A 72,089-nucleotide genomic window follows, 5' to 3' on the forward strand; every position below is an offset into this window, starting at 1 on the left:
TCATTTTAAGAAGAAAAAAGAAAAGTAAAATTAAAGTATTTAAAAACATATTTTTCTTCTTATTTTTTCAACTTCAAGCTTTAGGGTTTATGGTTAGAATTTACGAGGATCAAAACTTAAAAAAGGTAAAACGAAAGCTCCTTTTTGGAGAATATTTTTCTTATTATTTTAAAGTCTATTTATTTAAGCTTAAAGTGATTAAAACTTAAAAAATAACAATAAAAAGGGTGAGAGAGAGAGGTATTTGTTTCCCCCTTTTATAATATATTTGTCCTTAGACACGTGCATTGCACATGCTAATTAGTATAAATATTATAATAAATGTAAGAGGAGTTACACGAAAATTAAAAAATGCAAGCTCGAATTGAAGAACGTGTGCCTATTCAATCGATATTTAATATTATATTGAAAAAATTGCTATCAAATGAGTTTCAAAAGTTATATTTTCGATGACTTAGACTCTGCAATTCTTATAATATATCAAATAATCAGATGGATGGTAATTCTTTTTTTTTAATAAGTTAACAACATATAATTTAAAATGTAGGCTATGATTGTAAATGTTTTGTCTCTAAAAGTTTTTGCCTTCTTCAAGAAATTGTTGCCGAATGTGAGTAGTGTTTCGTAGAAGCTATATATACAAAAATTTGTTCAGAACACCTTCATTAGGATGTCTAATAGACCATCGTCAATCTCATGGTGTCACAACCCTAAACCCGAACCCGGTCGTGATAGCACCTCTCGTGAAGACAAGACCAGCCAATTAAACCCAATTCACTTTTTAAACAACTAAATAACATAAAAGCAGTTTAAAACATGATATAGCAATACTAAGTAGCGAATAATGCCAATAAAGTGCGGAAGTACAACCCAAAATAGTCCTAACCGGGGTGTCACTAGTCATGAGCATCTATAAGTCATAGTACAATTCTGCTAAATCCATAACTAAAACAACTGTCTGAAGGGAAATAGAAGCGATAAAGGAGTAGCGACACGGGGCTGCGAACGCCAACATCTACCTCGTAATCTCCGAAAACCCGCATAAAGCTGGAGGTATCAGCACTCGGGAGCGGTGCCAGCTACGCCTGAATCTGCATACAGGGTGCAGGAGTAAAGTGAGTACTCCAACTCAGTGAGTAACAAATGTAGATAAAGACTAAAAGTAAGAAAACACGTAAGGCACAAGGCATTCTATAATGAAGCCGTAAAACCATTTAAAAGCAGTAAAACAGTGGAAAGTCAAGTAAAAATCCTCTTTCAACAAGTAAACAAGTAATTGACGGGTAATTAAGGTAACATGAACAAATAAAAGTTCACCCCTCGGCCATAGTATCAACAAATCCGCCCCTCGGGCAACATCTCAGAACAGTACCAGCCCCTCAGGCAATCACATAGAACAATACCGGCCCCTCGGGCTCAATCTCACATCACAATGGGTACCCCCGCTCACTGGGGGTGTACAGACTCCTGGAGGGGCCCCTTACGGCCCAAGCGCAATAACAAACCATCTCATGGCATCAAACTAGGCCCTCGACCTCATATCAATCAAGCCACCTCGTGGCGTACATATCTCAGGCCCTCGGCCTCAAATCAGTATCAGTGTTTCCTCGCAACATAGGCCCTCGACCTTTCTCGGTCAAAAATCCTCACAAGCCACCTCGTGGCGTACATATCTCAGGCCCTCGGCCTCAAATCAGTATCAGTATTTCCTCGCAACATAGGCTCTCGGCCTTTCTCGGTCAAAAATCCTCACAAGCCCCTCAGGCGATAATAAAACAGTGTTTCTCAGCCCAAACGTCATTTAGAATGTCATTTAAGTATTAAAACTGAGTAAACATGGCTAAGTAGTAAAATAGTGGAAAATAACATGACTGAGTTCAAGTATAAAGTCAAACAGTGAGGAAATATCAATAAAAATTCCCGAAGGGTTCAAATAGTTGGCACTAGGCCCAAATATGGCATTCAGCCTAAATAATGATGATAGCAAATAGTTTTCAATCAAATACGTGGTAAAATCATCAATCAGGACAGACCAAGTCACAATCCCCAATAGTGCACGACCCCACGCTCGTCATCAAGTGTGTGTCTCACCTCAATATAGCACTACAATGTGCAATCTGGGTTTCAAACCCTCAGAACATCATTTACAATCATTACTCACGTTGAACCGGCTAAATCTCTAGCTTGTGATGCCTTCGCCCCTCGAATCGGCCTCCACGCGCGTCGAATCTATCCAAAATCAGAACAAGTACGTCAACGTATACTAAGGGAATAAAGCCCAAGTGAAAACAATCAACAAAGGGCACAAATCCTGAAATTAGGGTTCACGTCTCAAAAAGCAGAAATTTTCACATCAATAGATTCCTTATCTCACCACGAGTTCATACATATTAAAAGTTCTCAAATCCGACCCCAAATGGTCCTTCAAATCCACAATTAAAGGCCTAAGTTCTCAAGCCCTAGTTTCCTCAATTTTAACCTTTGATTTCCATAATTTCTAGCCCTAATCCATGAAATAATAGCATAGGAACGAGTTTTAGGTCCAAATTCCTTACCTCAAAGATGTTCTCTTGAAATCCCCCTCTCAAATCGCTCAAAAAGCTCCAAAGCCGAAGTCAAAAATCGTGAAATATCACAAAATTCGCGAAGAATCCTTTTTATACTTTCTGCCCAGTTGTTCCGCATCTGCAGCACCATTGCCGCTTCTGCAGTACCGCATAAGCGGTCTCTCTTCCACTTCTGCGGAAATCACTGAACGGACCCTTTCGCATCTGCGATCCAATCTCCGCACCTGTGACTCCGCATGTGCGGTCCAATTACCGCATTTGCGGCTCCTAGATCTTCCTCTCAAATCCGCTTCTGCGGCTCCCTTTCCACACGTGCGGCGCCGCACTTGTGGTCCCCAAACCACAGGTGCAAAAACACCAGAAGCAGAAAAATCTCAGCAGCTGCAATGACATCTCAGCTTCTCCGACGACCACCCGAAATAATCCCGAGGCCCCCGGGACCTTAACCAAAAGCACAAACATAACCCAATACCTTATTCAAACTTATTCCAATCATCAAAACACCTCAAACAACATCAAATCTACCAAATCACATCGAATTCAAGCCTAAGTTTCTAAAACTCTTCCGAAATACGCTTTCGATCAAAAACCCAACCAAACCACGTCCGAATGACCTGAAATTTTACACACACATCCCAAATGACGCGATGGAGCTACTGCAACTCTCGGAATCTCATTTCGACCCCTATATCAAAATCTCTCCTACCAACCAAAAATCGCCGAAATATCAACTTTGTCAATTCAAGCCTAAAACTACTCCAACCCTCCAAAACTCATTCCGATCATACTCCTAATCCATAAATCACCTCCCGAAGCTAACCAAACCATTGGAACTCGCATCCGAGCCCTCTAACACATAAGTCAACATCTGTTTGACTTTTCCAACTCAAACTCCCTTAAAAGAGACTAAGTGTCTCAAACCTTACCAAAATCATTCCGGATTTGATCCGACGAACCCGATACCATAAAACACGGATAACGAAGCATAAAGAAGCAGAAATGGGAAAAACGGAGTGGTAACTCATGAGACGACTGGCCGGATCATCACATATGGTGTATACCTACATAAAAGTAATAGTTATTTGTGATAGAGATAATAGTTGTTCAAATATTTAATTGATGTATATAAATCAAAACATGTACATGTACCCTTTTTCTCCTTGTTTGATTCAAAATTATGAGTCCTTTCATATATGAATTTAACCAAAATTAAAATTTTACTGGTATTGTATGAAGATAATTGTATTATAAAACTTTGCACAATCATGTATTAGATTATGTCAATTTGATGTTTTAGTACTTAATGAGAAATATAACACTCTATTATATCCAAAAAAAATCTTTTAGTTTTTAAATCAAATTTTTGATAATCAGAAAGAATTTGACAAACAAAAAGAAGTATTAAGAAGTCATAGTCGAATTCAAAACGGGACGAAAAGAATCTTTTAGTATTATTTGAAAATTAATAAAATTTCTCATGCAGCTCGCAAATGTGAAGTTGAAACGGAAAGTATCAAGCTCCCATTTGGCCATAAATTTTAGCAATTCTTTTTAATATATTTTTTAAAACATTGTGTGTTCATGGAATATGATGAGTTTTTAAAAAAATTTGATTTTTTTTTCAAGTTCCCAAAAACTGGTTTGGCGAACTTCAAACTTTCAAATAAAATGAATGTAACTTCCAAAAATTATTTTTCAACACTTCTTTAAAAACTTGTTTTTTAAGTTTCGACCAAATCTATATCCAAAACGCTAGCTAAATCATATTTCTCCATGCCTTATTATCCATCATTTTCTTGTATGGTATCCAAAATTGTATTTCTGCACCAACTTTTAAATATTAGTATAGGGACTTTCATTTTGTTTTCTTCAATTGAATAAAAATATGTCGATATCATCTTTTCTAGCTGACATGTAAAGGGATTTCATCCAAAATTAAAACGATATACCAAGTTTGTTAATTTGAGCAATGTGAAGATAGATTGAATTGCACTAAGGGAATTGCTACCAACAAAATTTATAATGGGTTTTGGACCAATAATATATGTTGAAGCTTGATAAAAGGAAAAAGACCAAAGACGGATTCTATAAAATGTGAAATCACATAGTCAAATGACTCTAGCAGAAATTTAACATGCATACACTAACCCATACATAAAATATAACCCCAAAATGGAACATGAATCTGTGAGGTGCAGAGGAAAGTAGGCCAAGCAAAACATCTAATGGACTTTTTGGAAAAAAGATTTTTCAAGAGAAATGTATTATAGTGATTAGACAATTTGATGTACACTTTTATAGAGTGAAATAAAGAATGTAGAAAAACTACAAAATTATTCCTACAACGTAACCGTGGAAGATAAATTTAACTGAAATGCGCTTTTGAGATAATTAAGAAAATAAACAGCCTGCATTTTAACTGAAATGTTAAATTTTACAGTCTGCATTACTACTACTAAAATGAAACTGAGATATGAAAACAATTTTTTTTTTCTACAGGTTTGGTCTATCCTCTTTGATTACATGCATTACTATTATAGTTTTTCTGAACAGTTTGTTGAGACAGTTAAGGTTCTTATAACAGTCCAACCATTACGTCTAATTAATAAAGCAAATAAAAAGCTTTAACAGTTTCTGTTTATGGCCATCTGAACGGCCACATTATCATTTCTTTAGAATTTATTTTCTTTTTACTTGTTCCTTTATTTTTATCTTCATTAGATGTATATTTACATTAAGAATAAAAATATTCTTGAAATAATATTTGTTTGAAGGACAAAACTATCGTTTAACTTTTGAAGGATATTTTGGTCTTCAAGTTATACATTAAGATGTCACACTTATAATATAGTATGATTATTTTGTTTGAAATTTAGAGGATAAAAAAATCAAAGTAGAGACATAGATCAAACAACTCATTGTGAAAAAGATTTAATTATTATTAGGTACTCTTAGTTAGTTGGTTAGCATATTTATTTATAAAAGATCAATAAATCTATTTGTTTTACATGTTGAAACTATCACATTTGTTGTTGCTGGGATACTGAAAAAATTAATAATTTTTCTTCAATTATCCAATATTTCGTGGTTCTTGAACATCAAATAGGTTTGTAAATACGATTTATTAATATTCGAAACAAGTATAAAAATTAAGAAAAAAGAATATATTTATGTTGTAGGCATTTATTTGAATGAAACACATGGAATGAGATTTTCTTATTAAAATATTGAAGCACTTCTTCCATAACTCTAAAATTCAGAAAAAGTAATTTAAAAATAAAAAATAAATTTTGGATAATTGATTAGAATGTGATCACAACCACATTGACAAACCTTTGCATTTTTTATAGTTAATGTATAATAAAAGTGTTTACATGATAATACGTTTTAAAACATCAATTCAAGCATTAATATGTAACTTTTACATTTAAAATTATACTACTGTTAATATTATGGTGATTGATATTATTGATATGTTGGATTGCTTCCATTAAATATTCTTCTAATTCAAAACAAAACTAGAAGAAGGAAATCTAGCACAATCAACACTAAAAATTATAATACTGAATAAATTATAGTTGTATTACAGTTACGTAAAGTTGTGGCAAAGACAATCTAAAAGGATATCTTACAATTACCAAAAATCATACAATCTTTATAGCTTGTAACAAAGGAGAGAAATGAAGCCATTGGAGAAAAACAAGATAGTCAAGAGACCATAGAAATGAGAATATAAGTATGTACAGTTCATATATTTTTCAAGTTTTCTAATTTTTTTTAATATCAAACGAATAACAATTGAAATCACAAGAGTATTTATAATGTACCAAATTAGATTAGTAATTTAAAACAAAGACAACTAGAAACAAACACAAGCTAAACAATGTCACAAGATTAACACATAGTCCACATTCATGTTAACAGTTCACAATATACAACCCAACCCTTGGGCCCGGGCTTAGCACGGACCAAATTTTTACTAGTATCAATAATAGAAGAAAACGACTTTTCCTTTATGTCCTCTCATTCTCAATAGCTCAGCCTCTGTACCTATTGTTTATACTTGCACTTCATGACATGACTTCTCAACTAGGCAATGATACCAACATATCATGAGTACATCTGACTTAAATTCATATTGCCTTTAATCCTGTGGAATTAAATTAGAAAAATCATACACACAAATTCAAAATATTAAAATTGATGGTCCATCCAATTTTAAATTAAAATTAAAATTGAAAAATGGAAAGCGCATAGCAAAGTGTTCTATTTCAATAAATCTTAATTAGCTTATTATTCCGATCGATTTCAATTTACAAACGTCTAACATACTTCAACAAGCATTAACTAATCCAATGCCATCATAGTTGTTGCTTTTCTCTGCTGCTTGGTTTATTGTTTTTATTATTATATTGAAGTTTTCAGGAAACTAGGTGAGTAGGAGTTAACGTACGGGATGTAGACATATTTACACTGAGGGGTCAGAACAAAGTAGGTATTTTGGTGGACAGAAAACTCAAGGAACTCGTGATAGAGGTTAGGAAGATGAACGACAGGCTGATGACTATTAAGCTTGTTGTTGGAGGGCTTATTTTGAATGTTATTAGTGCATACACACATCAAGAAGACTTGGATGAGGAGGTCAAAAGACACTTCTGAGAGGATTTGGACGAGGTGATGCGTGGTATTCTACATCCCAAGAAAATAATCTTATGAGGAGATTTTAAGGGTGGGGTGGGTGGGGTAGGTTAATGGTGTTGCACTACTAGAAATCCGAGCAAAATCGTCCAAAAAACCGACCAAAGTTCGTCGGTAATGGAAAATAACCGTCCAAAACGCAACCATTTACGTGTGGACGGTATTTTGAAAGTCGGAAGGGCATACCAACTAAAGCTGGTCAGAAATTACCGACCAACTTTGGTCGGTCAATTACATTCAAAAAAAAATATTGCCGAAAAAATCGACCAAAGTTGATGGGTATTCTTATTATATAATTAAAAAATAAACTATCTGGGAATCGAACCGGAGTCTGTACTGTGGCAGGATACTATTCTACCACTAGATCATTGGTGTATTTTGTGTTAAGACTGTCTTTTATTTCATTTATACTCTTTAATTGTATTTTCGCACGAAAATAACCGACCAAGGTGGAATTAGGCTTTATCCGATGTAAGAGCTTCTTCTTTCGTCCTATAGTCTTCTTTTAAGAGAAGGAGGAATGCCCCAACCACGATGTTGCGCGTAGAAATCCTCCCTCCATACCATGACCTCTCTTTATATAGATATAGGAGCCTTACAAGACTTAGACAGCTTCGAGAAGACTCTCTGCCTTAGGAGTTATTTCAAATGATCGATTTTATTAAAAAATAAAATTACCAACCAAAGTTGGTCAATTTTTTAAAATGACTGGCCGAATCAAACCGACCAATTTTGGCCCTTTTTAAAATTAATTTTAATTTATTTTAACTGAAAAACCGACCAAAGTTGGTCGGTTTCTTGAAAAATAAATTTAGCAGGACTCAAAAATAGTTTCCCGTATTTTTGCGCCAAAAAAACCAACCAAAGTTGGTTGATTTCGTAAAAATAAATTTAGTAAAAAAAATATTTGGTCGGTTTCTTGGCCGGCTTTTTGACCGACCAAAATTAGTCGGTCGACCTTGGTCGGTTTTTGCCGAATTTATAATAGCGTTGTTGATCCGAAATAGAGTGTGGAAGATTAAAAAGAGTTTTGGAAAATATTTTTCCTTCTCCTGATAGGAAAACTATTTTTCTCCAATTAGAGAAATATGAGTTCATGAGGAAAATATTTTCCAAAATATTTAAGCCGACCAAAAACATAGAAAAATTGAAAAATATTTTTCAAAAAATATTTCCTTCATACCAAACACATCCTTACCTTATTTCATAATAAAAAATTTATATATATACTATATTAAAAGCACGAAGGCCCTTAGCGAAATGTTGTTCCCCTTTTTTATCCTCTAAAAATAGATTTCATATTGGATAGAATTGTAATTTAAGTTATTTTCCTAAGTTTTAAGATTTTAAAACCAATTAAAATTTGACTTATTAAATCTTTCCCTATTTAAATTATGTATATAATCCAAATATTTAGGACACTCAAATCAATTGAAAAGTTACCTTATATAGATCGAAAAAATATAACCAACGTTGTTCACACGATGAAAGAAAACTTTATCAGAGGACCAATTATCTTCAAGGAGGTCCATGTTATTAGTATTAGTTTAACTTTTAATTCTAACTAAATATTTGTAGTCTTACACAACTTTTCTTGAATATTTTTAGAGAGTTGAATGAGGTAGAAACCAAATTTAAATGTTCTATACTACGTGCACACATTTCTACGAAGAAATTTGGAATGTCGTTTTTAGTTTTTGATTTTGGCTGTTTAATTATGACCATGCTTACAAAAATGACAAAATAAAAATTATTGATTACCTAAAATTAGAAAAATATACAAGAAAATTATTTTAGTAACAATTGTCTCATGAAAATATTAGAAAACAATTATAATTTTCTTTTCGAATCAAATTAGATCAACTTTTAACGCTTCCAAATTAAAATATAAAAATTTATTATACACACACAAGAAAACTAACACAATAAATCCGTGAAAATTGATTGAAATAATAAACTCTATTTTTTATTTTTACATGAAATTTATACTTTACTCCTTCTAGAATAGTATCAACGTCTTATGCCAGTTAGACGGCGTCCTGCTTTATGTCTTTTTAGAATGATAATAAGAATACATAGTTTTTTTAAAAAATAAAAATAAAATAATTCTAAATCTTCAAAGTTATATGATCTTGTTGAAACTAAAGAGGATGCATGGCTTATAAATTATAGTAATAAAATTATAAAACTGAAATGATTTTATGTTAAATATATTGACTGGGATGATTGAGAACTCTTGTGGAACAAAATTCCTTCTGTTGAGTGATAATAGGTGAATTGGACTATAATTAAGCCCTAAAGAAACACCTTCTTGTATAGTTTTTATGGTAAAAAGTAATAACAAAATGCTCTGATAGTGTTTTTCATGCTTTGCAGGCTATATACAATAAAAGAAGTCTATGGAGTACTTTTGGGATCAATTACGAAGAAAAAGAGGCCAATCTTACAATATCCGCTAAGTGCACCACGCGAAGGCAGCAAAACCAGAACTGGAGATGGACTGTCGCGGTCCCGGCGTAACCGCGGTCGGACCGAGGCAGAAGGCTGTTGCTGATTCTGAGAGGCTAGTTGGTCGCGGTCCTGGCGTAACCGCGGTAGGACCGCGATAGGAAGCGAAAAATTGAGGGACTGAAGTGCAAAACACGGGATTTTTAGCCCAAAACCCTATATTAAACAATAGAACTCGTCCAAGGGAGGCATGTAATGTTTTAGAAAGTATTTTGGCAAGAGAAACAAGTGTGAGAGATCACCCAAAACATCATATTTTTCTTCTTCTCTTTATTTTTCTTACAATTTAGATCATGAATATTTTCTTAGTTTATTTACCCATTGTCATGAGTAGCTAAATCCTTTGTCTAGGATTTTGATGGAACCTATTGAAGGATGAACTTCTTGATTATGTTAATATAGTTTGCCAGTTTAATCTCTATTTGTTCAACTACGTGTTTGTTGTAGTTAATTGACAGGATCCTCAGTTAGCTGTGCCTATTTAGTATGCATAACTCGGGAGAGAGTGCATATTTAGGTAATTGTTGAACAACATCACTCCCAAAGTATAAGAGGGATCTATAACTGCGGGTTTAAAGGCGGGATTAGGGATAACGAAGTCTTGGGTGCAATCTAAAGTGAACTATAATAAACAAAGCCAGCTAGCGTATCTCGGGAGAGTGCGTCTAGTAAATTATCGTGATTACTCGGGATAGATTCACGGTAAAAAGAGTGTTCATGGTTGATAGAGATGTGTTGGTAAATCTATATGAAACATAAAATAGGGGAAATCACTACCTTAGAACCTTCTCATTATTGTTCACAACTTAAGCATATTTAGTTTACAACTGTTTATTGACTTTCAATCTTAGTTATTAAATATACCATCAACTGTTATTCACAACGTTTGGGGAAGTTGATTCTAAAGAATTTAGTAAGTCCAACGAAAGTAATTGATAGGTTAATTCTCTGTGGATTCGACTCTGGGCATAAATACTCAGGTTATATTTGCAACGTCCGCATTGTCCTTTTATAAGGTATAGTTGGGCATGATCAAATTTTGGTGTCGTTGCCGGGAAATTAACGGTGTTATCAATTACAATTGAAAGAATTACAAAAATTCTTATTGTAGTCATTTTTTCTCTATACCCAATTTTTACATTGAAATTTTAACGTCTGTTGACTTGGTTGCACAGGTGCATGCCTAGAAACTCATCGAGATCTGGTGAAGTATTTGAAGCATTATCAGATCCCGAGAAAGTTTTCAAGGCCTTGAATCAGGCTAATCGGAAAAACAAACAACAACCAACAACTGCACAATTCGAAACAGTCATGGGGGATCACGAGGAAAACCCAGCGGTACCAATAGTGCCAGAGGCTACTCTCTATGACTGGGCACAACCCACAACTAAAAATCTGTCCACAGCCTTTGTAGTTCCGCAGATATAGGCTGTGTCATTCCAAATTATGAATAACATGCTGCACTTATGCAGAACAAGGGACTATTTTCGGGGTCGCAAGTCGAAGATCCTCAGCAGCACTTGAAGAACTTCCTCTCTATCTGCAAAACCCAAAGGCAGCCCAACGTGACTCCTGAAGCAATCAATCTGTTATTGTTTCCATTCTCAGTGACAGGAGCTTCCCAAACTTGGCTAAACTCACTTCCCATAAATTCTATAACAACTTGGGATGAGTTAGTCAGGCAATTCCATAACAACTTCCACCCACCCAATAAGACTGCTTAACAAATTGATGAAATTTTGAGTTTTAAACAAAGAACAATGGAGACACTGTATGAAACATGGGAGCGCTTTAAAGGGATGTTGGTTATATGCTCGCACCATGGTATTCCAGATCTGATGTTGGGGCAGCGGTTTTACATGGGATTGTCAGATAGCGTGAAGAACATTGTTGATGCTTCAGCTGGTGGAGCATTTTTGAGCAAAACATGGAGAGAAGGCCAGAGTCTGCTTGACAAGATGGCACAAAATTCGGGATGGACAACCAGGAATGCACCTATCACTCCAGTGGTTTCACTCAGTGCCCTTAGATCCATCCAACTCTATGGCTGAAAATATGGCCACCTTATTGACACAGATGAGTATACTCACCAAAAAGGTGGAAGAGTCAGGGCAGAAGCAGCAGGTACACATCGTAGATACTACCAATTAGGGCTTGTGCGCATCTTGCATTAGTCAGCCAATCGGTAACCAATGGAATGCAGAACATGATCATCACCACTACCGTGAAGACATGAATTATGTGTCTAATTATGGAGGCCAGAGACAGGGTGGTCAGAATTGGGGCCAACAAAATCAGCAATACAGGTCAGTCCATCCACATTTCAACAATGGAAACATGGGAGGTATGAGACCCCTTAACAATATGGCACCTTACCCAAGGCCACAGGGATATAATAATCAGAATCAGCAGCAGGGGTATCACCCTCCTCAGCAGCAGCATGGTGGAAGGCAGGAAGATGGGTTTGCTAGACTTAAGGCAATGATGCAGCAGGTTGTTGGGTCTAATGCAAAGATTAATGAGAGAGTGGATGCACAGGATGCAGCAATCAAGAATATTGAAGTGCAGGTGGGCCAAATTTCTATGTCTCTGAACAATCGTCCTCATGGGACACTACCTGCAGACACCCAGATAAATCCAAAAGATCAAGGCCCAAAGCAGCTGATGGCGGTAAGTCTACGTAATGGCAGAGATCTGGATGTAGAGCAAGAGAGAGCTCGAGAAACTAGACAGCTGAGACACTTATACCAGTGCCCATTGAGCTGGATGAGTCAACAAAACTGACGGAGGTGCCAGTCCAGACCGCCCAGGAAGAAAATAGCATCCAGAATGTGATCGAGAAAGAAGCTGAGACAGTCCAGGAACCAGTAGTTGATGTAGCAGCTGATAAAGATCAATCCCAGTTGATTGGGAAGAAGAAACCTCCTGCACCTTTCCCTCAGAGGCTGGCTAAGTATCAAAAGGAGGAACAATACAAGAAGTTCTTCGAAATGCTGAAACAAATCCAGGTAAACATACCATTGATTGAAGCTTTGAAGGAGATTCCTGGGTATGCAAAAATGATGAAGGACTTGATGTCCCAAAAGTTTTATTTCCAAGACTTGGCCACAGTTACTCTTACTCAGACATGTAGTGCAGTGGTGACTAGACCAATTGCAGAAAAGTTGTCTGACCCAGGGAGCTTTACAATTCCATGCACTATTGGTAATTTTGCTTTTGCTAAAGCACTGTGTGATCTAGGGGCCAGCATAAATCTTATGCCCCTGGCGATTTATAAGAGGTTGGGCATTGGAAGAGCTAGACCCACCTCTATGTTGTTGCAGCTGGCTGACAGGACAGTGAAACGACCCTCTGGTATACTGGATGATGTGCTAGTTCAGGTAGGGAAATTTGTGTTCCCTGCAGATTTTGTGATCTTAGACTGCAGAATGGATGAAGAGATTCCCATAATTTTGGGAAGACCATTCTTGGCCACAGGGAGAGCTCTCATTGATTGTGAAACTGAAGAGCTCAAGATGAGGTATTTCCAAGTTCCTGAAGAGACTGATGCAATGAAGTCCATGACGGAAGAACTAGAGCAAGTTGCATTGTTCGAAGAATTCCTAGAAAGGAAATTCCATTTAGGAACAAGACTGCACCCGGAGCTCAGATCTGGTTTTATTGAATTCCTTAAAATTAACCCTGATTGATCACTAATCTTGGTACAAAACATCAGTCTTTTCTATTACCGAAAGCGCGACAATTGATGTGGGCACCAATTTCTCTTCTCAACACTTGCCATTCCAAAATGTATCCCAAACACACCACCCTGCAGGATGGCTCACAAAACCTATAGTTATAGGAAAAGAAAAACATATAGATAGATTATTATATTATTGATGTTTATCCGTAAAATCGGTACAGTTGAATTTATACGTGGTTTCTAGACAAGTGAACTAATTTGATCATGAAATAAAGAAATAACTGATGAAATATATAATACTTAGCCATAAATATAGATGAAATAGCATAGTTGACAAATCCGGGAACAAGGTTTCAGGGCACAACAATGATGAGATCAAGAGCAAGAAAGTAAAATTGTATTAAGCTTTATATAAAATATAGTATAAGTTAGCCAGAAAATTCGTGTCCTTTACAATGACAACTGAGCTCTCTATTTATAGCTATGTCTTGGAAGGAGGTCCTAGGATCGTGTCCTCCTTTAATGTCAATTATGAGGGCCACTGATGATAATGTAACAGTAGATATAAATGCCAAATTCCCTGTAACGGGCCATTGCTATTAATGCTGCAGAATATTCCTAATTAAATGCTACCGGACATAGAGCATTTAATACACTTTTCTATGAACATTATCCCTTTCAGTGACAAGTGAAATATCTACATTCGGTGGTCATCTCCGTCTTGGGTTCCACGGGCCCTTCCTTTAGATGACCATGTGTCATATCATATTTACCCTATACAGATAGCCCCCCTGCTTTTCTGTGACATAACTTCGTGTTACCGGAAGTTGGTAGAAATACTCTTTTTGACGGGAATTACTATAACTCCCTTCGCAGGCTTCTAACGGTTGATTAGACGCACGTCTCTCCGCATTTAATGCCCCGAACACGCGTCATCCCACGATTCAGCACAACCTTTGCCGATTATCGAGGTAATCATGGCAATGAATTTAGCCGCCAAAATTTTACTTATATGCATCATCCTCTTTTTTCTTTTCCTTTGTATTCCATAATTTCTCGAACTTCTAACTTGCATCTTTGTTTTCGATCCTTTCTCTAATTCCCTTCGAACCAAAACCTTTTCCTTCCTCTTATTCAATGGCTTCTTCTTTGAAATGCACCGGTTCTTCAAAGAACAAGAATAAGACCGAGGATTCTACTCCTCCAACGGTGAGTTCCATCATCCCCAGAAGTTTTAATACCATAAAAGACTTCGAAGAGAAATTCCCTACTGCTAACCCTCTTTATACCAGGTAGTATTGGGGCGAGGTGATCCGATAGGACATGGGAATTTGGGGCAAAATTATGCTGTCTCTTCTGAAGATCCACAAAGGAGGAGGAATGTTACTTTTTCGGTCTCTACCAGGTGCAACCTGTTTTCCCAGCCAGTGGATCTTGCTAACCATTTGAAGCCTTTGGCTTCATAGAAAGATTGGGAAAAGGTTCAGGCCTGTTGAACAATGCCATGCATAATGCTGCAGATGTGCGTTCCTTTCTTCCTTCGTAATTTCTTCTACTTTTGCATGAAGATATTTTAAGTTTTGATTCTCATGCTTTGTAGGCCAACTTTCTTGCTTTCGAGGGCCTTCAGAAGTTGATTCGCGAGAAAGAGGAACTTACTTCTGAACGGAATTAACGTTTGGCGAAATGGCACCAGACTGTACTCGGCCTCTCGAAACTAGAAACTAAAGCCACTGAGGCCGTTGTTTTGGAGGCTCGTTTGCAGCAAAGTGAGCAAGAGGTGCTAACCCTTAGCCAATAAATTGGCTCGCTAAGGGTTATAATTTATGAGGCCAAGGCCAAATGGGCTGAAGTCCACGATGTCGTTCTTGCTGCAATCGAGCGCGAGGCTGCTACTGCTGAAAAAGTGATTAAATTAGAAGCAACCTTGGACTCCAAAATCGAAGAGCTTGCTGCTATGGAGGTGAAGTGTGCCAAGTTAGAAGAGAAGTATAGAAAAACTATCAAGCATAATAGGCTCTTTAGTTCAACTGTACGCAACCTTGGTATTAGCCTCCAATCCGTTAGGTCCACCCGAAAAAGCCTCTCTGATGAGGTAACCCAACTCAAGGAAAAACTCAAAAGCTGAGCGGCTTCCCTCATTATTGAAAAAACCTATGCCATTTACAGCATGAGGAGAAAAATCTTGGAAGAGGCCAAAGCAGGCATCCTTGACTTTGATGTCGAAATTGCTAAGGCCCGAGAGCTTGAGTTGGCTGCTAAAAATGGACTCCTGGTGCAGTCTAATGCTTTTGGTTCTTCTTATTCCCGTTTCGAGTATTCGGATGATGATGCTAAATACCAAATCGGGTGAAATATCGAGTCATCGGCAAATCCACCTACTTCTCCCTAGGGGGCGGACACTTCTCTTCCTCATGGTTCCGGAGATGCTACAGTTTAGCTTTTCTTTTCCTTTTCCCATTATTGTATCTTTGATATTTTTGGCATGTTTTTGTAAATAAAGACATATTTTTTGCTCATGTATTGTTTGAGTCTTATTTTCATTTGAATATCCATACAAGTCTTATGTTTACGGTACTCTTAAAGAGGATGTCTCATGTACATTATGACACTAGCATTTGAAGTACTTGTTTAACTTTCAAATGACAAAGTTAGTTCATCGTTCAGAATAAAACAAGATAAAAACAAAAGGATTTAATTTCATTTAATTCCTTCTATTTTCAAAAGCACAAAAGCATTTGTTATGCTAAAAAAAATTGACATTACTTGTGGATATCTTGTACAACTTGTTTCTATGGGGCTGGCTGTGGAATCCCCAGTCCCGATGACACATTTATGTTTCTAGATTTTCACCCTCGGTCGATGTGGCAGTCAATGTTTCCATATCCTCATATCATTCCCCCCAATGTTCGAATGCAAAGAATGCGAATTGGAACAATGGAAGTCTTGTGCCTTCAAAGATTCCACCAACGAATTGCTAGATAATCCTTAATTCGGTAACACGCCTTAATTTCCCTCAGTAATCCGTGATATCGAGGAAAATGAGTACAAGAATGAAAACAATTAAGGCTATCCTCAATCTCTAGGGTACCACTTAATAGCTTGCAACTTCCTAGTTAGCTTCTTATACTGATTTTCTCGACTATGGACTTCCTGTGCTATCAATTGTAAAATGATCTCCTTTTTCCTGGACTTGCCTTGAAATATCCTCAAATTCCTTTCCATCCATCTATGGTTGACACACGCTTCCATGCATAGTCTATACATATTAGCCATTGTTGACTGTCCTTTTGCATGAACCTCTGCCCATTGAACTTCTTCAGACCATCCTTAAGCTCTTTTTTTTATTCCCTACCATTCCAATAATCTCTACCACATTTGAGATGTCATTTCACATTTAAATAATGGATGCTCAGTTGTTTCTGGTTCTCTTGCACCCAGTGGGCATGTCAAGTCTTCAATCTGACTCCATTTAGCTATTCTATCCCTTGTTTGCAATCTCCCTTGTAAGTTTAGATACAGTATAAACACCCATCTAGGAGCCTCGTAGTTATTACATATCAGTCTTCTCCAAGAGCATTTAGGGAACTCACCTCGAATCTTCCTATACATTTTTTGAATAGAAATGTTCCTTATCAGTATGAATTCCCTTTCTTGTAGTCCCACTTCTTCCGGGCATTTTGCTACTTTTAAGATATTCTGTAAAATCCAAGATGCTTACTTAGATTGACTCATCCACAGTGTGGTTCTTCTCTCATAGTGGCAATGTATCCACTTTACCCATAGCTTATCCTTTTTGGTACAAATATTCCAAAGTAGTTTGCATATAACAGCCTTATTCCAAACGTGAATATCCATGATATTTAGTCCCCCTGCAACTTTTGGAATACAGATTTTATCCCATGCAAATAGTGCCCTTTTTGAATTATCTACTCCTCATATCCATAAGAATCTTTTGCATAAACTTTCGACCAATTGAATCAGCTTTTTTTGTAAGGTAAATATTTGAGACTAGAATGTTTGGATTTAAAAGAGGACACTCTTGATTAGCTGAAGTCTCCCTACATAAGACAGTAGCTTAGATATCCAGCTTGTAACCCTGCCTATTAGCTTATCAATTAGGGGTTTACATTGAGCCAAAGACAATCTTTTTGTGCTAAGAGACACCCCTAAGTATCTTATAGGAAGTTCTCCTTTTAAGAAACCTATGTGGTCAAGTATGTCAAGCTGTAATTGTTGGTTAACTCCACAAAAGTAAACACTAGTTTTTTCAACATTTGCCTCCAGACTTGACATTCTTAAGAACATCTAGAAACATGTATACAAAACTTTGACAGAAGCCATATCACCTCTACAAAACAGTAGAAGGTCATCTGCAAAATCAAGTTGAAGTATGTTCAACTTTTCATACTTTGGATGGAATCTGAACTCCTTATTCTCCTTCAACCCCTTTAGAACTCTTGTGAAATATTCCATGGCTAGTAAAAATAGGAAAAGGGACATAGGTTCACCCTGTCTTAGTCCTTTCTTTGTTGGGAATGGCTTCATAGGATTCCCATTAATGAGAATGGAATAGGATACTATAGTGACACACTTCATGACCTAGTGAATGAAGAACTCTAGGAAATTCAGTTGAATTAAAATCTGTTCTAGAAAGCACCACTTCACAGAATCATATGCCTTCCTCATATCAATCTTCATATAACATCTTGGAGAGATATACTTCCTGTTATACCCTTTAACTAGTTCATGACTTAGTATAAGATTATCTGATATTACCCTTCCAGGAGCAAATGTTGACTGACTATAATCTACCAGATAATCCATTACCTCTTATAGTCTGCTAGTGATGAGTTTGTAAATGATCTTATATATGGTGGTGCAGCAGGATATTGGTCTAAACTCAGCTATTCTGGATGGATTCTGCACTTTTGTTATCAAAGTCACTGTGGTGTAATTAATTGGCTTGTAAACCTCAGTTATTCTGAAAAACTCTTGGATTGCCTCAACTAATTCATCACCTATAATTTCCCATGTCTTCTTAAAAAATACAGCATTATATCCATCACACCCTGGGGCTTTGAAATCTTCTATACTTTGTAGAACTTGGTAGATTTGTTCCTTAGTCATAGGAGCTATTAGCTTCAATTGTTGATATCTTATCGACACATTCCCTCTCTTCATTACTTCAGGTTCAATAGCTGAAATTTCCACTGCTACTGATCCTAGAAGCTATTTGTAGAATTGAATGATTTCTTGTTGCATCTCCTCTCTATTTTGGGTATGCATCCCTGTCTGAGTGAGCAGCCTATTGATTTTCTTTTGGGCATTTCTATTCTTGATACTAGCATGGAAGAAAGCAAAATTTGAATAACCAAGCTTTAGCCACTGAATTCTAGACTTCTGCTTAAGTATACTTTGCTATACCATAATCCACTTCTCTAACTTCTTTTTCAGATCTTCTTCACTGCTCTTTAATCCCTCTGAGTGATTACGAATTCTCATTTCCAATTGTACTTGTTGTAGTTTCTCTCGAATAACTTGGATCTTTTCAGGAATTCTACCATACTCCTCAACATTTAACTGCTTCAGTCCTTTTTTCAGCCTCTTTAACTTCATCCAAATTCTTTTGATAGCACGGATCTGCATGTTAACTTCCCAGGTTTCTTTGACTAGCCTTTGAAACTCCTTATGCTTAGCTAGGTTATTGAAGAACTTGAATGGTTTAGGCATAGGTTGGTGATCATGTTCAAAGTAAACACAAATAGGGGTATGATCAGAGAAGAGAGGATCCTACAGCACCACCTTTAACTGTGTCATATTCATCATCCATCTAGCATTAACTAAAGCTCTGTCTATTCTGATATATACATGATTGTTTGTCCACGTAAATTCTCTGCAAAATGTTTTAAGTTCTGTCATTCATGTGTTCTCTAGAAATTCAGAGAAGTCTCTAGCTTCTGTCTCCATAACAGGGTTACCATTATACATATCTTTAAAACATTGAATGGCATTGTAGTCTCCCAAAGCAATCCAAGGTCCCTATAGCTCATTATGCAACTGTTCTAACTCTTCCCACATGGCCTTTCTATGTTCAATGGTATACAAACCATATACTGTTGTCATCTAGAATTCTTTACGACTTTGGTGTATGATAATCTTCCCAGTGATTAACTGTTCAGAACAAGTATGAATGGTAAAGTTCGGTACTCCAGGATCCCACAAGATCCATATTCTCCCTTTGTTACTAGCCATATAATTATATGTCCACTTCCAATTCCTAGAGATTGTTTGGATAGTTTTTCCTGTCATGGGTTGTTTCACCTTGTGCTCAATTATTGCTATCAAAACTACTTTATTATCTCTAATATACTGCTTTATATCTCTTTGTTTAACTTTATTCAAGCCTCTAACATTCCATGGTACTATATTCATCTTGGTATAAAAGAATCATCTGTCTCCTGCATCAATTCCCACCTATTCATACTGCTAGGCCCCAAGCTTACTTGTGCAGGTACCTGAGAAATTGAGGGATCAAGGTTATTGAAACCATTTGATGTGCTCAAACCCATGTTCTTTCCCACATTTCTTGATCCCTTTGACACAGACTTGTTCTTAACAGTCTTCCAACCTTCATCATTTGTATTCATTGCTGGACTTTTTGAAAAGTTCTATGGCTGTACATTTTCAATTCCCTTCTGCTTCGCATCCTGTGTTTGAGTTTGTGGAATATCATCCTTTTGTATGCCCTAACCCCTTTGTGTACCCCCTTCCTCATGCCTTATTCTCTTTTAGAATTGTTGAGGCTTCTGGTTTCTTCCCTTTTGTTTTGGCAGAGCTTCTTTCTGTGGTTCCTGGAACACATGTCCTAGGTGCAAGCATTTATTACAATACATAGGCATCCAATCATACCAAAATTCCTGTTCGAATTCCCTTCTGTTTGGATCTTCCACCATGATCTGTCTTGGGAGAGATCTAGTAACATCCATCTCAACCAAAATTCTGGCATAAGATATACATTCAACCTTAGTAGTGCAAGCATCAGCATATATAGGAACTCTCAATGTACTACTAATTCTACCTAGCGAGTCATCCTCCCAGTAATTCAATGGCTGCTTAGGAAGTTGAATCCATAGTGGGATGGTCTTCAGTACTTCATTTGTAAAATCAAAAGTAGCATTCCACATTTTAACTACAACTAGTTTGTTATTCATCGTATAAGGTCCTGAATACAGCATAACATCTCTATCCTCCATAGCAGCAAATTTTACCACAAAATACCCATCATTATGAAGGTATATTGAGAGTTTAGCAACTAAATTCCATTGGAATGTGACAAATCTTTCAAATGCAGCTATAGTAGAAGTTTTACCCACTATATACACTATTACAGCCATTTTCCATCGCTTAGTACCTCTCTCAACCACCTCTTTATCTAATTTGACCACATTAACTCCATTCTTAATCGTAGGAGCTATGTAATGTAGATTCATACCTCTAGTAGCCATCTTGTTCTCAGCAAATAGATTCTTCTATTTTGTCGCTACAACTAGCTGAGCAGGTAACTCCAATTTCCTCTGAGCTCCCGAATCTCCCATTCCCCTTTCACCTCCTAGTTGTTTAGGTCCTTCAATTATGACAGTTGCACTCTTACTCTGTACAGATAGTACTGAATTTGAGCTTCCAACTATTATCGGCGGGGTCTTAAGCCCTTTTGTTAGGGCTGGCCACTGTTCCCTTGGTTTTTCCTCAGCTATAACCACAATTGCCTTATCTAATTCCTCTACTGACTTCCTGATTAAACCCTTCGATAGTAACTCCTTCAATTCCACAGTTATTGCATATCTCTGAGGTCGACCTCGCTGTATTTTCCGGTGAAAATGGCGCACAATAGCACTAGCACTCTATCATACGTCGAGTAAAAAATATCACATTTAAAAATGTAAAAGCACTGTGTTATTAACCATATTCGTTTTTTAATTTCTTTCCACAACTTTAATCTAAAACATTTTCATTTCGGGTTTATCGTAGTCACAACTTCAATAAAAAATATTCAAAGTTCGGGCTTGTGAAGGCCACACTTTGGTAAAAAGTATCTAAAATTAGGCCTTGTGAACGATACAACTTCAGTAAAAAAAATGTCCGAAGTTAGTTTTGGCAAGTGATCACCCCCAATTATTCTTTATTGCAAATGTAATTTGATTTTGGAGTCCGAAGTCGAATCCCACAGAAAATTAAAGTTTAGGGAAAATTGTTCACTATCACTAAGAAGACAAATTTGAATAATTTTCTAAATTTTACAGATTAAGATTTTTATGTTTAAATAATAAATTAATAAATATTTAAAAGCAGTAAAATTGTGAACTGAAGACGATGAAATTACAGATAAGATTAAGGTGGCCTAGAGGTATGATTTTTCCAATTGTCGAAATCGTTCTCTCTACGTTATCTATAATCTCGCCGATATTCTCTACTGAATGTGAGCACTCAACTTACCATAATTCTCTGTCAAGCAATTACAACAATTTGATTGACGTATTCTCTTGAGCTACTCTAGTTGGCAATTTCTCACAGCTTACTATGATCGTGCCAAAATTTTATTATCTTTAATCCCACTTTTAAGCTTGCTATATTGATCTCACAAATATCTAGGGAGTGACGTTGTTCTACAACTACCTATATATACATTCTCTCTCAAACACCACAGAATAAATAGGCACAGTTAGTTGATGGTTATTCAATCAATTGAAATAAGTACGTAGTTGAACAACCAGAGAAATCCAACAATTCAATTATCCCAATCTCGTAAATATATTGACTAGGGCCTAAAAATCCATGTCCCAAATGCCTCCCCCCGATGGAACAAATGCCAAACTCTGAATCGTGAACCAAGTAATACTTCTCATGGGTTGCTACGCCCGTAAGCTTAAGAAATTACTCTACCAATCTGCTCCTACACCGCGTCACGACCAATGTGTGAACCATCACAATACACTATATAAGATACCAAACATGTGGGTGACACCAACACTAGGGCTTAAATGGGCGGCAACTTATCCGTAAAATGACAATAGTAGTCTAACCTCCCACATAAGGGGAGAACATCATGCATTGCATCTATACCATCATCAAAGGTCGTCGGTGCCTATCAGATATCAAGTACTCAAAATCACATATAAAATGTGTAGGAACGAACTGAAGATATAGGCTTCAAGCCAAGATAAAAAGCGCACAACAAGGAATCGAGGAAGGGAAAGATTCCTAAAGCCCTATAGCCTTTCGAAGATAAGGATAGACATCTCTGTATCGATCCACAAGACTCTACCAGGTATGCTCATGACTCGTAAGACATATGTAATGTAGTACTCTAATACCAACTTGTCATAACCCAAACTCCCAAAGGAGTCGTGATAGCGCCTAACACCGCTTGCTAGGCAAGCCATCAATCAATAAGCAAAAACAAACTTAAATAGCAGTATTAAATAGTCTCAACAACAGAAATAATGAGAATTAACTGAATTCATTGGTCCCAATACAACTAAAACCATCTCATGATCTGGTGTCATCGAATGCATGATCTGTATAAAATAAGTAATACAAGGTTTGAATCAAATATAATATTGTCCCGAAGACTAAACTACGTTAAAATGAAAATAAGGAAGGGGGACCTCAAGGCCTGCAAATGGAACAGTAGTGCTACCTCGAGATCTCCAACTAATCTGGATTCAGCTCATAGGTACCACGATCAAAAACACATGGATATGCACACAAAGTGTAGAGTGTACTATGAGTACAACCGACCCATGTACTCAATAAGTAGTAAGCCTAACCTCGAGTTGAAGCAGTGACGAGCTTGGCAAGGTCCAATGCTCACTTTCCACAGCCAACAATAACAATAACAACAATATAATAGTATGTGAATGATAATAGCTTAAATAATTATAGGCTCAGCTTAACATAACAGGAAGAACCGTAGACATATTTTTTAGAAATAACAGTCAAGGCATCAACTTCTATAGAATTCACTAAGATAGGTATTTAACAAGATAAAACTATAATTCAAGCTCTAAACATCAAGTAGAGACATCAAATACCAATTAACATGAGGAATATCACAACTCTATGCCTGCATGTTAGTTATACATGCCAAATCAACAAGAATCACAATTTAAATATCAAGTATACATAATCTCAGCACATTCAAAGTGCTTGGCAAAATACCCGGAATCATACTCTAATCACTCTCCCGGTGCCTGGCTCAAAGCTCGTGGACCCTCACTCAAACATACACACACTCAGCACTGTACGAGTGCCTGACATAATTCCCTCACCCAGGCACGTATATATAATTGTGCATATGCCCACGGTTAATACCTGGCTCCGGAGGGGCATGTCCTTGACCAAGAACTAATCAGATCAAAGTCAACGACCAATATCATCCAGCCTAATATGTGGCATGGAGCACCGGTCACTCAATATAAATACCAATACGGCTCTATAGCCTAAGATTAGTTATTAATCTGCTCAAGTCTCCATATGTCAACATCTCATAGAAACATAATTCAATATACCACAAGGACTATATCAACGTACTACAATTCAGATCACACTCGTGTCACGTACAAGGACACCAATAACATGTAAGATAACATATCAAGTGCACAGAACTAGATATATAACACGCGGATATAATATCATGACTGAACAGTATGACTACGGCTAAGGCAAATCACTCAACATAACAAAAATACACATCATGTCTCAAACAAATAAGCAGATAGCCTAGACATGATTCCTATCATGAATAGCAACTCACATAGTCATAAATATGGAAAACATATGATGTCAAGAAGCATGGTAGCGAAACAAGGCTATAATAGCCAAAGATTCTACCCAGATCATGAATAACCATAGTGCACTCATATATGTTCGTCACCACATAGACATCACCCCCAACATATAACAAATATCACAGCCAACAGAGAAAGTGACATCAAACCAAGCTTAGGCAAGATACTTACCTCATCTAGGCTAGTCTTCAACCTCGAATCACGTCAAAACCTCAATCTAGCTCTCCTATCGAGAAAATTCAAGCCAAACATCATCTAAGGAGGTCCACAATGCCATAGAAAGTGATCTCACTCCATAAAGGTTTAATCTTTGAAGAAAATTCCAAAAATTCAACCCAGTCCCACATGGCTGGAATCTGAAACCAATACCAAAATCCAATAACCCATAACCTGTCGAGTCCAAATATGTAATTAGTTTCCAAAACTGGGTCCAAATCAGTACTCAAATATCCAAATTATGCTCTCTTAAAGTGTAGGCAGAAACCCCAAATATCTTCCTTAGATTCACCAATCAAATGCCAAAATCGAAGATAAAATCATTAGTACTAATCAAAATCTGAGTTAAGAACAATTACCAAATCCAAGTAGGTGAAAATCCCCAAATCACTCCAATCTGAGCTCCCAATCTCAAAATGTGATAAAATAAAGCCAAACCTTCGAATATAACATCGTACCAGGGATTTTCGCATCTGCGGTCAGAATGGTCGCTTCTACAATATCGCATCTGCGAGATTAACTTAACCTATCGATCGCCCGCTTCTGCAACAAAATGTGCAGATGTGATTCACCTAGGCCACTGCCTTCTCCCTCTTCTGCGCACAAACACTCGCACTGTGGCTTCGCAGGTGCACTTCTCTAGGCTACAGGTGTGATGCACCTGATTCCTGCCAAAAACCAGCAATGCCAACATGTACTCAAATAGTCGGAAATTAACTCGAAACACTTTTGATCCCCACTGGACCTCGTCCAATTACACCAACAAGTCCAAACACATTATTCAAAATTATCCAAATGCTCAAAACGCCACCAATAACATCAAAACTACAATTGTTAATCAAGATCAATCTCTTAAGTTCATAAACTTCTAATTCCAACCAAGCGTCTGATTTAAGTCTAACCAATTCGGAATGAACCCAAACTTTGTAAACAAGTCCAAAATGATAAAACTGACCTATTTTAATTCTCAAAACAATAATCCGACCCCTATAGCGTCAAAGACAACTCTCGGTCAAACGTGTGAACTCTCTAAATTTTTCAAATTGTCAACTTTCAATAAATAAAGTCAAAACCTTCTAGGCACATATAAATTTGAATCTAAACATACACCCAAGTCTAAAATCACCATACGAACCTATTGAAACTATCAAATCCTGATTCCAAGGTCGTTTACTCAAAATTCAAATCTTGATCAACTTTTCCAACTTAAAGCTTTTGAATTGAGAATCATTCTATCAAATCAATCCTGAACCCTGCGAACATCAAAACCAACCATTTATGCAAGTCACAATATATTATATAAATCTATTCAAGGTCTTAAACTATCAAACGAAGTGCTAAATCTTAAAACGACCAGACAGTATTAAAATTTCAAACTCTGGATGATTTTCTTCTCTTCCTTTATTCTGGTCCAATTTAATCTCTGACCTTCTTGCGGCCTTATATTTCATATCTCACATGTGGGTAGTTATGTTTCAAGTGTATAATCACATGATCCATTCCCCATATATTATTCATAGGCTCATGCTAAAATGTTTGCGTACAAAGTTAAATTGAATCATATATATATCTATACCATCAAATAATTCCACACATGACTTGTTCTTGCTCGAGGCCTAGACATGTCAAAAGGACTATCCATTACGTGAATTGATTATTGAAAGTAATTTGAGAGAGAGAGAGAGAGTGTGTGTGTGTGTGTAACAACTCGACCGGTCATTTTAAGCTCTAGCACGCCATTTAGTAGTTTGAGGTCATGAGCAGCTTTATTTCAGGTATTATGACTTGTACACATGGTCGGAATCAAATTTCGGGGAGTTCAGAGTTGATCTGGAAAGAGAATTCTCATTTCGGAAGCTTTAAGTTGAAAGAATTAGCTAAGATTAGGTTTTTTGAGTAAACAACATCGAAATCGGGATTCGAAGGTTCCAGAAGGTTCGTATGATGATTTCGGACTTGGGCATATGTCCGGATCGGGTTTTGGAAGACCCCAGAACGTTTTGGCGCCTATTGTGGAAGTTAGCATTTTGGAAGAATTTCATAAGTTTGGGTTGAAGTGCATTTCAGGGTTATCAATGTCTGTTTGGGATTCCAAGTCTAGGAATAGCTCCGTATGGTGATTCTGAAGTTAGGAGCGCGATCGGAAGTGAATTCGGAGGTCCATATGTCATTTTGAAGTCATTTGGCTAAAGATAGAAATTTGAAGGTTTTTGAGAAGTTTGACCAAGAGTTTGACTTTTTGATATTGGGGTCGGATTCCAATTCCAAAAGTTGGAGCATGTCCGTAATGTCGAATATGACCTATGTGCAAAATTTGAGGTCAATCGGACGTGATTTGACGGGTTTCGGCATCGAATGTAGAAGTTTGAAATTTCAAAGTTCATAAAGTTTGGATTGGAGTACGATTCATGATTTCGACGTTGTTTGATGTGATTTGAGGCCTCGAGCGAGTTTGTATCATGTTTTGGGACATGTTGGTATAATTGGTTGAAGTCTTGAGGGTCTCGGGTGGATTTTGGAAGGCTAACGGATCGATTTCAGAAATTTGAAGCTGCTGAAAATCTGCTACTTTTTCTGTTGCAGCTGCTATTTTGGACAGCAATGGTGCAATCGAGGAGGCTATTTTGGAAGCTTATATCTCGAAATCTATAAGGAATCTGAAAATTTACAAACATAAAAGTTGTTGGCTTGCATTCTAGTTTCTAGAAAGTTAAACCACACATGATTTGGACATTTAGAAAGTTATGATCGATTGAAGATGGTTGGTGGAGCAGTTTTGACAGAATTTTTTGATGCATGGAGCCGACTTTAGAAGCTCATATCTCAGAATATATAAAGAGTTATATGGTGTAAGACCTATCAAATGAAATATCTTCGAGTCTAGTTTCTAAATCTTTAAACCGTTTGTCATTTGGATATTTTCACAAGGAGTTATGGGCATTTTAACAGAAGGTGTATAGTAGGGAAAAATGGTAATAGGATGTACAACCTGCACAGCGCAAGGTAAAACTCGATGAAGCCTGGGCAGCTTGTTTTAAACACGAGTTTTGGCCCATTTCTTTCATTTGGCTTGGACGATTTTGGAGAGCTCAAGGAGGGATTTTCACCAAGCAACACTAGGTAAGTGATTTCTTTCTATTTTTGAGTTAAATATGTGATCTTACATGGATTTAGACATGGAAAATTAGTATAAATTTGCGATTTTTGGGGAAGACCTAGAATTTGGAATTTTGGACTTTTACCTTGAATTTGAGCATGAAAATTTGAGCAAATTGTATATTTGAGTTAGTAAAGCTATGGGTAGAATTTATCTTTGAGAAATTTCGGAATCCGGGCACGTGGGCCCGAGGGAATTTTGGTCAACTTTTCGAGCGGAGTTGGGAACTTATATAATTTGAATTTTTATAAGTATTAGATGAATTTTTATTGGTTTTCCCATTGTTTGAATAGTTTTGGGGCGTTGTGCATCAATTGGAGTCGTTGGAAGGGCTTGGAACTGGTTATGGAAATTTCGGAGCGAGGTGAGTCTCATTTCTAACCTTGTAAGAGGGAATTATCCTCATAGGTGAAATAATTGGTTATGTGCTCCTATTTATGGGGGCTACGTACGCACGAGGTGACGAGAGTCCGTGCGTAGCTACTAATATGTGTAAGTCCGGATAGTCTAGGACCCAAAAGCATGCTACACTTGGAATATCTGAAATCTTGTTGGCAGTTGAATTGCTTAAATCCTATCGAATTGGTAAATGAATTTCTAAAAGGATTAAACTTCATTTTCTTAAATCGTTAAAAAAATTGGCTTTTATTTGGATAAATGTTCCCCGATAAATTCTTAATTGGTTGTTTGAGCATGTATTTCTATGTGTACCTGCGTCGTATGTATGATTCGCGAGCAGGGTGATTGTTTATTTAAATTTGACCACGTCGCATGTATGATTCGCGAGCAGGGTAATAGATGCATCTATGGTTCGCGCCGTTCGACTCTCGGCAATGCACATTTTACATTTATGTTGGATCGGGTCGTACGACCTCGACATGATTTTTGAATGATTGTATTGCTTGCCTTGAGAGTTATTGATATTGATATTTGCTCTCCCCGACTTGAGATAATTGTTAATTAATGGATTATGAATCCAGAGACTTTTAATAAAAAGGAACTCTTACTTGTTTTGTGACTTATTTGAATTTACTGTTGTTCTTAATAAATCTGTGATTCATCGCATTAATAATATTACTATTGGACTACTAGCAAGTGTCGAAGTCGACCTCTCGTCTCTACTTCTTCGAGATTAGACGGGATACTCATTGGGTATACATTATTTTCGTACTCATACTACACTTGCTGTGCATTTTTGTTGCATAGGTTCATATGTGGTTGGTGGCTTTTTGGCATAGCGGCATGGTTAATATGGAGACTTAGGTGAGCTGCAATTATCGATACAACCCGCAGCCAGCAGAGTCTCCTTCAGCGTATTGTACTGTATTTTCATTTCTATCCACTTGTACTCCGTACAGTTACTGTATTTTATGCCATTCCCTAGTAAATGCTCATGCACTTGTGACACCGGATTCTGGGATAATTATGGGGTATCTTGTATTAACTGCTTAACATTCATATTCGATTTGAAACGATTATTTTTTACTGGTAAAATTGAAGGAAAATCGTAGTTTTCAAAATTATTAAAACGAGAATTTAATTAAGTATTTTGGTTGGCTTGCCTGACAGCGGTGTCCAGCGCCATCACGACCCTTAGTGGATTTTGGGTCGTGATATAGAGAGTGAGAGAGAGAGAAAGATAGTAAGTATAATTTTAGCATTTACAGGTACAATTAGGGCTAAAGTATAATTATATGTGAAACTAGGGCTAAAGTATAATTTTATAACTTAGAAATTAAAAACAAAATTAGGGTAAGGGGTATAGGGGTGTTTGGGGGGATGGGGGTTAGAAGTCCATTTTGTTTATTTCTAAACATTGGCCAAAAGTCAAACTATAGAAATAGCAAGCTTTAAAAAATATATTTTTGATCGTTAGAGGTCAGTTCGGGCTAGTGCGCTGGTGGACTGAGACTCGGACTACCACCTAGGTTATTCTATGGGGCCTAGTGCCTTGTTCAGTCTAGCCCCTCTCCCTAGTACCCCCACTCGAAACCAACCAGGTCATTTCGGTCGGGGTTTTTAAAGGCCGAACCAGTCCAAACATGAGCTAACTCGACCCAATTGATAGGCTTATGGTTCACCCACTGTAACTACTAGCAATTGAGGTTAAACCTCAGGAATGCATTGCTCAGTTGGAAGTAAATAAGATTATAGGTAATATTTAGCTAAAAATACATATAATACGACAATAATTGCCTCACATTTTAGTGTAATGTTGGTGATATTAAAGTGCATTGTGAAATTTTGAGATTAATTGTATTATTTGTAGGGATAATACATAATTACCCCTGGCATTAAACGATTTTTCCAGATGCACCTTTTATTTTTACGGAAGTCCTATAACCCCCTAGCTATGTTTGAAGTGTAATAAATAGCACATTTTAAGCTCATGTGGTGCAGAGAGTGTAAATCACTCTCTAGAAGAGAGTGGTAGGCATAAATAAATATTAAACATTTATTTTATTAAATATTAATTATCTTTCATTTTTTTAAGTTATATAAAAATTTGTGGGTCCTCTTTTCTTTTACATAATATTTTCTTTTTTCTTTCTTTCTTTTTCTTGTCTACTCCATTGCCACATCTCCTACCACCACACCACCGTAATTACCATTATCGAGATTGATCCCTCTATCTACACTATGCTACTGTCACTTTTTTTGTTTTTCCTTCTTCATTATCTTTATTTTTCTTTCCCAGTACCTCCTATTCCTTCACTATTACTATAAACATACCTTCTGCCAAAAGTAAAATAAGCCAAGTAATCAATCTTTATTTTTGGTGCGTTTGAATTCATCAACACTCTCGGTAACATCTAACACCTTTGCACTAATATTTCCCATCAAAATTATTCTTTGAGTGTAACCAATTTCTCAATTGATCAAAAATTTCACAAAATAAAAAAAAATCAATTTTTACGATGCTAGGTTAGAATTTCAACTTGCCAGAAAAGATTGAGTCTTGTTTGAGAAAGATGAGAGAAGTTTAAAAGTCTTAGTCTCCGGCTTCTATGGCTTCTTCCGTTGTTGGAAAGCTCTAATTGGGTTTGGGGGGAGTTTGTTTTGTCTTCATGACACTGCTTCCGTTCTATTCAAATTCAAGCACCACGAATGATCTGGTGCTAGTTTCCATTCTCGCCGGCCAATAATTTTTCGGTGAGTGTCTGCATTGATCTAGGAGAAAAAAGAGAAAGTGGGTTACAGGGATAGTGAAGAAAGAAAGTGAAATAGGAAAGAAAATGAAAAAGAAAAGAAAAATAATGAATAAAATAAGAAGAAAAGATAAATAGAAAGGAAAAATGAAAAAAATAAAAATGAATTGATTTTACACGTGGCAAGTAAAAGATTTGTGTGTAATTTACACCTCTTTTTTGAAATTGAGATTGGCTTTAAAAGGTGTAATTTATTACACTTCAAATATAGTCAGGGGTTGTAGGACTCCCATAAAAATAAAAGGTGTATCTGACAAAATGGTGCAACACCACGGGTAATTATGTATTACCCCTTTGGAGTCCGAAATCAAAATGTGGTTCTTTTGGACTCAAAGTACACAAATAGATGGTAAAAAAAATTACATTTTTATATATAGCGCCATAATACCTGGCGCTATACAGTAACAGTAACGGCACCGTTAATGTATAGCGCTAGGTATTGTGGCGCTATACTATAAAATCTGACACGCCCAGGTATAGCGCCACAATACCTGGCACTATACATACATCATTAATGTATAGTGCCAGGTATAGTGGCGCTATACTTCTTTTTCCTGGCCCCACCAATAATTCCTGACTTCAATAATTCAAAAGCATATAGTGCCAACTTTTTGGGCACTATACCTATATAAAAAAAAATCGTCTAGCCATTTCCTATATAAAGAGGTTAGGATTGTATAGAAATTTATTCAAAAAAATTTTAACTCTTGTTGAAACGTTTATTGTTCTTAAATTCTCCAGCATTTTTTCATTATGTCTGAAGAGCGTAAAATAAGAGTTTCATTATATTGGGGGGTGAGGTTGTGATGGATAATAACTCCGTAGACTACAGTTTACCTGCTCAGTGTCACGTTAAATTGCCACTTACAATAGAGTACGATCAATTGATATCGTTGTTATGCAAAAAACTGAGTGTGAGGAAACGTTCAGTGATACTTAAAGTAACCGGAAGATATCCGTATTCCGTCACTCCGCAAGGGGTTGCTTTTTACTCGGAGTTTAACATCGACGATGATGAAACTTTGAGTGATTTTCTGAGGACTCCGGATGAATGCCGGGAATTTCTTGTAATCACAATGTTGGAGATGTACGTGAAGGTCGAAGACGTTCCAAAAAATGAGGTTGTGCGTAGCAGAGATAACCCCCAGTCATCGGGTGGTTATTCTGGAGCAGTTTTTGCTGGACAGGTTCCGGATAAAAGAGTTTTCCTTGATTTAAACTTATCACCGCCGACGAATGAGCAGCGAGAAAATAATTTATACCCTGCTTTCCATAATTCACAAGACGATTGGTAAACTTTAATTTTTATTTGTGTTAATTATGTATATTTTTGGCGTATTGCATTTGTATTAACACTCATATATTTAATAGGGGTACCGGCCGGATATAAATTTTACAAGTGGGTACCGGCCGGATATGAATTTTACAAGTGGCCCATCCGGTAGTCATCACTTAATTGAAAACGCCCATCATGAAATTTCATCACATTACGACTTGTAAGTGAAGTGATATATCCATATGGAAATCATTTATTAATTCAGTAGCTTATATTTTTGTTGGTTGTGCAGTAAAAACGAGCAAGTTGAACCACTTGTACTCACTCAATTGACCGAAAACGACGTATTACATCGGGATCTGGCAGATGCACAGAGTGAGGAACAGAACAATGATTATGATAATAATGCCAATGAATCCGGAGACGAGACACCCTTTTTCGTGAGGATGGTGATGTGCAGGATGAGGAGGAAGGACCTGATTTGAAGAGAGACCCCCCCTAGATGAAGAGTGTACGAGTCTGAAGTGCTATTTCATTCAAGGGAGATTCCTTACATTGATAACTTGCCAATTGTGCCAGATGTGGAAGCTCTCACAAGGAATTTTGATGAAATCCGGACAGCAATATGGGATGAATCTAGATCAACGGTGCTTGCAAAGGGGATGCTTTTTCCTGATAAAACGCGCTTAAGCAGGGCTTGTAAAATGCACAACGTAAAAGAGTGTCGTAGATGCAGGTATGGGAGTCAAGTCTGATGGTATACAAGGTTGTTTGCCGCAGGTGGTTTTGGCCATGTAATTGGATGTTGCGTGCGACCAAGAAGAAGACAGGTATGTGGAAAGTGGGTAAATACATTCTCACCCACACATGCGAAATGGACACATTCAACGGGAATAACTTCAACTTGGATATTGACTTGATTTCTCTTGTACTTATTCCGCACATCGAAGCGTCCATAAGATATACAATCAAAGAGTGCATTACATCATTCCACCAGGAATATGGCCATACCATTACGAAAAGAAAGGCATTTCTCGGGCGCAAACGAGCGTTTGAAATTGTCTACGGTAATTGGGATAAGTCATTTGCATCTCTGCCAAAGTACATGGCCGCACTGCAGCACTTTAACCCCGGGACAGTTGTTGAATGGAAGCTTGAGCAGAGTTGGGAACACCAGAATACATATTCAATTACGTGTTCTGGGCGTTTAAGCCATCAATTGATGGTTTTTTGCATTGCCGGCCAGTAATATCCATAGACGGAACTCATGTCTATGGAAAGTACGATATCAAGCTATTGATAGCCGTGGCAGTGGATGCTAATGGATAGATATTTCCTCTAGCTTTTGCTGTTTGTGCCAATGAAAGCACAGAGATGTGGACGTTGTTTTTGAACCACCTGAAAGAGCACGTTGTCAAACAGCGATCAGGTATTTCTCTAATATCTGATCGGCACTGTGGTATATTAAGTTCTATGGAGAACTTGCCTGCATGGTAAGAACCTTATGCATACCATCGTTACTGTGTGAGGCACTTTTAGGCCAATTTCCAGAAGGCACATCCCAACAAGGATCTATATGATTTGATGAGGATGGCAGCAACAGACCACCAACAGCATAAATTCCGGAGTCATATGGATTCTATCAGGCAAGAAGACGAGGCAGCCTATCGTTGGTTAATGTGACATGACCCTGAAAAGTAGACGTTGCATGTGGATGGTGGCAGATGATGGGGAATTCTTACTACAAACGTGTCAGAGTCCTTCAACGGGTTATTGAAGTCGGCAAGAGGATTGCCCGTCACAGCCATGGTGTGGATGTCGTTCAAGCAGATGGCAGAGAGGTTTGTTGAACGGTCTACAGCTGCAATGGAATTGATGGAGAGGGGTGTTGAATTTATGTCAGTTCCTACGAAGAGATTTGAGAAATACAGACGGCGAGCACATTGGCATTCATTTTTGTAGTATGATAACGAAAGAGGTGTTTTTGAAGTTTGCACTGCTATCCATAATAATTGGGGTAATAATGTACATACTGTAAATGAATCTACAAGGTTATGCTCCTGTGGGAAATGGTTCATCTACCACATGCCTTGCTCACATGCCATCAAGTGTTTTCAACGTGTTGGTTATACGGAGATCAACTATGTTGATCAACAATATAGTGTTTCCAAGTACCTAAACACATATAGTGTTCAGTTGCAGCTAGTGGGTGCTGAGCGTTATTGGCCTCTGAAACCATTTAAAATGGTGTGTAACAAGTCATATTTGTGTAAAAGACAGGTGCAGAAGAGAACACGTATACGGAACCAAATGGATGTTAGTGACACCATTTATGTGCGCAAATGTGGTATATGCTCGCAAACAGGACACAACCGTCGTAAATGTCCTTCAGCTGGTTTGGGTGGCAAAACTAATCAAGCTCGTGGTGGATGTTCTTCTAGTATACCTAACTACCCATGAGTTGATATTGCAATAATTAGTTGTTATGTCTATGTTGCAAGATTTATGAAATAAAATTATGTTTGTTAACTATGATTTGTACTTTCCCATTTTACCTATTTAAATAATAATTTAATAAAATTATCTGTATATTTATTATGTGTGTGTTGTCTTGTCGAACTGAAAAAGCTGACCAGCTGACATAAAGTTGTCTTGTCAACATCATGATATTTAACACGCAAAGTATAGCGCCATTAGATAGTACGTTATGTGTGTGTTGTCTTGTCGAACTGAAAAAGCTGACCAGCTGACATAAAATTGTCTTATCAACATCATGATATTTAACACGCAAAGTATAGCGCCATTAGATAGTACGTTATCTATGTGTTGTCTCGCCTATAAATAACGTGCTCATTGTAGTTATGTTGTGTGCTCAAAATTTACTAAAAGCAAATATTTTATTAAAAGTAAGGTTTTTTTTACTAAATATTTTTAGCAAATATTTTACTAAAAGCAAATATTACACAAATGGCTCAACCTCTTCGTCCACCAAAGTGCAACTGTGGAAAAGCATGCTTGATGCAAAATTGTTGGGACGGTGGTAAAGTTGGACGCCGCTACTAGCACTGTATGAACCAGTTTTACAAGGTTCTCGGCGAACCTATTTGTGATTTTCAGGAATGGGTTGATGAACCATGTTATCAGGAATGTTACAGAGAACAACTGCAGTTTCTTCATAATATGTGTTTAAGACAACAGGAACATGAAAAATAAAGCAATAGATTTATTGCAGACTTGAGGGCGAACCTGAAGAAGGTGGGAGAAGAAAAATGGAAAACACAATGGAATTGTAAAGCACAAAAGGATCGGAAAAAAATATAAACTGGAACTTGCGGAGGTGAAGGCAAAACTGAAAGAGGTAGAAGAAGAAAAAGAACAACTGGAAGAACGATTTAAGTGGTTGGAGCGGAGAATAAATAGCAACTGGGGCTAAACATTGGCATGTATGTGTTTAGTGTATTTTTCATATTTCATGTATTTTTATTATGTTGGCCTGCTATGTTTGTGTTTGTAATTGTGTTTGTGCTGTAGTAATGTTTTCCTTGTTTGTTGTACTAAATTTTATTTTAATTGAAGTAGAAGTTAAGTTTAAGTGCTTGTGTTGTACTACATTTTATTTTAATTGAAGTGGAAGTTAAGTTTAAGTACTTGTGTTGTACTCAATTTTATTTTATGAAACTATCAAACGAATGGAGAACTAAAAAAAGTAATGTGCATATTCGATTAAATATTGTCGTTAATGTATACAAAAATATTATTTACACCATGTCAATGTGTCCCGCATCCGGTGTGTCTCAATGCAGCCGCTGGCCTGAGGCGCATCCCCTCCCGCCCGGGTACGCTATCAGGATCATCATCATCAAGTCGTCTCCTTATAGCCGGATGCAGCGCAGGATGAAATGTATCGGTGGTGTTGTCAGCTCCATTAGAAGGCTACATAATAATATGAAACTTAGTATAGAAAACTACATAACAATTCACAACAATTTATAGTGTCTTACCATCATCGTCTCTAGATCCTGAATGTAGTCATTTGTCGTTGCATCACATGAAGCCTTAAAAAGGAAATTAATAAAGTTAAAGAAAATAAATAAGTTACAGTTAAAACAAATTCAAATTCAATACTAATAAACTCATACCTGCGCATGTGATGTGGAGCCATAACTCAGTCGGCGCCCACTATAAAAATCTCGGGTCGGTCGATCCTCAACAGTGGTAAACGGGCCTGGGAAGTATCTACCCCAATCCACTCCTTGAATATCCGAGCCCGTGATCAATAATTGACCTGATGGGGTCACCTGCGATGGCACTGGAGTGCGATAATTTCCAAGGCTGTAAGACGGCATGTCCGTCTCATGCATGCCACCTGCCATATCAGCAGCAACAACATCAGCAGGAGCCTCAATGCCCCCTTGCTGGGGACCACCTCCTCTCCGCCCACGACCACGTCGTCCGGCACCACCAGCTCGTCGGCCACCACCAGCTCATGGGATATCACGACCTCGATGGTACTGCGTTGGGTCCATATAATCAGCCTCGTGTGCCAAACGTTGATCCGATCGGGCTCGCTGCAGTGTCTAGGTAGCCACATCCATAAATCGATGACTATACTCCTGCATGGCTATAGGATCGTGGACATAACTCTGCATCTGCTGCCCCATATGATAGACGGTATGCAATCCAATCGCCTGCACAAAGTAAAAAGTATAAACTACATATTTGGCACTAAATTACAGGTATATAACTAATAATAACAGAAAATAGACCATGGCCTCGTGTCTCCCGGCGTATGGGACGTACCGACCATGTGCCTAATGAACTGGGTTCCTGATAAAAAGTCGGGAAATAGTGCGGTACCATGCCATATAACGTTGAATAAGAAAGTGCTTTGTAGGTGGGGTCAAGTCCCCTCGCCTGTCCCAAGTACCTAACTGCTCGTTAAGTCATGCCATAAATGTGTTGTCCGCCCTGGACCGATCATCCCTCTCATAATGTAAAGCATGCCATGAAGGCGGAGTCGGTATAGGTTGCGGTAGGCCAAACTAACGAAATACCCGCTCGGAGGCATGGTGCTCGAAAATATCGAGCCATATGAGCGGGATAGAAGCCCTCCAAATATGTCGGTCGAACGTGCAATTGCTGGCAGGGTACCTATCACCTCATCGGTGTACGGCGTCCAGATGAACTATCAAATAAGAACACAAACCATTAGTATGCACAACACTAAGTTAATCTATAACAAGTAAGTTTAGTTAGATATTCACCTGTGCGTCCTCCAGCAAATCCAACACATCCCTGCAGAGGGGGAGATTATGATGGGCATCATACTCTCATGCAAGAGTACGATGCAAAACCCACCTACAGGCTAGACGGAGTTGCGGAATTTCTACATTAGCCGGTAGTTGTGGTAGAGGTGGCTGAAACTGCAGAAATCGCTCCCAGACCCAAACCTAACATGCAAAGTTGAAATAAAGTATAAGATTAACTATAACTAGGTAGAATTGTAACTAATGGACATATTATTTGAATATATTGTCACCTGTAGAAGCGGCAGAAAGCCACCAACGTCTCTTTGTGTGTCGATGCAAGCCCAGCACATCAACCTGTACAGATATGAGATGACAGCACCACCCCAACTGTAGATGGTTGTATCCTCGAACCGGGCAATATGATGCAGAAAACGGAGGCTCACTAGGTTCCCCGAAATGTTCGGGAACAAGACCCCCCCAAATAGAAGGAGCAACAGCAGCCTCGTATATCTCTATACATCTACCTCCGCTGACTCATCGGTGATAGTATGGTGGATCTGCACCAGGTGGTCTCTAATGGGGACCAACTGTATACGACTGGACCCAGACGCTACCGCCTCGTCCTCCGGCATGAAACCCGTGAGCATGTGTAGCATATCCCAATATGCCTGCTGCGAATAATATCTCATGGTCGCAGGCAGTAAAACTGGCAAGCCATCAGTGGACAGGCCATATAAAATCTCAGCGTCCTGGAGTGTGATGGTGGCCTCGCCGATGGGCAAATGGAAAGTGTGCGTCTCCGGTCGCCACCGCTCAATCAAGGCCGTGATCAAAGCATAGTCGAGCTGTATCCGGCCAATCCTAATAATCCTATATAATCCCATCTCATCCAGGTAATGGACCACGCGGGGATGTAGAACGCGGGAAGGACTCAAAAACTCCCACAATAGATCCACTCTCCTAGCCCGGAAAGTCTGCGTAAGCAACTGTCAGTCCCATATATACTCGGATCTATGTTGGGGCTGTAGGGCTAATAGATCCAACGTCCGAGGGCCGGGATGTATAGTCGTGTCCATGTCGTCAACTGTAAATTCGTATTTTTTAATAACTTAATTGTACAAATTATATATATGGGTTCAGGGCTCGATATTTTGAAGACCAGTGACACCAAACTGTTCATTAATAATTATGTATTTTTATTATAATTTAAATTCGTATATTTTTAATAACTTAATTGTATAAATTATATATATATATATATATATATATATATATATATATATATATATATATATATATATGGGTTCAGGGCTCGATATTTTGAGGACCAGTGACACCAAACTATCATTAATAATTATGTGTTTTTATTATAATTTAAATTTGTATATTTTAATAGCTTAATTATACAAATTATATATATACGGGTTCAGGGCTCGATATTTTGAGGACCAGTGACACCAAACTATCATTAATAATTATGTGTTTTTATTGTAATTTAAACTCATAAATAACTTAATTGTACAAATTATATATATATATATATATAAATGTGTTTTATTATAATTTAAATTCGTATTTTTTAATAACTTAATTGTACAAATTACATATATATATAATGTGTTTTTATTATAATTTAAATTCATATTTTTTAATAACTTAATTGTACAAATTATATATATATATATATAATGTGTTTTATTATAATTTAAATTCATATTTTTAATAACTTAATTGTACAAATTATATATATATATATATAATTATGTGTTTTTATTATAATTTAAATTCATATGTTTTAATAACTTAATTGTACAAATTATATATATATATATATATATATATATATATATAATTATGTATTTTTATTATAATTTAAATTCATATTTTATAATAACTTAATTGTACAAATTTTATATATATATATATATATATATATATATATATATATATATATATATATAATTGTCCATGTCGTCAACTGTAAATTCATATTTTTTAATAACTTAATTGTACAAATTATATATATATATATATATGGGTTCAGGGCTCGATATTTTGAGGACCAGTGACACCAAACTATCATTAATAATTATGTGTTTTTATTATAATTTAAATTCATATTTTTTAATAACTTAATTGTACAAATTATATATATATATATATATATATATATATATATATATATATTATATGTTTTTATTATAATTTAAATTCATATGTTTTAATAACTTAATTGTACAAATTATATATATATATGGATTTTTATACAATTATTAACTTAATTGTACAAAGTTTGCATTTTCAACAACCAGTATAAGATACTTAAACAAAAGGAATTTTAAGCTAAAATACTACACATTACTACGCTACAAGGATCTAAATTGTACTACGCTATAAGGATCTACGTTTTACTACGCTAAAAAGGTCTAGATTTTACTACGCTAAAAATAATCTAAACTAACCATTTGGAGCACGTGATTTTTTCCCTATATGAATTACTCCCATAAATTCAAAATAAAATAATTTTTTTTCATTATTTGCAATTTTGTGGATTTCGTGGCATTTTTTGTTAATTATTTGCATTTGTCTGTGCACGTTTATTTTATTTAATTCATGAAAAAATACAAAACAATATGTTGCATCTGCATTTAGTATTTAATTTTATATTTTTAGATTAATTAGCAAATTAGTTTATTTTATAAAAAATGAAAATCACAAAAATAGTTCACTTTGCATTTTTACTTTTAAATTTTGAATTGTGTAATTTTTCTTTAAATTTAGGATTTAATTAATTATTTTAAATACCATGATGAGTGATTAATTGGGTAGGTTAATTTAGTTTAAAAAAATTATTAATTAATTTTGGAAAAAGAAAAGAATTGTGAAATTGAAAAAGGAAAAAGAAAGAAATGAGAAGACCTAAATCTGGGCCAAAATTCCCCAGCCCAAACGAAACTACCCAATACCCGGCCCAAGGTCCTTTGTCTTACCCGGTCCAAGTAGCCCATCACCCAGGCCGTTGAAACGACGTCGTAAAGGAGTGAAACGACGTCGTTTCGTGTTCAGTTGGCCTTAACAAATCTCGGCCCTTCATCTTACTTCATCCGACGGTCCGGAACTGTGGGCTTGACAGTATAAAACTGTCTGATTGACCCCCTACCCCCTAACTCCGCTCCCTCATCTCTTTCATCTAAACAAACCCGCCCCTGCCAAACCCTACCCGCTGCCCCTAAATTCCCCCACCGCCGATGGCGGCGCCACCTCCAAACGCCACCAAAATCACACCACCGAACTCGTCGAATCTTAAGTTGAAAGTGAGACCTAAAAATATCAAACTCCAGAATCGGCAGATTTGGTGTTGATTAAGACCAAAACGGACCTTGGTCATGTGTTTTAATCTGAGAACATGTGATTGAGGCCCTTTTCGGTCGAAATCAAGGGTTTGAGGAAGAGCTGCAAGGCTTGGCCAGTCCGTTAGGTATCTTTACATTTCTGTTGGCTCTTCTCTTGTATTTTTCTGCCTTTTAAAGTCGTCCTGCTTCATCTCGTTTCTGTGTTTGTGTTTTTGCTTCTTCATAGCATGTCTGTTGTTATGCATGCACGACCAGTTTGTTAGTCAACATAATTATCTTGTTGTTTGTTTAGAATGGGGTGATTCATTTTCTTTTTCTCTTTTGGGTGTTGGACTTTGGTTTAAAAATTCCCATGTCTCTTTCTCTTGGTTAATTTTAGGTCAGATTTTTTTAGAATGTTGAGTCTTTGACTAATTTCAATCGATGCCTAAAAATTGAACCCAAAAGAAAATGAATTGGGTTTATTTGGACCCATTAACTTGGGTCAATTGGACCCAGGCTCTGTTTGGTTAGAAGGGTAACAACAGGGTCATAAGGGGGTAATTTGGGTAGTCTACTTAGGGGAATCTTTGTGTAACTATTTGGGAAGCTTCTAGGAAGCTGAGCAGGGGACTGCTTTGCAAAAACTGAATTAAAACTAGGGGTGTCTAAGCTAAAATGGAAATTCAAAAAGGGTAGAAGTACAAATCTGTTCATTAGTTAGGTTGCCCTACTTTCTTGCCTATAAAGGCAACATTTCTTGCATTGAAAGGCAAAGGGGAGAGAGCTAAGAAACTCAGAAAAAGAGAACAGCTAAAATTTGAAGAAAAATCACTGTTCCATTGAATACATTTCTGATTTTTTTGAATTCCAACTTGCTTAAGGCAATCTTTGGTTCAGTGGGTATATGAGATGGCTTGAACTTGTTCTTCTTTTAAAGTTTGGGGTTGAGTTCTGGGTCAAGGTTACTATTTCATTGATTATTCTTGAGCTGATTTCACTGTTCTGCTGCTGATTTTGGGACTCTGTTCTGTTGCTGCTGCCTACTGATCCTTACTCCTTCTTGCTTTCCCCTTGTTCCCAGGTACATGATCTATGAGTTCTATCTAATGTGAAGCCTGATTCAAAGATGAAATGAAAATCTGGAGTTTTGAGCATAATGTCACCTTGTTTGCTCATAGATTTAGCTTTAATTTTGTTTCAATTGCATTATTTTGGAATCGTATAGTGCATTGTATTCTGTTGGTTGTTGATAGTACCCTTCTGAGAGCTGAATTTGGTTTGTAATTGGTGGGTGACTCCATTTTCCATCAAATATCTCATAGCTAAATGTTAGTTTTGGGCATGTTGAACTCCTATCCCTGAATCTTATCCTAGAGTATCATAAAAACTTGATGAATAACTTGCTTAGTCGAATCAGTAGTTATACTTCACCATCAATCGTGCATATCGAGTAATGCGGACTGTATGAAAGCTTCTTTTGTTGTGTAATTTATTTGAACTGTCACGGCAGGCTTGGTGTACTTAAATAGTATTTGGTTTTCATGAATTGCCTGATTGGACAGGTTTTAAGTTAGTATTCAGTTTTATAGTATTTTGGACAAGGAAAATGTTTCGATTCGTCACTTCAGGGTCTGAGACGTATATAGAATTACCTTGATTATTTGTAAACATGTTAAATATGAGTCTATTGTTCAAGTTAAGATTCACTTATTTAGCAGTCTCATGAGGTGTAATTTGTTATTGAAATGGTTTAATCAGGTGTAGAATCTCGCGTAATTGCTTTTTGTTGAATTAGCTAAAGGACTGATTTGTTTGAATATGATGGTCTAATGTCTAGGCATCCCTTTTGTGAGTTGCAGGGATTAGATCTCGGGTCTTGTTTGGCCTTGCGTCATTTTTTTAAAAAAAAAATTACTTTGCCTTGGGGTTTGGATTTTGAATCCATGTCGAGACAAAAGGGGATGGCTTGTATTCAAAGTTCTTTTGGGCCCATGATTAGATCCCATTTGTTCCTCTTCAATCCTGAACGGATGCGCCACATAAGTAATTGGGCCTGCTTTATTTGGGCCCTCTTATTAATTGAATGAGTGTTATTTTGGTGACAGCCTTGTAGTTGAACGAGCGTGGATTAAGTCACTCATTTGATAGTATGGATTCAAATTCTATTAGTGTTTAATTAACTGGATTCTGTCAAATAGATTTGAGGCAAGCCATAGTTAGACATTTAGTAACAAATGGCTCTTGTGTTAATTTCATAATGTAGAGGTAAAATAATAAATGTTCGTAGAGAAACCTTTAGGGCCGTTTAAAATATTAGCGTGAATGTGGACATATTCGCGTGACACAGTTATAATTTCTTTAAAAATAAATCGAAGTATACGTTCGCGTAACTTCGGTTAAACTTTCTTAATAAATAAACAATGCATTATTAATTATGGACACGTTCGCGTGACATGATTTTTGACGCGCCAAAGGAAAAGAGTATACGTACGCGTAACTCAATTCTTGAACTACGAATAATCAAGTGATTTAAAAGCGGTTAATAGATAAAAGCACATAGGATCTAAACTCAGTAATTAAACAATTTTAATAAGCCAAGTATGATCAAAGCGACCGTGCTAGAACCACGGAACACGGGAATGCCTAACATCTTCTCCCGGGTTAACAGAATTCCTTACCTGGATTTCTATGTCCACAGACCGTGAATAGAGTCAACTTCCTCGATTCGGGATTTTAAACCGGTGACTTGGGACACCATAAATTATCCCAAGTGGCGACTCTGATCTTAAAATAAATGATCCCGTTTCGATTGTCCTTTAATTGGAAAAACTCCCTTATATTTATGCCCTTCACGGGGTGTAGGAAAAAGGAGGTGTGATAGCTCTGGCGACTCTGCTGGGAACCGAACCCCGAATCTCTAGTTCAGGATTCAAGAATTCGAGCTTGATACTGATTTTTACTTGGCTTCATTTATTGTTAATATTACTGTATTCTATGAATCTTTTGTGCTAAATGTTATTTGTTTACTGCTTTATTATTGTTTGAATTGTATATAACTATCTTCTTACGCCACCCATCTGAGTTTTCTGAAAATGGCGCACACATTCGCGTGGCCCGCTTTTTCTGTAGAAATTATGCCAAATAGAACGAGGCTGGGAGAGCGACAAGGCCTGGTAGACTTCAGTGCTCCCGGTACGTCGCCCCCTCTTTGGCCCCAGTTGTCCGCTCGGGTACCCCAAGTCTAGACCAAAACCCCAGGAGTTAAACCTAGAAAAAACACAGCTTCATGCCGGATCCCTATTAGGAACGTTTGTTTGCATTATGTGCATTTGACTTAGGGGACTTAACACAGGGGTTGGTCCGTCTAGGACAGGTGTGCCCGAAATAACAGACCATCCTGATGCATTCTACGTGCTATGTGAACATTTATTTTGGCTTGCATGCTGACCGGCCAGGTATTTGATATAGGGGGAAAACCAAGAGTGATATAGGGAAGGAAAAAAAACTCGGTTCTAAACATCCCGATATTTGAAAAGCATCCTGAAACTCTGCCCAATATTTTTCAAAAAAAAGTTATTTTAAAATAGTCAAATATTGTGTTCTTTCAAATGTATCAAAACTGACCGAACTACGCAGGTCTGATTCTCACCGGATGTGGGATACGTAGGCAACCTACATAAGGTTCGGCCTTATTTTTGGAAAAAACGAAAGAAAAACAAGAAAAAGAGAGTCGGTGGTCGAGTGAATGCAATCTTGATTTTTGGTCAAAATAAGTCGATCCAGCTTCGGCTATGTCTTAAACCGTTCTTGCTGAGGTAGCCTCAGAGTATTTTTCAGTTGTCAAAAGGCTATTTTCGTAAAAGAATGGACAAGTTTGTGAGGGGTCATAAAATAATTCCACCCGGCCTCAAAATTCGCGTGAAATTGGGAAGGGGCCGCATTTGCAAAAACAGCCATTTGGCTAAAGTTGGCATATAGGGGAAGAAATTATGGTTCTTTTCTTCTTTTCTTTTCTCTTTTATTTTTCTTTTCTTCTTCAAAAAATTGTTTACAAAAGGGTCAACTCGAGTCAACCCTAACCTTAATCTTCCACATAAACAAATGAATACCATCCAGGAACCACCAGAAGTGGTCAGGGAACAGGCTCGGCTACACTTACGTATGTGGTGGAATTATCTAGACGAGGATGGTCAGAAATGGGTGAAAAAGCACTTGGGTGCTCTTATAGACGTCTTTGAAATCAAACCAGGGAAGATCTGATCAAAGCTTTGGTAACTTTCTGGGATCCTGTCCACAATGTCTTTCGTTTCTCGAATTTTGAGATCACCCCTACTTTGGAGGAGATGGACGGGTACATTGAATTCGGATGGGATTTGAGGAAACAACAACTTATATTTCCAAGGGCTCCATCGGTGCACAAGTTCTTTGACCTCCTGAATATTAGTAAACAGACAAATAAGGAACGTGTGAGCAACGTTGTGCTTTCCATTTCTTATACTTCAGGTTTGGGCATTCTTCGGGTTTTGAAACACATGAAAAGGGTCTGAGCAACAAACAAAACAAAGGCCTTTGGCAAGTTCATCGCCGGTTCGCATTTGTTGTGGCATTCTTGGGGATCATGGTTTTTCCAAATGAGAAAGGGACGGTGGATATTCGTATGGCTAGAATTGCACAAATCCTTACTACCAAGGAAAATCATACACTTGCCTCGTTGGTGTTGGCAGATATCTATCGAGCATTGACTTTGTGCAAAGCAGGGGCTCAATTTTTTGAAGGTTGCAATATCATTCTGCAAATGTGGTTGATCGAGCATCTTCGTCATCATCCTAGATTCATGAGTTACGGTTCGAGCCCAAACAACTTCATCATTAGTTATGAGGAGAGGATAAAAGATTACAACACACCAGAAGGATTTGAAGCATGGGTTTCTCATTTGAAAGTTCTTGGCGCAGGTCAGGTCGAGTGGACTATAGGATGGCTCCCAAGGACAGAAGCTGTCTATATGACTGCTACTAAGGGATACTTGAGGATAATGGGTGTAAGGAGTATTCAGCCATATGCACCGCAGAGGGTCTTGAGGTAATTGGGAAGGTATCAGATTGTGCCTAAAGATGAAGATCTAAGCACCTAGGTCATAGAGTTGCATCCAGAAGCTGCATTGCTTGAGGCTGTAGTTCAGCAGGATTGGAATAGTTGTCGGTATCTAAAAATGGCACCTAGGTACCAGACATCTCCAAGGGGGAAGTAGATCCAAATTATGCTGCTTGGTTTGAGAAAATGTCTTATGTAAACAATGAGCCAGAGCCCGAGAGGCCCGCCAAAAGGCCTCATGTTCAAGCCTTTGATGATAAAATTCAAGAGAGGTTAGCTTGGGGGAGAAGGAAAAGGAATATAAGGCCATTATCCATGGTCTGCGAGAAGAATTGAGAAATGTCACCTTCAACAACGATTTGCAGGCACAAGAGGCCGAAGGTGAAAGGAGAAGATTGGTGCGAGAAAATGAGGCCCTCAGAGCTCAGGTTCGACAGTTGAAAATTGAAGCTGAGAACCCAGGCCGAAGCAGGAAAGATGAGAGGCTCATTTACAACCTCACTCAAAAGGTACGTGACTACGAAGATGACCTACAGAAAGCTGAGTCTAAACTAGTAAAAACACGGGCAAGGTTGGCTAAAAGCGCCAAAGGGCGTGCAGCTTTCATTCAATAGATGAAAGAAAGATATGAAAGATGGGTCACAAGTTGGGAAAAGGCAATTGGCAACCTTGAGGGTGAAATGGCTAAACAAGCCAAAAATTTTAAGGTTGAAAAAGAACATTGTTACGCCTTAATGGCACGGCTAGAAAGGGATTTGCAACAACTACAAGAGCAAAACCAGGTAGCCGAACGAACTTTGGAAGCCAGAACCGAACAAATTGGACGTTTGTTGCAAGAGAAGGGTGTCATAAGAGAGCGAGTCAAAAGGGTCACCAACTATATCGCAATGAAGTGCAGTAGCTGTGAGGATATGACGAGATCTATGTTCTTCGCTACTGTGATGATCTTTATTCGCTGGGTAATGGAAGATCTCTACCACCTTCAGGGGAATTTAGCGAGTCGGCCCGCAACAAGGCCGAATGACGCCCCGCGGGTCCCAGGGACAATTGAGGCATTGATATATTCGTGATTTCTTGAGTTTGTGTTTTCTTTCCGTTAAATTCTGCCAGTTATTTTGGAGGCTGTATTTCTATTATCAGAGTATGTGGGTTGTTTGTTTTTGAGTCTGTATCTCGAGTCTGTTTGTTTTTTTCGAGTCTGTTAGTTTCAGTCTTTGTAATAGCATTTATATATATATATATATGAAAACTGAAAATCCCAAAATGTTTTACTTCACACTTATCCCCAAGAACTACGCTTGGTCTGATTCATGCGGGGTCATGATACATAGGCAATCTCCATAGGATTCGATCGTAACCAAATAAAAGAGAGAAAGAAAGAGCGGAAAAACAAGAAAGAAAAGAGAGAAAATAAAAATCAAGAGAGAATAAAAACAAAGAGAGAATGAAAGGAAGGAAAAGAAAAGAAAGAAAAAGGGAAGTTTGCAATCGAAAGAAAGAAAAGGCCGGGATGACGCATGCAACCAATCAAATACATAATAGAGTCGGTTAACTGTTTAGGTGCATTCATGCCCAATATGCGGTTACCAATCTGTTAAAGCCTAATCGCTAACAAGGTTGTTGTTGATGTATTGAGCTCAGGCAGGTGGTTAGTTGACTGGCATTCTGGCAACTCACTCCTACAACACCCAGTCGAAAGACAGGCTGAATATGGTCGACCAAGAACAAGAAACAAGTATTGTCGACCCATCGAAAGAGGTGGAAGAAATGGACGTTAATGCGATGAGGGAAAAAATGTATAAACTGAAGTAGTAGATGGCTGAAAGTACCAAGCCTGGGCGAAGGGGCACCCACCACCAGTTTATCCCGCCAACCCTGCTTATATCCCACCATCAGCCCAACCTCCGGAGCCTCCCACTGTGAACTCATCTCCAGCCTTTCCCCTCTACCAATAATGCCATGGCGCCACTTCCCACACTTCTTAAGCTCCACCACCCAAACAAGTCTCATACCCTCCTCCACCAATTACACCTATTTTTGTGGCACCTCCACCTATTACATTACACCGATCTTCTAGTGAACCCCTGTTCCAAACTCACGACAACCAGTACTATCCCCCTAAACCCACCTTTAAAGTTCCAGAACCATATCCTTACACCCCTCATCTTGATATCCCGGCAGAGACCGAGAAGCCGCCCAAAAATCCCGAGCAAGAAGAGATGATCAGAAAGGTCAAAAGCTTAGAGCAATCGTTCTGAGATATGAGGGGGCTGGGAGGTCAAATGAGTGTGGCCTATAAGGATTTATGTCTGTTCCCAGATGTTCAGTTGCCAACAGGGTTCAAAATGCCCAAGTTTGATCTATACGATGGGCATGGTGACCCAGTAGCGCATTTAAGAGGATTTTGTAGCAAAATGAGAGGAGCAGGTGGAAGATATGAATTGCTGATGGCATATTTCAGCCAAAGTTTAAGTGGATCTGCCTTGGAATGGTACACTAGACAAGATCACAGCAGGTGGTACATATGGGACGATTTGGCCCAAGCCTTCGCCTGCCATTTTCAGTACAACCTCGAAATTATCCCAGATCGTCTGTCGTTGACAAAGCTGGAAAAGAAGCCCGGTGAGAGCTTTAGGGAATATGGATTCCGCTGGAGAGAGCAAGCAGCGAGGGTTGACCCTCCGTTGAAAGAAAGCGAGATGGTTGATTATTTCTTGCAGGCCTTGGAACCCACTTATTTCGGTCACTTGGTGTCAGTAGTAGGTAAGTCCTTTAATGAAGTCGTGAAAATGGGAGGCATGGTTGAAGAGGGACTCAAGTCCAACAAGATCATGAGTTATTCAGCAATCAAGGCAACCACTCGGACCATTCAAAACGGTACTGGGGGTGTGCTAGAGAAGAAGAAGAAGGAGGATGTTGCGACAATTGAGTTGGGAGCTTGGGTTGTATCCAGGAACCTTCCCCGTTACTACAACCAGCCGCGACCCAATCTCCAAACTTACCCACACACTTCATATAACCCACCACAACACTATTACCCACCGCCAGATCCCCATTTTTCTGTCCATCATGAACAAACCTATACCCAACCTCTCGCTCACTCGCAATGGCATGCGCTAGCTCCACAAAACCCATACCAAGATCCACAAAATAACTACCCACCCCCAAAAGCCCACAGAAATCCTCCTGGAACGGGTTTTCGACCCAACCAAGCCTTTAAGAATGAGAGGTTGCAGAAACAAAAGACTTTCACTCCATTGAGAAAATTGTATGCTAGCCTATTCCACATACTAAGACAGTTGGGTATGTTGAATCCGATCGAGGCTAAAATGCTGAATCCCCTTCCTAGAAATCTTGACCACTCGGTGAGTTGTGAGTATTGTTCATGGTCCCCGAGACATGACACAAAGAAATGCTGGAAATTGAAAACAGCCATTCAAGAACTCATTGACACCAATCGAATTGAGATCCAAACTCCGGAGGTGCCCAATATCAATCAGAATCCCTTGTTAGCCCATCATGAAACAAATATGATTGCGATAGTGCATAGGGGAGGGGAGCCTAAGAAGCCTTCGCAAACTGTCATGATGATTCGGGCTAGTGAAGCCAGGCCATTTGAAAAGTCAACAAGTGAGAAGTCTGTGATCAAGTTGAATAGGGCAAATAATGAACCATCTGTGGAGGTCAAGAAGGGGTCCTCCAGTGACGTTGCAGGAAAACATGAAAGAGCAAAAGTGGTTGTTCCAGGAGTGACGAACAAGCCTGTGGTAATTGTGAAGGGCGCCCCCGCAGATCCTGTCGTTATCAAACCGGTAACTCAATTACCGATAGTCAATAGCAAGGTAGTCCCATGGAATTATGAACGAGTGACCGTGACTTACAAAGGGAAAGAGGTTAGAGAAGAAGTGTGTGAGACTCATGGTTTGACTCGATCGGGGAGATGTTTTGCCCCCGAAGAGTTGAGAAAAGCTAAGACCTCAAAAGATAATCCAGTGTTGGTGAAGAAAGAGGTGACTGAGGAAGAAGCAGAAGAATTTCTGAGAAAGATGAAAGTGCAAGACTATTCCATTGTGGAGCAGTTAAGGAAGACACCAGCTCAGATCTCACTCTTGTCATTATTGATCCATTCAGACGAACACCGTCGTGCTTTGATGAAGATCTTGAACGAGGCTAACGTTCCTGACAAAATCTCAGTAAACCACTTGGAAAAGATAGATAACAAGATATTTGAGGTAAATAGAGTCACTTTTTCTGATGATGAGTTTCCCGTGGAGGGTACCGAGCACAATAGAGCCCTTTATCTGACGGTGAAATGCGAAGATTCTGTGATTACTCGGGTACTGGTTGACAACGGGTCTAGCACGAACATTTGTCCTCTCTCCACATTAAACAAGCTGCAAGTGGAGGATGAAAGAATTCACAAGAACAGTATTTGCGTTCGGGGATTCGACGGTGGAGGGAAAGATTCAGTCGGGGACATAGTGCTTGAGCTCACAATAGGGCTAGTTGAATTTACCATGGAATTCCATGTGCTCGATGTGGCTGTTTCGTACAATCTGCTGTTGGGACGGCCCTGGATCCATGCGGTCAAAGCAGTCTCGTCTACTCTGCATCAAATGGTCAAGTGTGAATGGGATCGACAGGAAATTGTTGTACACGGCAAAGATAATTTGTGTGTGCCCAACGGTGCCATTGTTCCGTTCATAGAGGTTGACGATGGCAAGGTACCATGGGTTTATCAGGTTTTCGTCACAGTATCGGTAGAGAATTCCGGAAGGAAAGTGCGTTCCAACTAAAAAGATGGTTGTTGCATCAGTTATGGTGGCTGTTAAAATGTTGAAAATGGTTTCGTATCGGGCAAGGGTTTGGGTGCGTCTCTGCAAGGTATTGTGCAGCCAGTTTCTCTTCCAAAGAATTTGGATACTTTTGGTCTGGGGTTCAAGCCTACCGTTGCAGATGTGAGAAGAGCTAGAAAAATGAAACAGAAAGCATAAGCATTGCCAAAGCCAATTCCGCATCTGTCTAGATCATTCGTCAGGCCGGGTATTAGAAAGCAACTGCTGTCAAAGGTTCCCGGACCACTGATTGGTGCCGATGGAGACTTGGATAAGGGGTTCTAAAGGTTATTCGTTGAGGTCAACATGGTTCAGGTTGGGAAAGGGTCCAACAAGGCAGGTGTGCAATTCGTGGGACCACGTGCAAAAGTCAACAACTAGGAAGCTACTCCTCTTCCTACCCGGAGGGAGTCTTGGTAGTGGGTTTTGATTTTCTTTTATTGTCTGGATTATTCCAGGGTTTGATATTCAGATATTATGTTCTGTCCAGTTGGATGTGTTAAAACCCTGTTATCTTTAAATTCAATGAAATGCAATTGTTCCTTTGCCATCATTTCTTCTAATTTTATTTTTGTTTTCTTCTTTTGTACAGTTCTTTTTATGCTGATATCAATGATATGACATGCATGAGGAATCTTCGGCCCAGTTTTAAAAGCCAATCTAACTCTGAAATAATAATACAAGAAATTGAGTGTGATGACGAGTTGGAATTTGATGATGATGAGGCCTATGAAGAAATTAGTAAGGAACTAAGTCATTTTGAGGAAAAGCCCAAACCTAATTTGAACGATACAGAAGCAGTTAATCTAGGGGACCAAGATAATGTCCGTGAAACTAAAATAAGTGTCCATCTCGAACCTCAACTCAGGGAGGAGATAATTAAAGCACTGTTCGAATACAAAGATATTTTTGCATGGTCCTATGACAACATGCCGGGTCTAAGCACTGATTTAGTGGTTCACAAGTTGCCCACTGACCCGGCATTCCCTCCTATCAAACAGAAGCTGAGGAAGTTCAAAACAGATATGAGTGTAAAGATCAAAGAAGAGGTCACCAAGCAGTTCGATGCCAAAGTCATTCGGGTCACCCAGTATCCCACCTGGTTAGCCAATGTTGTGCATGTACCGAAGAAGGATGGCAAGACCAGGGTGTGTGTTGACTATCGGGATCTCAACAAGGCGAGTCCAAAAGACAATTTTTCATTGCCGAATATCCACATCCTGATCGATAATTGTGCCAAGCATGAGATTGGTTCTTTTGTGAATTGTTACGCGGGTTATCATCAGATCTTAATGGACGAGGAAGATGCAGAAAAGATGGCATTCATCACGCCGTGGGGAATGTACTGCTATCGGGTCATGCCATTTGGTTTGAAGAATGCTGGGGCAACCTACATGAGGGCAACGACAACAATATTCCATGATATGATACACCAGAAAATCGAGGTGTACGTGGATGATGTGATTGTAAAGTCTAAAAAGTAGTCTGACCATGTTAGGGATCTGAAGAAGTTCTTTCGAAGGCTTCGCAGGTATAATCTCAAGCTTAATCCTGCAAAGTTTGCTTTTGGGGTGCCGTCTGAAAAGTTGTTGGGGTTTGTAGTCAGCCGCCGGGGTATTGAATTGGACCCATCAAAAATCAAGGTCATCCAGGAATTGCCACCTCCGAAGAACAAGACCGAGGTGATGAGTTTGTTGGGAAGATTAAATTATATCAGCAGGTTCATCGCTCAGCTCACGACAACTTGTGAGCCTATCTTCAAGCTGTTAAAGAAAGACGATGCGGTCAAGTGGACAGATGAATGTTAGGAGGCGTTTGATAAGATAAAGGGGTACTTGTCAAGTCCACCCGTATTGGTCCCGCCAGAACCAGGGCGACCTTTAATTCTATATTTGATGGTGTTGGACAATTCATTCGACTGTGTATTGGGTCAACATGATATCACTGGCAGGAAGGATCAAGCCATCTATTATCTCAGCAAGAAATTCACGTCCTACGAGGTTAAGTATACTCACCTTGAAAGAACGTGTTGCGCCTTAACTTGGGTCGCCCTAATTTGTCATCTTATACTACTTACCTCATATCTCACTTGGATCCATTGAAGTATATCTTCCAGAAGCCTATGCCCACAGGAAGACTTGCAAAGTGGCAGATCCTGCTCACATAGTGTGACATTGTCTACGTGACTCGAACTGCAATGAAAGCACAGGCCTTGGCGGACCATTTGGCCGAGAACTCGGTTGATGAAGATTATGAAACTTTGAAAATTTATTTCCCTGATGAAGAGGTGATGCACATTGATGAGTTGGAACGAGTCGAGAAGCCTGGATGGAAACTTTTCTTTGATGGAGCTGCAAACATGAAGGGTGTGGGGATAGGAGCAGTACTTATTTCTGAAACAGGGCAGCACTACCCTGTTACGGCTCAGCTTCGTTTTTTACTGTACCAACAACATTGCTGAGTATGAGGCATGTATTCTAGGCTTGAGGTTAGCTATGGATATGGGTGTCCAGGAAGTCTTGGTCTTGGGCAACTCGGACCTCCTGGTGCACCAAATTTAAGGAGAATGGGAAACACAGGATTTGAAACTCATACCGTACAGACAATGTTTGCATGATCTTTGTCAATGGTTTCAGTCGATAGAATTCAAGCATATCCCAAGGATCTATAATGAAGTCGTCTATGCTATGGCTACTCTAGCATCAATGTTACATCATCCAGATAAGGCTTATGTGGACCCTTTGCAGATCCAGGTTCGTGATCAGCATGCTTACTGTAATATGGTGGAAGAAGAACTGGATGGGGAGCCATGGTTCCATGATATCAAAGAATACATTAGGATGGGGGTATATCCGGTACAGGCCACTGGTGATCAGAAAAGAACAATTCGACGATTGGCGAGTGGATTTTTTTCAGTGGAGGGGTATTGTACAAAAGAACTCCAGATCTGGGATTGCTAAGATGCATAGATGCAAGACAGGCCACAACAATCATGACTGAGGTATACTCCGGAGTTTGTGGACCGCATATGAGTGGGTACGTTCTGGCAAAGAAGATTCTCCGAGCAGGTTATTACTGGCTCACTATGGAGCGGGATTGCATCAGTTTAGTGCGTAAATGTCATCAGTGCCAAGTGCATGGAGATTTGATTCATTCTCCACCATCTGAATTACATACACTGTCTGCACCATGACCTTTTGTTGCTTGGGGAATGGATGTCATTGGGCCAATCGAGCCAACAGCATCGAACAGACACAAGTTTATTCTGGTAGCCATTGATTATTTCACCAAGTGGGTTGAAGCGAGAACTTTCAAATCTGTGACCAAGAAAGCAGTGATCGATTTTGTGCATTCAAATATCATCTGTCGGTTTGGGATTCTGAAGGTAATCATCAAGGACAATGGCGCCAATCTCAACAGTCATCTAATGACGGAGACATGTCAGCAGTTTAAGATTATACATCGCAATTCAACCCCATATCGCCCTAAGGCGAATGGAGCAGTCGAAGTAGCCAAAAGGAATATAAAGAAAATACTTCGAAAAATGGTGGAAGGTTCTAGGCAGTGGCACTAAAAGCTGTCGTTTACATTGCTGGGTTATCGCACTACTATACGTACTTCAGTAGGAGCCACTCCTTATTTGTTGGTGTATGGCACGGAGGCGGTAATACCCGCAGAAATTGAAATCTCATCCCTTCGGATTGTCGTTGAGGCAGAAATTGATGACGTTGAATAGGTCAAAACCCGCTTGGAACAATTAAGTCTGATTGATGAAAAGAGATTGGCAGCAGTGTGTCACGACCAATTGTACCAACAGAGAATGGCGAGGGCATATAACAAGAAGGTACGTCCACGGAAGTTTGAAGTGGGTCGGTTAGTGTTGAGACGTATTTTGCCTCATCAGGCTGAAGCAAAAGGAAAATTCGCCCCAAACTGGCAGGGGCCATTTGTTGTGTCCAGAGTATTGTCTAATGGCGCATTGTATTTGACAGATGTAGAAGGGAAATGTGTAGAAATGGCTATCAATTCCGATGTAGTCAAAAGATACTATGTATGATTTCTTCCCTTGATTGTACTTGTTTATATTTGGCATATTTTGAAGATTGAAATGACGAAGGTGTTTTGTTCTTCTATCTAAACACTTTATCCTTTGTTACCCCCTTTTGAGCCTTATTTATTTTCTTTCATACCCCTCTTTCGGGATCAACGGCACAATTCAGAAACGCAAGTATGAAGGATAAGTAAGTGAAAAGAAAAGAAAGAATGAACAAGAAAGGAAAAGGGAAAAGAAAAATGAAAAGAGAGAAGAAAGAGAAAGAAAAGAAAAGAAAAGAGAAAAGCAAAAGGAAAAAAAGGAGAAAAAAGAAGAAAAAAGAGAAGAACAACAGAAGAAAAAGAGAGAAAGAAAAGAAAGAAAGAAAATAAAATCACAACAACAAAGTAATTTCTACGACATGAACTACGTTCGACCTGATTCCTTTTAAGGATACGTAGGCAGCCTCACGGTTCGGTCTCATCAAAACAAAATCCAAAAATTCCCATGCAAGAAACTGGGGCAGAAGTTGTGATTGTTGTGAGAAACCTGATTCCGAAAGTTGTAATTTTAACCCATTTGTATTGTTTTGAGCCTTTTATACCCTTTCTTTTTAACCCTGTCCAGAAGCCTACATTACGGTCCAAAGAAAGACCTTCTGATCAGTCTTTGAAAAATGCCAAGTCGAGCAAGTAAATGTAATTCATGTCAGGGGCAACACTCTGGTTCAAGCAGGAAAAATAAAAATGAGAGAGTCTTATTGGTGAAAACCTTCACAGACACCGTAAGGCAACGGGAGTTGAGAGAAATAAAAATGAGAGAGTCTTATTGGTGAAAACCTTCACAGGCACCGTAAGGCGACGGGAGTTGAGAGAAAAAATGAGAGAGTCTTATTGGTGAAAACCCTCACGGTCACCATAAGGTGAAAGTGAGTCGAGATGAACGAATGAAAGAGGTCTGCTGGTGAAAACCTTTCAAGGCATTGCAGGATGAACAAGGTCAAGGTTTGGGTAAAGTAATCAGGTCATGGAAATTCTGGGGCAACAAAGTACGGCAACTGAAAGTTGATTGGTTGGACAGATTAGGCCGATTAATCCGTAATGCATGTCATGATCATTGGTACTAGTTGTTCCACTCAGATAAGTTTCCTTTTCTTTTTCCTTTTGTAGCAGTCATCTGGTTTTGGGTTCTTCTTATCCTTAACCCGCAAAGTCATTGCATTTCATTTTCTTTTGGGTATTTATCTGAAGATGTTTCAATGTCAGTCTTGTCCAAATCAAGTGAAAAGGATTTCAAAGCTCACTACCAACTTCCAAAATTGCAAAGCATGGAGCGGTCAAAGCATACTAAGGATAACATGATGGACGATAGGGGTACAGGGAATCACCGGAAGTTTCATCGGTGGAATGGATTGGTAATGTCATGGGAGATGCAAAGGTTCAGATAAAAAGGTCAGAGGTAAAACAACATCATGGGTATAAAACAGTCGGTTCGTCAAAGGTCATGGGGTGTGAGAGTTAGTCAGAAAGTCAAAGCATTCAGGGTCAGTTCGGAGAAGCCAGTCAGAACAAAACATTGCAGCAGAAAGATCTTCAGCAAGAATGCCATCAGCTAACCACCACTTTAAACTGACAAAATTTCCTTTGATTGAAACAGGGGCAGAAAATTCGTTTGATTCGGAGAAACTTCCGTGGAGAAAGGCAGTCACCAAACAGGTTTGATTTTTGATTTTCAAGACCCTCCTGGAAAATGGGACCTATTTTAAAGTTCAGAAATAGCATAATCTAACATAAATGTATCCCAAAAGAATATAAGTTAGCTTAGAATTTTGCATGTTCGAGATAGGATTCAATTAGGAGTTTCCAGGACCCCCCTGGATAATGGGACTTAGCTTTAAGATTTCGATTAGATAACAACATTTAGCGTAAACTCTGTTGTAGGTTAGTATAATTCAAACATGAAAGTTGTCACCCTTAAGATAAAATTTGACATTTGATTTTCAGGACCCTCCTGGATAATGGGGGATAGTTTAAAGATTCTCTTAGATAGAAAGATTTAGCAGAAGTCACACCTGTAGAAGATATAACTTAGATTTAAAATTGTCATTTAGTTAAGAGTTGTCAGGACCCCCTGCATAATGGGACCTAGCTTTCAAATTCTTAGTAATATTTGGTAATATGATTCAGTTTAACACTCACATATGTGCCCAGTTACTAAACTGGGGCAGGAAAATTTTCTTTGTTTTTGTCTATTTTGTTGAAATCAGGTACTCGCTTGGAGAACAAAGAGAAGTCATTCAAGTCAGCAGTCAGGAGCCCGCCTGGAGAGCAGGGAATACATTTCAAGTCAGCAGTCAGGAGCCCGCCTAGAGAACAAGGGAGTACAGTTTAAGTTTTAGTTTTCAAATTCTTTGCTTTGTTTATTTTGAAATCAGGAGCCCGCCTGGAGAACAAGGGAATACATTTGAAGTTGAAATCAGGAGCCCGCCTGGAGAGCAGGGAATACTTTCAAATGCAGCAGTCAAGAGCCTGCTTGGAGAGCAGGGAATACTTTCAAGCGCAACAGTCAGGAGACCGCCTGGAGAACAAGGGAGTACAATTTAAATTTAGCTTTCAAATTCTTTGTTTTGTCTATTTTGAAGTCAGGATCCCGCCTGGAGAGCAGGGAATACATTCAAGTTTAGCAGTCAGGAGCCCGCCTGGAGAGCAAGGAATACATTTCAAGTCAGCAGTCAGGAGCCCGCCTGGAGAGCAGGGAATACATTTCAAGTTGAAGTCAGGAGCCCTCCTGGAGAGCAGGGAATACATTTCAAGTCAGCAGTCAGGAGCCCGCCTGGAGAGCAGGGAACACATTTCCAGTCAGCAATCAGGAGCCCACCTGGAGAACAAGGGAGTACAATTCAAGTTTTAGCTTTCAAGTTCTTGTTGATATTCGGTAACGTGATTCTTTTTACACTTACACATGGGCCCACATACCCAAACTGGGGCAAAAAGATTTCTTTGTTTTTGTCTATTTTTGTTGAAGTTAGGATCCCGCCTGGATAGCATAGGAATACATTCACATTTTGAAGTCAGGAGCTCACCTGGACAGCATGGGAATACGTATCAAGTTCAGCGGTCAGGCACCCACCTGAAGAAGGGGAAGACATCTCAACTTACAATTCAAGGGGACAACAAATGGATATCACCGAGAGAATAGAGGACAACAAGGCAACAAGAAACACAAGAGCAAGTTTGAAGATCTAGATAGGATTTTGTAAAGCATAGATCATAGTCTAGTCTAGTTTCTTTTATTTTTAACACGGTGTAGTAAGGGGTTCAGTGAGTAGCAGCAGCAGCAGCAATAGTGAAATCACAGCTCCATGGTAGTCCCAGCTACCAGACATGCCCGAACTACACTGACCTGATTCCTTTATAGCCAAGGATATGTAGGCAAACTCGAAAGCAGGGTGCGGTCAAATCTTTCAAAAAATGCTTCCCACGGAGTATTCAAACGGGCAAAAATCGCTCGTATCCGCTCACTTTATCTTTGCACGAAAACTCTTCGTGTTTCCGGGCAAAGAGGGGCAGCTGTGAGCACATGATTTTTGCCCTATATGAATTACTCCCATAAATTCAAAACAAAATAATTTCTTTTCATTATTTGCAATTTTGTGGATTTCGTGGCATTTTCTGTTAATTATTTGCATTTGTCTGTGCACGTTTATTTTATTTAATTCATGAAAAAATACAAAAAAATATGTTGCATCTGCATTTAGGATTTAATTTTATATTTTTAGATTAATTAGCAAATTAGTTTGTTTATAAAAAATGAAAATCACAAAAATAGTTCATTTTGCATTTTTACTTTTTAATTTTGAATTGTGTAATTTTTCTTTAAATTTAGGATTTAATTAATTATTGTAAATACCATGATGAGTGATTAATTGGGTAGGTTAATTTAGTTTTAAAATAATTATTAATTGATTTTGGAAAAAGAAAAGAATTGTGAAATTGAAAAGGGAAAAAGAAAGAAATGAGAAGACCTAAATCTGGGCCAAAATTCCCCAGCCTAAACGAAACTACCCAATACCCGGCCCAAGGTCCTTTGTCTTACCCGCTCCAAGTAGCATCGTAAGGGAGTGAAACGACGTCGTTTCGTGTTCAGTTGGCCTTAACAAATCTCGGCCCTTCATCTTGCTTCATCCGACGGTCCAGAACTGTGGGCTTGACAGTATAAAACTATCCGACTGACCCCCCTACCCCCTAACTCTGCTCCCTCATCTCTTTCATCTTCACAAACCCACCCCTGCCAAACCCTAAGCGCCGCCCCTAAATTCCCCCACCGACGATGGCGACGCCACCTCCAAACGCCACCAAAATCACACTACCGAACCATCCTGACCCCCCCCCCCCCGGTTCCAAATCCCCACTCCGTTTCTCTCGAACATGCCCCGAGCTCGTCGAATCTTAAGTTGAAAGTGAGACCTAAAAATGTCAAACTTCAGAATCGGCAGATTTGGTGTTGATTAAGACCAAAACGGACCTTGGTCATGTATTTTCATCTGAGAACATGTGATTGAGGCCATTTTCGGTCGAAATCGAGGGTTTGAGGACGAGCTGCAAGGCTTGGCCAGTCCGTTAGGTATCTTTACATTTCTGTTGGCTCTTCTCTTGTATTTTTCTGCCTTTTAAAGTCGTCCTGCTTCATCTCATTTTTGTGTTTGCGTTTCTGCTTCTTCATAGCATGTCTGTTGTTATGCATGCACGACCCGTTTGTTAGTCAACATAATTATCTGGTTGTTTGTTTAGAATGGGGTGAATCATTTTCTTTTTCTCTTTTGGGTGTTGGGCTTTGGTTTAAAAGTTCCCGTGTCTCTTTCTCTTGGTTAATTTTAGGTCAGATTTTTTTTAGAATATTGAGTCTTTGACTGATTTCAATCGATACCTAAAAATTGAACCCAAAAGGAACTGAATTGGGTTTATTTGTACCCATTAACTTGGGTCAATTGGACCCAGGCTCTGTTTGGTTAGAAGGGTAACAACAGGGTCATAGGGGGTAATTTGGGTAGTCTGCTTAGGGTAATTTTTGTGTAACTATTTGGGAAGCTTCTAGGAAGCTAAGCAGGGGACTGCTTTGCAAAAACTGAATTAAAACTAGGGGTATCTAAGCTAAAATGGAAATTCAAAAAGGGTCGAAGTACAAATCTGTTGATTAGTTAGGTTTCCCTACTTTCTTGCCTATAAAGGCAACATTTCTTGCATTGAAAGGCAGAGGGGAGAGAGCTAAGAAACTCAGAAAAAGAGAACAGCTAAAATTTGAAGAAAAATCATTGTTCCATTGAATACATTTCTGATTTTTTTGAATTCCAACTTGCTTAAGGAAATCTTTGGTTCAGTGGGTGTATGATATGGCTTGAACTTGTTATTCTTTTAAAGTTTGGGGTTGAGTTCTGGGTCAAGGTTACTATTTCATTGATTATTCTTGAGCTGATTTCACTGTTCTGCTGCTGAGTTTGGGACTCTGTTCTGTTGCTGCTGCCTACTGATCCTTACTCCTTCTTGCTTTCCCCTTGTTCCCAGGTACATGATCTATGAGTTCTATCTAATGTGAAGCCTGATTCAAAGATGAAATGAAAATCTGGAGTTTTGAGCATAATGTCACCTTGTTTGCTCATAGATTTAGCTTTATTTTGTTTTAATTGCATTATTTTGGAATCGTATAGTGCATTGTATTCTGCTGGTTGTTGATAGTACCCTTCTGAGAGCTGAATTTGGTTTGTAATTGGTGGGTGACTCCATTTTCCATCAAATATCTCATAGCTAAATGTTGGTTTTGGGCATGTTGAACTCCTATCCTTGAATCTGATCCTAGACTATCATAAAAACTTGATGAATAACTTGCTTAGTCGAATCAGTAGTTATACTTTACCATCAATCGTGCATATCGAGTAATGCGGACTGTATGAAAGCTTCTTTTGCTTTGTAATTTATTTGAACTGTCACGGCAGGCTTGGTGTACTTAAATAGTATTTGGTTTTCATGAATTGCCTGATTGGACAGGTTTTAAGTTAGTATTCAGTTTTATAGTATTTTGGACAAGGAAAATGTTTCGGTTCGTCACTTCAGGGTCTGAGACGTATATAGAATTACCTTGATTATTTGTAAACATGTTAAATATGAGTCTATTGTTCAAGTTAAGATTCACTTATTTAGCAGTCTCATGAGGTGTAATTTGTTATTGAAATGGTTTAATCAGGTGTAGAATCTCGCGTAATTGTTTTTTGTTGAATTAGCTAAAGGACTGATTTGTTTGAATATGATGGTTTGATGTCCAGGCGTCCCTTTTGTGAGTTGCAGGGATTAGATCTCGGGTCTTGTTTGGCCTTGCGTCATTTTTAAAAAAAAAACTTTTTTTTTTACTTTGACTTGGGGTTTGGATTTCGAATCCATGTCGAGACAAAAGGGGATGGCTTGTATGCACAGTTCTTTTGGGCCCATGATTAGAGCTCATTTGTTCCTCTTCAATCCTGAACGGATGCGCCACATAAGTAATTGGGCCTGTTTTATTTGGGCCCTCTTATTAATTGAATGAGTGTTATTTTGAAGACAGCCTTGTAGTTGAACGAGCGTGGATTAAGTCACTCATTTGATAGTAGGGATTCAAATTCCATTAGTGTTTAATTAACTGGATTCCGTCAAATAGATTTGAGGCAAGCCATAGTTAGACATTTAGTAACAAATGGCTCTTGTGTTAATTTCATAATGTAGAGGTAAAATAATAAATGTTCGTAAAAAAACCTTTAGGGCCGCTTAAAATATTAGTGTGATTGTGGACACGTTTGCGTGACACGGTTATGATTTCTTTAAAAATAAATCGGAGTATACGTTCGCGTAACTTCGGTAAACTTTCTTAATAAATAAACAAAGTGTTACTAATTATGGACACGTTCGCGTGACATGATTTTTGACGCGCCAAAGGAAAAGAATATACGTACGCATAACTCAATTCTTTAACTACGAATAATCAAGTGATTTAAAAGCGGTTAATAGATAAAAGCATATAGGATCTAAACTCAGTAATTAAACAATTTTAATAAGCCAAGTATGATCAAAGCGACCGTGCTAGAACCACGAAACTCGAAAATGTCTAATACCTTCTTCCGGGTTAACAGAATTCCTTACCCGGATTTCTGTGTTCGCGGACCGTGAATAGAATCAACTTCCTCGATTCGAAATTTTAAACCGGTGACTTGGGACACCATAAATTATCCCAAGTGGCGACTCTGATCTTAAAATAAACGATCCCGTTTCGATTGTCCTTTAATTGGAAAAACTCCCTTATATTTATGCCCTTTACGGGGTGTAGGAAAAAGGAGGTGTGACAACCATAAACAACAAATAAATTTAATTGCAAATAAAATATAAAACGACATGAAAACACATATATATAAATCAGGATATTAACAAACAAATTTATTTTACTAATTTATATTTTTTTAGAAAACACTAATATTAAATCCGAATAATTTTAACATGCTAATTTCGAGAGAAAAAACACAAACCAAAATAGAACACATATAAATCAAATAATATGCATTATTATAAATGTTTCAACTTAAAATAAATCGAAATACCTCGATTTAGAATTTTCGGAAAGCAAAAAGATTGAAATTTTAACTCCAGAAGTATGAATCAACAATAACACGAAGCTCTAGTCGAATGTGGGACCTACGTTCTTCGAGTTTTATGTGTCGAGGGGACCCAAAAAAAATTAAAATAATGGCAGAAACGGGTCTGAGGTGGGGGACCAAGAAGAGATGGGAGTTAAAATAATGGAGGATGAATCGACGAAGAAGACAGAGGGGATATAAAATATGTATGTATAGCGCCACTATACCTGGCGCTATACATTAATGATGTATGTATAGCGGCAGGTTTTGTGACGATATACCTGGGCGTGTCAGATTTTACAGTATAGCGCCATAATATCTGGCGCTATACATTAACGATATCGTTATTGTTACTGTATAGTGCCAGGTATTATGACGCTATATATAAAAATATAATTATTATTTTTTACCATTTATTTGTGTACTTTGAGTCCAAAAGAACCACGTTCCGAAAAGAGAATGAAGTAGAAGTGCACAATTTTTAACGAAAAAATGATGATTGGTGATAGCTCCTGAAAGTGACTTTTGTCGTAGGATGTTTAGAATGAAAATACAATGGGTTACTAATGGTCTAATGATGGAGATTATCATGATATGATAATGGGGAATAGAGGGGACCCACTCACCCGCACCAAATATAGCATCAAATTCAGTGTTCTCCCAGTATCCCGCACCCAATATAGCAATCAAACTCAGTGCTATCTTCAGTGTGGTGCATTCACTGTGCCTCGAAGTCAACTTTTTCTTATTTTACTTGGATTTAGTTAAAATTGTAATTGACTTTTTCTGCACATATAAATAATCCTTAAACTCGACTTTTAAAGAGAGTTCGACTTTTGTGAAGGAAAAATACCGCCGGGATATTTAGAAGTTAAAATCCATAGAGTTTTTCATCCGTTCTTTCATTACTTATATTTTTATGCTTTTAAACGTCAATATGATCATGAGCAAAACTATGAGTGGCTAGTTCTTTACTTTCTGGGGTTGTAACGGATATGAATATTGAAATTTATTAATTACATCCATGTTAACACGAGTTATCATCTCTTAGTTGTTTCTCTAATTCTCGTTTTAATTTGTGAATTGTGTGACCACATAATAATAATAACAACAACAACAACAATAACATCCCAGTATAATCCCACAAGTGGGGTCTAGAGAGGGTAATATGTACGCAGACCTTATCCCTACCCCGAGAGGCAGAGAGGCTGTTTCCAGGAAACCCTCAGCTCAAGAGAGCAACAAGAGACAATATATTAGTACTATCAATAGACTCATAGTAAATAACATAAAATACATAACATAAAATAACAAAATAACAACAATATAAGAAATATAGGAAATACGAAAAGGATGTAAGGTATACTAATATCCAACAGATACAGCCCTGCATCAGTAGTTGATCAGTAGCATCCTAAGTCTAACTCCTAAATGGCTAGTCTCCCTCTAGTGCGTTGTAGTAATATTCACAAACTTCCCCATAACCTACAACCTTAATGCTCGACCTCCACAATTCCTTGTTAAGGGTCATGTCCTCAGAAATCCTAAGTCGTGCCATGTCCTGCCTGATCACCTCCCCCCCCCAATACTTCTTAGGTCTTCCTCTACCTTTCCTCGTGCCCACCATAGCCAGTCGCTCACACCTCCTCACTGGTGCATCAGTGCTCCTCCTCTGAATGTGCCCGAACCATCTGAGTCTTGCTTCCCGTATCTTGTCCTCCATGAGGACCACACCCACCTTCTCTCGAATATCTCCATTCCTAATCTTGTTCATCCTTGTATGTCCGCACATCCACCTCAGCATCCTCATCTCTGCTACTTTCATCTTCTGGATGTGTGAATTTTTAACCGGCCAACACTCGGTCTCATACAACATAGCAGGCCTAACCACAACTTACCTTTTAGTAATGGTGGCACTTTCTTGTCACACAAGACTCCCGTTGCTAACCTCCACTTCATCCACCTCGCCCCTATACGATGTGTGACATCCTCGTCGATCTCCCCGGTCCCCTGAATAACTGACCCAAGGTACTTGAAACTACCCCTCTTAGGGATAACTTGAGAGTCGAGCCTCACTTCCACTCCTGCTTTCATCGGCTCGGCCCCAAATTTGCACTCGAGGTATTCCGTCTTCGTCCTGCTCAGCCTGAAACCTTTAAACTCAAGGGCATGTCTCCAAACCTCTAGCCTCTCGTTGACATGCGTCGTGTCTCGTCAATTAGGACTATGTTATCAGCAAATAGCATGCACCATGGCACCTCCCCTTGAATATGATGTGTTATGGCATTCATCACCAGGGCAAATAGGAAAGGGTTGAACGCAGACCCTTGGTGCAACCCCGTAAAAACCGAAAAATGGTCGGAGTCGCCTCCTACTGTCCTAACCCGAGTCTTAGCTGTGAGCACGTGATTTTTGTTTTTGCGCGACAGTCGCTCCAAAAGAATAAAAATTTGTCCTGCTGTACAATTTTTGGATTTCTGTGCGGCACTTTGTTGATTTATTTGTGACTTCGGCCCATTTTTATTTATTTACTTTATTAAAACAAAATTCAAAAAAATGTGTACGTGTCATGCATAATCTGAACCATAACATGGTTTAAATAGAAAAGCATAAACAGGCACCTTTGTCCGTGATTTTGTTTTGTTTAATTTTACTTGTTTTGAAATATTTTAGTGTGTGTGCAAATAATTGTATTGAGTGTGTATTTAATTTTAATTTGATTTTTTGTTTAGTTTTAAAATAAATAAGAAGAAGAAATTAAAAAAAAAAGAAAAAAAAGAGAAAGGACCCCTTCTTCTTCCGGATTGGGCCAATTTAATAAAATTGGCCCAAACAAACAATGCCCAAAACCCAGGCCTGCCCGGTCCAGACCACTTAGTGCCCAGGGTGTCCAAACGACGTCGTTTGGATCGTGCCTGATCTGGGCCGTTGATCTCAGAGTGATCAACGGCCAAGATCAATCCCCCGTAACCCACCAACAAACCCGACCCGTTTACACCCGGACCGAACCCAAACCCTCAACACTTGAAACGACACTGTTTCACTTAAGACCATCAGATCCAAACCGTAGATCTAGATTGATCTAACGGTTGAGATCAACCCACCCACTAACTATATAAGCCCAGATCCTTACCCTGCCCCCCCATCCGACACCCCAGCCTCCGTCTTCAACCTCATCCTCATCAAACCCTAGAGCCGCCCCTGTACCCCCCACCATGAAAACCGGCGGCATGAACGCCGGTGACCTTCCCCTTAACACCCTAGAACCCCCTTGCCATCCTGAACATGGATCTGTTAACCATGTAGTTCGAATCATCCCCTAGGTCCTCGAATCTTCATTTGAAGATTCGAGTCAAAACTCGGTTTACACCAACCAACCCCAGCTTCACACCAGACACTCCCCAGACCCTCCTCGTGACCAAACCATACTTGGTTTGGTCCGAATCTAACCAGGGAAACATGAATCCCGGATCTGAGTTTTGGAACTTTGTAGTTCTTCATCACTAGCTATGCCCGTCCGAGCCAAAGAGATTAAGGTCTAATGGACCTTAATCGAAGTGTTTCTCATCTGAGAAACACTTCGATTAAAGTCCGTTCAGCCTTAAGAAAGGTCTGTCCAAATCCGGGTTCAAACTTTTAACTTTTCAAGTTTAAGGTGAGTCTGCTTTCTTTCCTTTATTTGTTTTAGTCCGTGTGATTTGTTTTAAAAGAGTGTTCATATTTGTTTTAATTTTATCGATTTTTGTTTGTCCACTTTACTTGAACCTCTGTGTTTGTTTGAACCCCTCCTATTCTGATAAGGCATGTGTATTGGTTGTGTTCCAAATTTGTATTGATTAACTGATTCCTCGAAGTATAATTTTGTTTAATCAGTATAAGTCAAGTCATGTGTCCCATACTTTAAATGTCTGATTTTTGGCTTCGATTGTGTATGTTAATGCTAATATAGTCGAGTCGACATATGTCGTCAATTAGTTTCAGCTATCCGAACAATAACAAATCGACTTACTTCTGCTAAGCATTTGTTGAATCAATTAAGAACCAGTTTTGTTTACTTATAGCTGTTGAATTGGATCAGTAGTGCTTAAATTCTGAATCAGAGGGCATGTGCACTTGTGCACAGCATGTGCATTGGTGCACCTCATGTGTTTTGTGCACAGCCTGTTTTTCCTGCATAAAAGGGCTTTTAATTTTGAAATGGTTTGACAGCATATGCTGTCAGACATATTCTACTGCCCATACTTGCTTTTAGTTAATAAAATGGAAATCTGCCAGGGAATGATGGGGTTAATACTTAAATAACTAATTGGAATCCAAAAAGGTAAAAGGCACATGGGAGGGGTACTGTGATATTCTGAAAACAGGCTGTTAAAAGAGATAGTTTTGAGGCTTATAAAGGGGGAGAACCCTGAAGATTGGGGGGAGAAAAAACACACACTGTGAGGAATTTTTGAAAGAGAGAGTGGAAATACATACAGATATATACACACAGACAAGAATAGATAGAGGGAGGATAACACAGGAAAGAGGAACTGCATCTTTTCCTCTTTGTCTTGATTCTCATCTGGCCGGATTTCCCTGTTCCATATCATTTCTCCTAAGTTATGTTTGAGATTTTTAGTTGTGTGTAGCATCAGTGCATCCCCAGATCTGTTTTTGCCTAAATTTTGATTCATATTACTGGGAACTTGCCACACTCTGTCATCTTTCATTGGTTCCAGCTGCATCTTGCACTGGGATTCTGCTTTCTATCTGGTTACTTGCTGTTGCTGCTGCTATTTGGTTTCCTGCTGGCTGCTGACTTTTCTGCTTCACTTCTTCTTTGCATTTCAGTATTCAGTGTTTTTCCAGGTACACATTTCAAATCCCACTTTGGTGTTAACTGTAACAGTTCAAAAGCATGAAATGAAAGGAGTTCTTGAAGAAGATACAGATGTCTGTTTTGTACTGCTTGTGATACACTAATCTCTGTTGTATAAATCGATTAGTGTAATTCAGTAGTGAAAGATTAGTTAGACAATACTTAATCAAGTTTAGCTTTTGCATCTTAGTTTCTAGTTGTTTGCTAAGTACAAGATGTAATAGTATAATATTTAGAAGGTGTGGATAATTGGCATAGAACTTTCGACTGGTTTCCCATCAAATAATGACATGTATAAGATAGAATATTTCCACCTACACAATAATGTTCTGTGTTATTTTCCTTTCCTTTTATCAAGACCGTTAGGCAACATATAGGTACATGTTCGAATCCCCATTAGTAACAATGCCTAGCATTCAATTTCCTTAACCTAGCTTAAATAAGTCTAGTTAAGCTCGATTCGAGGAAATGTTCGAATTAAGTATTGCATTCCATCCACCTCCATATAGCTTCTTTGTTCAACCAAAATATTTCGTAAGGTATGGCGTCTTTTCATTTTTATAAGTGACTAGAAATTGATAGTAATCCGGTTTTTATATTTCAATTAGCATACATCTTTCCTTCTTCTATTTCTGGAAATGAAAACAATAAGAAATGTAGTCATTGTAGGTTTTATTTTTTTAATGAGACGAGCCTCGCCAAAATAAAAAGAAAAATGCAAATTGCGGGGCCTTCAACAACTAATCATAATATTTAGAATTCGGGCTAGGCCGTTTAGTGAATCTCATGGCCTTCTCAGAAATAATAACGCGTTAGACCCTTTAGGCGCGGCTTAATTAGATTACATTCTTAAATTCGGGTGTGCATTTATGTGACCCAAATTCAAATATCAATGGAGTCGAAATGTGTTAACAACTACGGGTGCATTGATTGTGACGTGGTTTAAGATGCATTTTCACGACGTTGCAATTCTATAAAAAATAAATGATAATAATAAAAGCGGTTTAAACTTAATAAAAGCACATAAGCCACAACATGTATTTAAATCAGATATTTAGCCATTATAACAATTTAAGCGACTGTGCTAGAACCACGGGATTCGAGGGTGCCTAACACCTTCCCTCGGGTCAACAGAATTCCTTACTTAGAATTTCTGGTTCGCAGACTTCATTTGGAAAAGTCGAAAATTTCCTCGATTTGGGATTCAAGATAAACCGGTGACTTGGGACACCAAAAGCCAAACCTTTCCCAAGTGGCGACTCTGAATTAAATAAATAATCCCATTTCGAATATTGTCACTTAAATTGGAAAAACTCCACCCGCGCATTTAACCCTTCGGGTCGGGCGCGCTAAAAGGAGGTGTGACAGCTCTGGCGACTCTGCTGGGGATGACGAACCCAGAACCACTGGTTCAGGGTTCAAGAATTCGAGCTTAGAATAATTGTTATATTTGGCTTTATTATCTGATCTTTATTACATGTTTTGCGTAACGTGCTAAATGTTGTCTTTTACCGCTTTGATATTATCTGAACTGTATATAAACTGTGTCGAAACCCTTCTCTTCTTACCTCCGGGGAGAAGCTCGCTGGTCGAGACTCCCTATTCTGTTAGTGTCAATACCTGAAATAAGAAAGAGGTCGGACAAGTTACAAAGCCGGACGATCTCGCGGGTCCCCGGTACGTAGCCCCCTCCTCGACTCGAGTTGTCCGCTCGGGTACACAGTCTAGAACAAATACCCAGGGTATAAACCTAGTATAACGAAACTTCATGCCGGATCCCTAGTAGGAACGTTTATTTGCATCATGTTGCATTTGACTTAGGGGGCTCAACACAGGGGTTGGGTCCGTCTAGGACAGGCAACCTGAATTGAAAAGACCACCCTGCTGCATCCTATTTGTTTTGCGCATTTATTTGCTTCGGTTCCGCATGCTGACCGGTTTCTAAAAAAAGGAAAATAGCAGCGTAGGGAGATAATTACTTATTTTGGAAAAATAAAACCAATGTTCAAGTATTGTCAAAACCTCACCAGAATCTTTCTAAAAAAAAAGAATAAAAACAAAATTTGTCTTTTTAGTTTGAATTATTAAAAAAAGGTATATAAAAAAAATCACTTTCAAAATCAAAAAAAAAAGGTATTTATTTTAAAAGTAAAAAAAAATGGAAAACTCATAATTCAAAAAATGTGTTGTTTCTTTTGTAGTACCCTTTTATAAATTCAGACTGATAGTCCAAATATTGCAAAAAATATTTTTCTTTAGTCTTTATCTTTTTTCAAACAATAATAAAAATACTTATTCTTGATTTCTAGGTTTATTTAATTTTCTCTATTCATGATATGCCCGAACTACGCCGGTTTGATTCTCACCGGATGTGAGATACGTAGGCAACCCTCGTCGGGTTCAACCCCATTTTTCTAAATAGCCAAAAATCAGTAAATAAATAAATAAAAGATGTGTCAAATTTTTAATAGAGTCGTAAATAAGTCAGGTGACATTGTTTTATCATAAATAGCCAAATGTTCCCGAAAGGGACGCCGGAAGGCTGACTTTGCATAAACAGCCACCTTTGGGTCTTGTTTAGCGTTTTTATCCAACAGACCCGCACAGCCTTAAAATCTTCGTCCCCGAAGTGTTTAAAGGCCGTGTTCAAAACTTGATCCCCCTCTGTAAAATATTTTGAGTCAGTCATTTTTGTTAAAATCACCTTAATAAATGTGCAGGATGAGCACGATGCAAAATGAACATTTTTCAATAATGACCAAAATCCCTGTCAAGTTACGGCTATGGTGGAATGATCTAGGTGTTGAAGGACAAAATGAGGTTAAGAAATATTTGAAAGGTCTTGTGGGTCTGTTGGAAATCCAGCCTCGGGGAGATATCATAAGAGCTTTGGTTACCTATTGGGACCCGGCGCACAATGTTTTCCATTTCTCTGATTTTGAGCTCACCCCGACTTTGGAAGAAATGGCCGGATACATCGGGAATACTGAACTTCCGTTGAGGGAAAAATACTTGGTCGCCCCAAGGGTCGTCACGGTACATCGGTTCCTAGATTCATTGAAGATACCTAGGACAGTCCACAATCCGGATCTGGCAGCCGGATTTTGTACTCCATGCTTCATATATGATAGATACGGTCATGAGGGGGGATTCAATAATCCGATCAACAAACTATGCAGCAAAGGAGTTCGTCAGAAGTGGGACGAGCACAGACGGGTAGCGTTCATGATAATGTTCCTGGGCCTTCTGGTATTTCCAAGGAAAGATGGAAACATTGATTTGAAGATATCTGGGGTCGTCAGCACTTTACTCACGCAAAGTGATAGTACTCTCGCACCGATGGTGGTATCTGACATCTTTCGGGCTCTTACAGTTTGTAAAGCTGGGGAAAGTTTCTTCGAAGGTTGTAACTTGCTCCTACAAATATGGATGACCGAGCACCTCTGCCGTCATTCCGAGATTTTAAGCCATGGTTCCCCGGAAAAGACCCGCATAGAAGAATCTTACACAAGAACCAAAGAGATCATGTTGCCCAAAGGAGTCCTGGCATGGACCTCGTTCTTTCAAGCTCTTACTGCCAGCCAAATACAATGGACGTTGGGATGGTTGCCTGTTGATGAGATCCTATATATGTCTGCAGCTAAAACTCATTTCTTACTGATGGGGCTTAAGAGCATTCAACCTTACGCACCCTGCCGAGTTTTGAGACAGTTCGGAAGATGCCAGACAGTACCTCATGAGGAAGATCTTAGCACTCAAGCAGTTGAGATAAGTCCTAACGGACAATTCCCAGAAGCAAAGATTCGCCAAATCTGGAGTGAGTGTCAATATTTGAAATCAGATACTTGCGTGCGGGATCGAGCCAAAGGAGAAACGGCGTCAGGTTACCTTGCATGGTATGGAAGGGAACTCGAGCATGAAAGGCTAGCTAAGAGACCCCACATCCGGGATTTCACCGAGTCATCGCAAAGGCATTGGGATTGGTTAGCAAAGGAAAGAGGCTATTGTGCCGAAATCAGCAGATTAAAGCAACAAGTAGAAGGCATGAAATACGAGCACAACGTGCAAATTGCCACCGATCTGGGGAAGCGGAACAGGTTAATTCAAGAAAATGAAATGCTCAAAGCCCAGAACAAACAGATAAGGTTGGATGCAGATAAACAACCAAGACGTCGATCAGACGAGCACCTGATAAAAAGGCTAAGAAGCAAGATCAGAGAATGGCAAGATGGTTTGGAGAAGTCTAAAAATGTCATAGCCGAGCTCAAAGCGCAGTGGGATACGAGGGCAGATAAGCATCGCAGATACTTGAACCAATTGGAAGGCGACCACGAGAAAGTCGTTGCTAAGATAAAGAGAGAGATGGCTGCACTTGAGATCAAAGCAGTTAATCAGGCCAAGGATTTCCAAACTGAGAGCAGATACTGGTACGACTCAATAGCCCAGATGAAGTTGGAAGTACGGCGACTGAAGCATCAGCATGTACAAGATACTCAAGTCTTCAAGATATGCAGCGATCAGATAGAACACCTGCTTGTAGAGAAGAAGCAAACCAGAGATAGGATCAAGGCCATTGCCCATGCTATCACCAGACGATGTCTACGATGTGATAACATGTCCAATGTTACCTTCCTCTCGGCAGTAATGGTTTATGTCAAGCAAACTATGCACGAGCTAGAGCAACTTGAGAGGGATCTCATGCCTAGGACCGCGGCGAGGCCGAATGATGCCCCGCGGAAACCAATTTTTAAAACCATAATGCATTCATAGGTCAAATCTGTATTTTAGCATCTTCTGCCTGTTTTTCCATCAGGGTGATTTTCAGTCTATTTTGAGTCTAGGTTTATTTTCAAAGTTTGCTCTTCCTTTTG

At 38.5% G+C, this 72,089-nt stretch overlaps 3 protein-coding genes and 1 non-coding gene across 4 annotated transcripts; 1 reads left to right on the top strand and 3 right to left on the bottom strand.

Moving 5' to 3' along the window:
• Positions 1-11,494: 11,494 nt before the first annotated feature.
• LOC138882461 (small nucleolar RNA R71) lies at positions 11,495-11,601 on the bottom strand. The gene has a single exon (XR_011404064.1). It is a non-coding gene; the product is annotated as a small nucleolar RNA R71 (small nucleolar RNA).
• Positions 11,602-12,254: 653 nt separating this feature from the next.
• LOC138881101 (uncharacterized) lies at positions 12,255-13,462 on the top strand. The gene is made up of 3 exons (XM_070161302.1): positions 12,255-12,443; positions 12,563-13,002; positions 13,108-13,462. The coding sequence occupies exons 1-3, from the start codon at positions 12,255-12,257 to the stop codon at positions 13,460-13,462; spliced, it is 984 nt and encodes a 327-aa protein (XP_070017403.1).
• Positions 13,463-17,763: 4,301 nt separating this feature from the next.
• On the bottom strand, positions 17,764-20,105 carry LOC138881102 (uncharacterized). Its single transcript, XM_070161303.1, has 4 exons — positions 19,974-20,105; positions 18,883-19,248; positions 18,430-18,687; positions 17,764-18,057 (listed from the first exon to the last, which is right to left on the bottom strand). The coding sequence occupies exons 1-4, from the start codon at positions 20,103-20,105 to the stop codon at positions 17,764-17,766; spliced, it is 1,050 nt and encodes a 349-aa protein (XP_070017404.1).
• A 141-nt stretch (positions 20,106-20,246) lies between these two features.
• Positions 20,247-20,963, bottom strand: LOC104231611 (uncharacterized). Its single transcript, XM_009784627.1, has one exon. It carries the CDS (start codon positions 20,961-20,963, stop codon positions 20,247-20,249), a length of 717 nt encoding a protein of 238 aa, XP_009782929.1.
• Positions 20,964-72,089: the final 51,126 nt, after the last annotated feature.

Source organism: Nicotiana sylvestris, chromosome 11 (assembly GCF_000393655.2).
Source record: "Nicotiana sylvestris chromosome 11, ASM39365v2, whole genome shotgun sequence".
NCBI classification, from domain to species: domain Eukaryota; kingdom Viridiplantae; phylum Streptophyta; class Magnoliopsida; order Solanales; family Solanaceae; genus Nicotiana; species Nicotiana sylvestris.

Bases quoted from the DNA above. Each gene is read 5' to 3' on its own strand.
- LOC138881101 (XM_070161302.1), top strand. From the start codon at position 12,255: ATGATGCAGCAGGTTGTTGGGTCTAATGCAAAGATTAATGAGAGAGTG. The intron at 12,444-12,562 runs GTAAGTCTACGT...AAACTGACGGAG, and splicing joins GCCCAAAGCAGCTGATGGCG to GTGCCAGTCCAGACCGCCCA. The intron at 13,003-13,107 runs GTGTGATCTAGG...GCTGGCTGACAG, and splicing joins TTTGCTTTTGCTAAAGCACT to GACAGTGAAACGACCCTCTG.
- LOC138881102 (XM_070161303.1), bottom strand. From the start codon at position 20,105: ATGAATACAAATGATGAAGGTTGGAAGACTGTTAAGAACAAGTCTGTG. The intron at 19,249-19,973 runs GTACCTGCACAA...GTGGTGCTGTAG, and splicing joins TTGATCCCTCAATTTCTCAG to GATCCTCTCTTCTCTGATCA. The intron at 18,058-18,429 runs GTTTACAAGCCA...TTCATTCACTAG, and splicing joins AGTTTTTCAGAATAACTGAG to GTCATGAAGTGTGTCACTAT.
- LOC104231611 (XM_009784627.1), bottom strand. From the start codon at position 20,963: ATGGCTACTAGAGGTATGAATCTACATTACATAGCTCCTACGATTAAG.